The 71,998-nt window shown below is 31.6% G+C and overlaps 2 protein-coding genes, 1 long non-coding RNA gene and 1 pseudogene across 3 annotated transcripts; 2 read left to right on the forward strand and 2 right to left on the reverse strand.

Moving 5' to 3' along the window:
- Positions 1–9,542: 9,542 nt before the first annotated feature.
- Positions 9,543–10,545, reverse strand: LOC128295456 (L10-interacting MYB domain-containing protein-like). The gene is made up of 2 exons (XM_053031035.1): positions 10,213–10,545; positions 9,543–9,974 (listed from the first exon to the last, which is right to left on the reverse strand). Exons 1-2 carry the CDS (start codon positions 10,543–10,545, stop codon positions 9,543–9,545), a joined length of 765 nt encoding a protein of 254 aa, XP_052886995.1.
- A 17,492-nt stretch (positions 10,546–28,037) lies between these two features.
- Positions 28,038–53,985, forward strand: LOC108485203 (protease Do-like 9; annotated as a pseudogene).
- Positions 30,114–31,215, forward strand: LOC128295367 (uncharacterized). The gene is made up of 2 exons (XR_008285816.1): positions 30,114–30,773; positions 30,871–31,215. It is a non-coding gene; the product is annotated as an uncharacterized LOC128295367 (long non-coding RNA).
- Positions 32,285–36,447, reverse strand: LOC108486691 (protease Do-like 9). Its single transcript, XM_017790872.2, is given in 10 exon segments — positions 32,285–32,643; positions 32,741–32,845; positions 32,934–32,984; positions 33,096–33,197; positions 33,377–33,573; positions 33,576–33,605; positions 34,138–34,329; positions 34,466–34,646; positions 34,737–34,936; positions 35,949–36,447. Coding segments are annotated over 10 exon segments (1,404 nt in total). The 5' UTR covers positions 36,181–36,447; the 3' UTR covers positions 32,285–32,529.
- Positions 53,986–71,998: the final 18,013 nt, after the last annotated feature.

Genomic DNA, 71,998 nt, shown 5'->3' on the forward strand with positions numbered 1-71,998 from the left:
TATTGTATATATATATAAAGTAATCACTATAATTTAAAGTTGTATAATTTAGATATCTTAAGATTGATTAATCATTAATTAACATATAATTCATGATTTGTAAGTTGCAAGATGATCACTATTATTTATACGTATAATCTTATTGATTTAATGTAGTAATTACTTAATATTGATAGATATGGTCAATTAATATAGAGATAATTGATTAATAGCTATTTATACATTTTATAGATAATTTAAATTAATAATAATTTAGAATATTTATAGCTATAGATTAGATCGATGAATTATAACAATGTAATTTAATAGTAATGTATAATTGATTGTAAATTTGAAAATTGATTTTGTAGATGATTAGTTAGCATACAAATTGAATATTGAATTTGTAATATTTAGTAAACTTAATATGTAATAATTTTAATGATAATATTGTCAGTTATTAACTGTATTCATGCTTTCATATTGTTGTACTTAATGTTAGTTTATGAATGATCATTTTATAGATTGGAATATTTATAATTAGTGACTTTAATTGATAATGATAGTTTTTGAAGTATTAAAGTGAATATATATTAATGGATATAATGTTAGCATAATTGATAATTGTAGTAATGATTAACTATTAATTTAATAGAATACTAATTGATAATATGATGTTAATATATATTTTGATATGTAATATTTATGCTTATATTTCTAATTTAAATAATATAATATTTAATAGAAATATAGATTGCTAATTAAGTAAGTATCTTATATGTAATTTCCTATAATATGTATGAAATTATTATAGTTGAATTTATTTAATATATATAAATTGACATTTATATATTAATACTAATTTAACTCTATAATATTGAAATATATAGATTATATGATTAGTAATGTTAATCATTAAATAATTGAAATATAATATATAATTGACATATAATTTTCAATTATTGTAGTAATATGTTTATAATAATGTCACATTTTATAATGCATTTAATTAATCTTTAATTCATATTGTTAATGATACAATATTAATTTATTATATTATCTTGCAATTAATATTTATTAGTAATTTTTGATTTATTATTATTATAAATTTAATTGATATTAATTTTATATTAATATGTATACATAATCAATTATTAGTTTACATTATTTTCAATTGTTATTAATTTAAGTTTTATTGTATAAATTAAATGCAATTACAAGTAATAATAAATAAATTATTATACAAGTAAGTTCATAATCTATATTATTTCAATTGTAATATTAACATTCATAGTTATTATCATAATAGAATTTGTATAATATTCTAATATGTGCTATTACATAGATTATTAAAATATATTAATGTACATGTATATACTTAAAATGAATCAAACATTAAATATGATTAATTGATTTTAGTAATTGAATTATATGTATATAATGTGATTTATGAACTAATCATATTATAGTATATTATTATGGCATTTTATACTTACTGTACTTGTTCTGTAATATCTGATTTAATAATTCAATTCATATTATGTAACATTATTATAGTTAATTTGTTCTATTGATCTATTAACGATTAAATTACTAGTCTAATACTTTTTGATATTATCAGTTAAATTAAAGTGTTAATTAAACATCTAATATTAAATTATTTATGTACTTTTCAATTTCTAATCTATATTAACTTGATATGTAACATTTCTAGCTTAACTACGATAATTTATCATTCAATCAAATTATGATTTTATTAATTTCGTTAATTATTCTATTTAAAAATATTACGATCATAACATAAATTTATATTTAATGAGATTTGATGTTAATAATCATTTTTCTTATTTTTGATTATTGAGTCTATATATTATTCTAATATATTGTAATTATTTAATATGCATTTATGTATAATCGTAAATTTATTACTTCTATTTGTATTTGTCTTAATAATTGTAAATGATTAATGATTTTTATTATAATAATGTTTAAATAATTAGATTATGATTAATCTTAATATATCATTTAATTATGAATTATTTAGTTATATTTGTAATTGAATTTACATTTCTAGATATTCTATTGATTTAATCTTGATATACACATTAATAGATATATTTTCATTTGTCATGTTACATTTATTGTTTAATTTTGATTCAATAATTTCTTTTCAGTTAGTAAGTTAATTAAGATATTGTATTAGTATTGATGTGTTATATGTAATTTTGTTTTATTTCAATAGATTAATTAATAATGAGTAAGTTATGGAATTGAAGTTTGATTAGTCTATTTTCATATGGAATAAGCGAAACAGGTATATGAGCTATATTTTATGAGATGTTTAAATTTTTGTGAAATAGGGCCAGAGCGATTTCTGGATCCCCTGTTCTGAATTTGGAAATTCACCATAAATTTTACAAAGATAATTAGAAGTCATGCTTTATATTTACAGATTCCTTATTGAGTCTAGTTTTATTAGAGATAAACGGCATAGTCATTGAAGCTCTGTACAGGGAGATATCTGATTCGTAATACACAGAGGTCAGAGTAGTTGAACCCTGAAACAGGGGAGACTTTAACTAATAAACTGTACTAATTGGCCCAACCAAAAATTCTAGAAAAAAATTAGTAGATATATATATGAGTCTAGTTTCAGGAAAAATTTACGGAATTGGATTTCAAGTTTCGTAACTCGAGATATGATTTTTAAAGCGACTGTGATGCAGTTAGCTAACTTGTCTGGAAATTTTAAAATGAATTGTATGAGCTGTTTAATTAATGAATTAAGTCCGTTAACACCTCGTGTTCGACTCCGGAAACGGTCTCAGGTACGGGGTGTTACACCTTTTGCTTCTATAGGTCATGTTTGAGGCTTGTTGAAATAGGAGACTTTCTTCTTCTTCTTCTTTTTTTCATATTTATGTTCGTTTTTATTGTGGCTCGAATAACTTAATTATGGGTTTTTTAGGGTTATGGTTTTTATTGATGGAGAAATGGTGAGTGAATTAAGAACGAAGGGTTATTGAGTTGGTTAGAGGTGACATAGGGCTGACAATGGCATTGCTAGTGTTTGGGACTTAAGTTGTTGATACTTGTTTGGATTATCACGTTAGAGGTATTGGTGCAAAGATTGTGTGAACAAAGTGTTAACTTGTAAACTTATTAATAGTTCAAAGACCAACTTATAACCTTTTGAAATTAAAAGATCAAAGTGTGAACTTACTATTAGTTTACTTATCCCTACATTTCACATATGTTAGCAACTAAATGAGATAGTGATCAACTTGTAACCTTAAAACAGTTTAGCAACCAATTTATGAATTTTCAAATTATGACCAAAGTATAAATTTATTAATAGTCGAGTGATAGTTTACTCTAATAATAAATTTAAATTGACTTTTATATATAAATTATGGATTTAAAAGACATATACAAAATGAAAGGATATTTTAACTACACTGGTGAACCAAAATTTCCCTTTTAACATATCAATAAATTTGAAAGTACATTTATTGTTTGACATAATGTTAAATTTTGTCCACAATGTTTACATATTTTGATAATTTAGCTCTTATTCGTTTTTTAATTAAATTGGCCCCATCCTTTAAAAAATAGAATTCAATTTGACTATTAATCTTTTTAAAAGAGTTGAATTATTATTATTTTTATCATAAAACTAACTAAAACATTAAATTTTTAAATATGAAAGTCCGCATGACTATCCACATATATTTCATACTACTTTTTAATTTTTATGATCTTTTTATAAATTTTTCTTGGATTTTAATTTTTAAATTTTTAATATTTTATAAATTTTAAATTATTTATTGAGATGACATATAAGAAAATTAGTGTTATGTCAAAATGAAGTACAAGAGGGCTGCCATATAGATTGCCATGTCAATATCGTTAAAAAAATTAATGTTTTAGTTAGTATTTCCATTTAAAAAAAACAAATTAATTCTTTTTTAAAAGCTTAAGGGCCAAATTTAGATAAAAAAAAGAATAATGGCAAAATTTACAAAAGATATAAACTATGCTTTTGTACCCTGTTTGTTTGTATTTTTTGTCTTGCAAATCAATTTTCTAACCATTTGCAAATGCTATTTTTTATCTTTAAAGGTCCACTTCAACCGATTGAACTATAGTGGCTTCTACACTGCTATTCTGGAGAGGTGGTGAAATAATTTCTCAAAGATCAATCGTGTACTCGATTTTTGGCATACTATGCTACTCTTTTCTCTCCTTGTAGCTATTTATCTTTGGTTGGGTGGATAAACACGAGTACCAAAATTACCTAACATGAATAAGACCCCGACTCTTGGAGTACATATTATAGTTTTAGTGGATTTTATGCAAACGTCTTGTTAGAATTGTGTGAGTCAAATTATTGTGAAAATAAAATATAAGTGGCAAGATAGAGGATTTATAAGTGGCATCCATATAGAAGTTTATTTTTTTTATTTGAAGTTTATTTCTTCTATTTTATAGTCGTCTCTCGTCTTGAACTAAATAACCGTGTATGTTCCCTGGAAAATACTTGTAATATGTTAATCATTACTTCACATTTGTGTTCATAGAGCTTTATAAAATTAAAAGTTAAACTGCTCTATCCCAACAATAGTGAGGGTGGCATTGAAAGGAGAACTTTTCTGATGATGCCTTTTAGATGAATTCATGGATTAACTCGATTATGAATCTATTTACGACTAACTACTACTATCTTCACAACTATGAACTTGATTGAGTACTTGAATAACTATCCTAATGGAAGTTGTTAGTTATGTCAAAAGTGGTAATACATAGAACACTTTATTATCTTGAGAACAGATAGCTAACAATCCTATCAAGATTTTTATCGTGAAAATTGGAAACTGCTCAATTATTCTCTTTTCTAATCTATTCAATCCTTCTACACATTTTTCCGATATTGTTCTCAATGTTTTCTCGGTTCCTTTTAGACATGGAGAACGATAGGTTTTAGTTACCTAGTGTCACAAAGTTATCTTGGGATAGTTTAGGTATTAAAGTTCTACGTAATTCGTGATTCTAAATTTCAACATCAAACTTACATCATACGTAAAGCTTATTCCAGACACAACAAGGGTATACCTCCTTTATATTATATAATTGCAGGATTTGTGTTTACAATCAGATCTGCTCCATATTTACGCTCGAGGTATGTTGTTTACTTCAAAATATATTGTCTCGTCACAATAATAATAAAATAATGCTCATTAAAGACTTAGCTAGCTTAGATGCTATAAAATGAAAGATTGATATTTTTATGTTATTTTGTGTTCCTCTTTGGGCATTCTCAAAAAGTAGAAAATATGAATATATTGTTATTTTTTGTTGCACTATCTATAGCTCGTATGATTGTACATTTTCCGTAATTTCGATTTTTTGTCAAAGGTCAACAAAACATGAGCATGTTTGAAATGTTTCATTGGATTTTACTTTTCAAGTCTTTGAGATACCGCAATGTGAATTGGGTTCTAGTAGTTTACTTTCATGGCAAATTGAATATTTTCTTGAAATCGCAAATTTATCGTTTATGCTGCAATTTTCTTGTGATAAAGAATGTTCTTAATTGGATCAGTTGCTACATTATCTTTTTCATTTTTAGGATCTGTAATGTGAATTTGTGTAATTGTTGAGTGACACCTTTTCTTTTGCCACATTCTAACTGTATTAGTTTTCCAATTGCGTGCATCCCTAGACAATTATTTTCAAATTATGCAATAAATGGATCTCAAGATAAATGATATAGTTGTGATATCAAGTACAACTTTTATATTTCTTAACAAATTTTTTCTTTTTATAGTGAGATTTTATGATTATTTAGATCATAAAAGTGTAGAACTTCAATTTTCATCAAGTACATGGTAGTAGTAAATTTGATTTTTCAAAAGTTAGTGACAAAATTGCTTATCTGTGGAGTTTCCAAATAAACTATGTCTGTATTTGTAAATTTTGCTCAAGATGGGAAGGATTATGAATATGAAGCTCCAGTGAAGCTATTGGACAAACTCTTGCATTCAATGCCGCATCACCCGATGAACAACTTGTTGTGGTGTCTCGTGTTCTTTCATTCTTCTCCTTTGTGTGTGTTTGCATGCACATATGCATGCCTACTTAAAAGAGTGGGCATATTCTGCGATCTGTTCGACATTTTCTTGAAATTTTTGAAGGTTCTTGTATCGATATCAATATTGGATATGAGGACATTGTTAACACTCGTGTTAGAATCACCGGTCATTGGCAACTACGTTAGATTTCAGAGTTCAGTTCTTTTATTTATCATTGATGAACACCTCATCCTATATGTGTCCTTGCTCTTAATGGTAAGCCGTGAAGAATTTAAGGAGATTACTGAGATGGTAGAGAACTGTGATGATGAGTTTCAAATTTGACTTAGAATATGAACAGTTCTCTCTCTCTCTCTCTCTCCATGCATGTAGTTTCCTATACATGCTCTTGTTGCAAGACACGACTAGACATACATTGATGTTTGTGGTTTGATGCAGATAGTAGTGCTTAGAACAAAGACAAAGAAAAGCGACTACTCGGACATTCTTGCAACCCACTGATACCATCAAGAATGTCTGTTGATCTCAAGGCATGATAACCGTGGACTTACATTTTGTAGACAGTTAAATTATATTACATAATCATTACTTTTCAAAAAATTTAATATAAAATAGATAGTTAATATGTATTACACATATATAAAATATACAAGCTTAACCTAAGGACATAACAACAACAATAATAATAAGGTAAACTACATCCGTGGTTATCAACTTTAATAAAATTTTACTTGGATCACTTAATTTTAAAAAGGTACAAATTAATTATTGAATTATTCGAAGTTACTGTTTAAGTCAAGTAGCCATTTAGTTGCTAACAATTGTCTTATGGTTGTTAACTCACTATTTATCATAGGGTAAACTACGTCCAAGGTGACTCATTTATTAGTAATTTTACACTTTGGTCTTTCAATTTAAAAAAAGTTAGCCACTAAATTATTTGAAGGTTTTAGGGACCTCTTTCATGGTTGTATTCTAATAATTTTGCCATTGTTCGACCTACTCTTTTGATATAGAAAGGCATTGAACCAAATCTTTCTCCTTCCTTTTTCAACTTTATGGTTTAATTTTCCTTGAAATGACTTGAAATTCTACTGATTTAAGGCCAGTTTGGCAATGTTTTTGAGAAGTGATATGGAAAAGTACTTTTGAGAGTGTTTTTGAGAAGTGTTTTTGAAAAATTTAAGTGTTCGGTATTGCTGTCAAAAAGTGCTTTTGAGAAATAAAATGTTCATTTTAGACATGATATTATAAAGTAACAAATATGTATTTAAATAATGTTCAAATTAGTTAATATTATGATATTTTAGTAAAAATATAAAAATAATTTATTATAACTTATTGTTAATATTTTAATATATAATATTAATTTTAAATATTTTAAGTAATTAATATTAATTATTTATTAAATTTAATTAGAATATATAAACTATATTTAAATATTTAAATACAATAATTAAATATTGACACAATTGTATTATTTTAAAATTATTTTTATTTTTAATTAATGCTTTTAACACATTTGTAAAACTCATATTAGATATTAACATAACATAGAAAACATAAACTTAACAAATTAAAATATATACTTATATTTGGATTAAAGTTTCAAAAGGGATAATATTTATATACCAAATATAAATACTAAAATTTTACAATAGCATTTACAATTTAAAGTGAATTTATTAAACTAGAAGCTATAGCATCTCTTGTTAATTCCTTTCCAAAACCACCTGAATTGCTTGATTCACCGTCATCATCACCATCATCATCGTCGTCGTCGTCATCATCACTTTCTCGACTATGTGCATTTTCTGAATCAATAGCATTCTCATATGCCCAGTTAATATCTTCGTATTCCATAAAATCTGCATCGTTTCGACCGACATGTTTTCGGATAAAATTGTGTATCATCATTGTAGCAACAACGATCATCATTTGTTTTTCAAAACTATAACTTGGCATATCCCTTAAAATGGCCCATTTTTTTCAAAACACCAAAAGTCCGTTCAATTACACTACGTAATGATGAATGTGAATGATTGAATATCTCTTCTTTACCAGATATCGGTCTACCTCTACGAAAGTTAGGTAAATGATATCGCTGACCTCTATATGGTCTAAGATAACCTTTCATTTGAGGATATCCAAAATCAATAATATAATATTTTCCTACATGTCATAATATAACAAACAATTAAATCAAGAATTTTATTATAAAATTATCAATTAAAGAACTTATACTTTACTTTTATAAAAATCACATATAAATAAAATATCTTAACCATTTGGTGGATGCGAAAATTTGTATTTTGGATCTCGAATTGCATCAAGAAATATTCTAGTGCCATGTGCCGATCTTTCCCATCCAGCCATGACAAAGGTGAAACACATATTAAAATCACATACTGCCATAACATTTTTAGTGGAATTTGTTCCAATATAGGGAATTTGTTCATTTGGTGGAAGAATAGCGGCAATATGAGTACCATCAATTGCACCTATGCAATCCTGAACAAATAATCATATTAGTCTTGTGCATATTTTTAGTCGACCAAAAATATTAAAAATATAGTAAGATAAAATTAAATTTTAACCTTAAAATGCGGCATATATCTAGAATCATTACGTATTTGTTCGGGTATTGAGCTAAAAAAAGGATCTTTGAGTGCAATTAGATCAGTGGCCATCCTTGAAACTTTCTCAAGCACAATTGCAAAGTATTGACTTATTGTTGATCCAGACCTTTGAAATCTTTCTCGACATTGGGAAACTTTTGCACCGGTGCCCAAGATGTATAAAAAAATTCCCAACATTTCACTAAAAGATATGTTTCTTGAAGTTTTCAAGTTGTATCTTGTCTCCAAAACTCTTAACAAACTTGTGAATACCATTTTAGACATCCTAAAATTAATCATACAACGTGATTCGTGACCGTCAAGGATCTCTCAAATCCATGTCTCGCCTGACTGTTTTGAATTCATGCATGGTTGCTTCAATATATATTTCTCGTAATATAATTGCACGGAAGAATATGCAACAAAAAATAATCGGTTAAAACATTCCATGCGTTGTAAAATCTCTTTCTTTTCCCTTTCATCATCACTTTTATCACCATTGTAATTCTCAACTATACTCATCACCGTGAAAAATCAACATCCAAAATCATATATAAACAAGTATTGGTAAAACTAATTTAGTATAAATAAGTAGAATATAAATTCAATATCCAAAGACCAAACATAAACAACTATTAATAAAAGTAGATTACACATAAATAAGTAGAACATAAATTCAATATCCAAAAACCAAACATAAACAGCCATTGATAAAACTAGATTACACATAAATAAGTAGAACATAAATTCAATATCCAAAAATCAAACATAAATAACAATTGATAAAACTAGTTTAGCATTTTTGTTTAGTCACATAATAGATATCTCTGAACCCTAAAAGATCAGAAAATTTTCAACTATCCTCTATTTTCGTCTTAAGCCACAAAGCTCTAATCTTGGGATTAATTGATAAATTGTCCTTATTGAGCAATAATCTAAGTGCGAAAAAGTATAGCGGACTAGCTTCTGAAACTTCTTCCGACATTTTGTCGAGCACTTTGACTGCTTGTGGAATACTATATGGATCCACAACAGGAGTCAAACTAGATGTGGCTTGACTCATATTGTCAGCTGCATTGCATAATTTTTCTATTTGATTGGACAATCTTGTAGCCCCTCTAATTTGCTTTGAGGATTTCTTTCTTCCAGTTTTAAAATGTGAACTTGATATCTCAGGGTTTTTTCTTTTTTGACCGTTTCCATCAATTTGAACATCATTTAAAATGTGAACATCATTTCTCACAATTTCTTCTTCATTCTCTTCAGGTATTTCATTGTTAACATCCTAAAAAAAATCACTACGGAGTGTACTAGAAGAAGGTGCCCATGCTTTATCACCTGTTGCAACTATCCCCATAAACATTTAGTCTAACTTCCTTTCGAATTCAGGATCAATACCCAATGTTCTAAATTTTTGAGCTTCAAGCACAACCTACATATCAAATGATAGTTTAATAACAGTAATTATCAATAAACTCATAAATAAGAAAAAAAAACAAAAATATTCAGAATTATTAATGTACCTTTAGCCTACTCTCCCACCAATCATCCAATGCATCAACGGTTCTTTTTATAGGATTCCACCCTAGACCAGTATCTTCACCTTTAAGTTTCTTCCAAGCTTTCCATTCTTTTTTTAGGGCATCCCACCTATTTTTAAGTTGTCTTTGTGAAAAAGCCTTGCCCGTTTCTTTCTCAAAGTTGGTCATTATTTTCAACCATCCATCTTTTGTGAAATGAGTACCAGGCCTATTACCTTTCAATATCTCTTTAATACAAATATCACAAAATATTTCTAACAATCTCTTATCCCACATTGCTTTCACTTTTTCACCACTAACTTCAATCGCCGACATACTCATCTATTGTGTATACGAACAGATTCGTTTTAGCCAGTAAAGCAATCAAGAAATTCAAATGTCACAAAAGTATATTTTTTTACAAGTGTATCAAAATCAAGATAGGATTCTAAGATTTTTTTTTCAATCAAAATCAACTTTCCAATACTGGAATAATAACCAAGAAAGAGAACACAACTAATAATAGCATCAAACACAATTAAACCATGCAGCTTCAATGACAAAACAAGCATACTAATAAAACATAGAGAGGTCATTAACGCTAAAACATATACAAGCTAATACTAGGGTTATCACGCACATAGGATGATTGGATAACCAAGGAAAACTGTAAAATGTTGGAAAGTATATGTACACCTTGTGTTAAATAATCGCGCTTATGAATCATTTGATATAAATAATAGTTCTGCTTTCGAGCATTGGACCAACCTAGTAGAAAGTGCTAAGGAGCGATGATGCTTATTTAAGGTGGTGTTCTTTTTACTAAATCATTTGAAAATTCGTACTGTCCATATACAGGATGTAATGTGTTAACCAAATGTTATATACGAAACGATTTTTCCTTTTTTGAAATGAAATTTTGTTGTAAGGGGATTGGAACTCTTGGTTGATCACTCAGATATCTACCACACAAATCTAAGCCAACCTGACACAGATTAACCAAACAAAAATGGTTGATCACTCAAATATCTACCACACAAATGCAAGCCAGTATTAGACCATCACAGATTATTTTATGAGCAGTAAAAACACATCTAGCTAATGGCAGCAGATTACACTGTGTATATTATTTTCACAAGAACAAATAAATTAAACTACAAAGACAAAGATAAATGTTTCTCTTTAAGCATAATCCTTGCATAACAATAAAAACAATGGTGAAAGTTCACAAAGATGAAAAGGATAGAAACTCGAATATGAAGAAAAACAAAGAAGCTGAGAATGTTGAGAAGCTCGAATATGAAGAAAAACAGGATGTCGACGTTATCGAGCTGAAAAAATATGAAAATATTAAACTATATTTCATAATTATTTCATAAAATGAAAGAGAAGAAGATGAGAAGGAAAAGATAAAACTCACCGGTGGAGAGGAACAAACCGAGAAGAAGATAAGAAAAGGAAAAAATCTTCTAACATCTAGAAAAAGCAGTAAGATTAAAATAGTAAAATACCAGCTAAGAAGCACTTTTGGTTGAGAAAAGCCAAAAATTTCTCCTTTTTCATCTATACAAAAGTGCTTAATTTAAGATAAAAAAATTTCAACACTGCTGTTTGTTCTCTATTGCTTTTAAAGAAAAAGCACTTTTTTGAGCAAAAGCCCATCAGAAAAGGAATGAATAAATAGGCCTTATTTAAACTTGAAGCCCTAACGGAGATGCTCTCCAATCTCTATCCATGGTCGTTTGACCCTAAAATGTTTCTCTTCTTAGTAAAACTTTCTCCTTGACCTTTTGGGTTGAGCTTCCATCCCCTGTAACTGTCTAACTAGCTTCTGATTAGATCTAGTAAGTTTGAGTTTCCCTTTTTTGTTGATATTTTGATTCTCTTTTCGCTAATTTTATTCTGTCCTTTTGTAATATCCTGATTTTGGGCCTAGTCGGAATAGTGGTTTCGTGACCACAAAATTCGAGATATAAATAATTATTTTATGATTATTTTAAGGTCTATGATATGATTGCATGATTGTGTGAAAATTTCGTGAAGAAATTTTATGCATAAAGTGCTTAATTTGAAATTTGGGACTAAATTGAATAAATTGCAAAACTTGTGTTCTAGAAGTATTTTGCATAAAATTGAATTAGATTATTAATTAGAGGTCCTTAAAGAGTAATTTTACCAATTTCTAAGTCTATGGACAAAAATTGGACATGGATGGAATTTTGGAAAGTTTAGTAGTAAGGGCATTTTGGTCATTTAGGGTAAAATGAATTAAAATACAAAATTAAAAGCCAATTTTGCTCATCTTCAACCCCATGGCCGAATATAGCAAGGAGAAACCATGGCTAGGGTTTTCAAGCTTCCAAGCTCGATTGTGAGTCCGTTCTAGCCTCGCTTTTAATGATTTTTACGTTTTGGAGTCCCTAGCTCGATTTAGCTTATGCTAGCAATAATTTAACCTAGGGTTTATATTTGGAAAAATACCCATAGGTGAAATTTGTGTATTTTGGTGTTTTATGATAGAATATGAGGTTTTAAATTATGTTAGACAACTTGTGCTACTCGGTTTTAAGTGAAAACGAGCAAAAGGGCTTAATTCAGTAAAAATAACTAATAGTCATAAGTACATGTTAGAGTGAGAATTTGATGTTTCCATAGAAGGAAAATGATCAGCATGTCATAAAACATAAGAAAATAGGCTGAATTTTAATTTACGAGCTTTGGGGCAAAAGTGTAAATATGCAAAAGTTTAGGGGCAAAATTGTAATTTTTCCAAAATATGATTTTGGGTCAATTTGAATAATGTGAGTCCTAATTAGACTATATTTTAAATGATAGAGCAAGGAAAACTGAAATTCGGCTAAAATGGGGAAAATACCAAGTTGTGGACGAAATGGTAAAATAGCCATTTTCAGACACGAGGTAAGTTCATATGTAAATGTTGGTAACATAGTTATTATTTTAAATGTTTTAATGTTTTTTAAATGATATGATAATTATTATGAAATATTATACTTGTGATAATTGTTTGATAATATGTCAAATTATGTGATATACTTGGAAAATGTGAAATACTACCGAGTATCAGATCGGCATTCCGTAGAAGATGGTTGAGACACATGATTGGGAAAAGGTCCGTTGAACCTCAGGAATGGATTAGGATACAAGTGACATGTCACTGGGATATTTGGGCATCCGAACTCGTTGAGTTGAGTCCGAGTTCACTTATGGATGCGAGCGTCGAACTCGTTGAGTTGAGTCCGAGTTCGTGAGATGTAACTAGGCATCCGAACTCGTTGAGTTGAGTCCGAGTTCACTTATGGATGCGAACGCCCGAGCTCGTTGAGTTGAGTCCGAGTTCACTTATGGGCGGGTTACATGGTAGCTTGGCTACATATGTGGCACTTATGTGCAAGTTATCCATGTATCCGAATTATATTCCGATGTGTTCAACGGGTAAAGTTCTACTCAAATGGAGGAATACTCAAGATGAAAGGGACGTATTGGTAAGTGTTGTGAAATGGATACTTTGAACAGGTATGTACTTAACCCTCGGGTTGAAAACTCGATATAACAACAATATGGTAAGATGATAAATGAAAAGGTGATATGAATGTCTTGGTGATGATTATGCAAATGATGTTTTATGTTTGCTTATATGATTATGTTACTTGCTATTTGCATGTGAGCTTACTAAGCATTTATGCTTACTCCTCCTTTTCATTCCTTGTAGTGTTGACAAGCCAGCTCGGAAATCGGAAACGGTCGGAGGCACGCCACACTATCCGTATACCATCTTGGCATAATGGCTTGTATATTTTGAGTATGGCATGTATAGCATTATAATCATTTTGTATATATGGTCTTATGATATGGTTATTGAGTGGTATGGAAATAGAAATGCTTATAATGATTAGCCATTGGAATGGCTAATCATGATCATATTTGGTATTATGTATGTCAAATTGCTAGCTAATCCATGGAAACCATGAAATAGGTAAAATTTACCATAAAATAGATTCAGACAGCAGCAGTGACGTGAGTTTAAAAAATCACTAAAAATAGTAGAAATGGAATTAAATAATGAGTAAGTTATGGAATTGAAGTTTGATTAGTCTATTTTCATATGGAATAAGCGAAACAGGTATATGAGCTATATTTTATGAGATGTTTAAATTTTTGTGAAATAGGGCCAGAGCGATTTCTGGATCCCCTGTTCTGAATTTGGAAATTCACCATAAATTTTACAAAGATAATTAGAAGTCATGCTTTATATTTACAGATTCCTTATTGAGTCTAGTTTTATTAGAGATAAACGGCATAGTCATTGAAGCTCTGTACAGGGAGATATCTGATTCGTAATACACAGAGGTCAGAGTAGTTGAACCCTGAAACAGGGAGACTTTAACTAATAAACTGTACTAATTGGCCCAACCAAAATTCTAGAAAAAATTAGTAGATATATATATGAGTCTAGTTTCAGGAAAAATTTACGAATTGGATTTCAAGTTTCGTAACTCGAGATATGATTTTTAAAGCGACTGTGATGCAGTTAGCTAACTTGTCTGGAAATTTTAAAATGAATTGTATGAGCTGTTTAATTAATGAATTAAGTCCGTTAACACCTCGTGTTCGACTCGAAACGGTCTCAGTGTACGGGTGTTACACCTTTTGCTTCTATAGGTCATGTTTGAGGCTTGTTGAAATAGGAGACTTTCTTCTTCTTCTTCTTTTTCATATTTATGTTCGCTTTTATTGTGGCTCGAATAACTTAATTATGGGTTTTTAGGGTTATGGTTTTTATTGATGGAGAAATGGTGAGTGAATTAAGAACGAAGGGTTATTGAGTTGGTTAGAGGTGACATAGGGCTGACAATGGCATTGCTAGTGTTTGGGACTTAAGTTGTTGATACTGCTTGGATTATCACGTTAGAGGTATTGGTGCAAAGATTGTGTGAACAAAGTGTTAACTTGTAAACTTATTAATAGTTCAAAGACCAACTTATAACCTTTTGAAATTAAAAGATCAAAGTGTGAACTTACTATTAGTTTACTTATCCCTACATTTCACATATGTTAGCAACTAAATGAGATAGTGATCAACTTGTAACCTTAAAACAGTTTAAGCAACCAATTTTGAATTTTCGAAATTAAGTGACCAAAGTATAAATTTATTAATAGTCGAGTGATAGTTTACTCTAATAATAAATTTAAATTGACTTTTATATATAAATTATGGATTTAAAAGACATATACAAAAATGAAAGGATATTTTAACTACACCTGGTGAACCAAAATTTCCCCTTTTAACATATCAATAAATTTGGAAAGTACATTTATTGTTTGACATAATGTTAAATTTTGTCCACAATGTTTACATATTTTGATAATTTAGCTCTTATTCGCTTTTTTAATTAAATTGGCCCCATCCTTTAAAAAATAGAATTCAATTTGACTATTAATCTTTTAAAAGAGTTGAATTATTATTATTTTTATCATAAAACTAACTAAAACATTAAATTTTTAAATATGAAAGTCCGCATGACTATCCACATATATTTCATACTACTTTTTAATTTTTATGATCTTTTATAAATTTTTCTTGGATTTTAATTTTTAAATTTTAATATTTTATAAATTTTAAATTATTTATTGAGATGACATATAAGAAAATTAGTGTTATGTCAAAATGAAGTACAAGAGGGCTGCCATATAGATTGCCATGTCAATATCGTTAAAAAATTAATGTTTTAGTTAGTATTTCCATTTAAAAAAACAAATTAATTCTTTTTAAAAGCTTAAGGGCCAAATTTAGATAAAAAAAGAATAATGGCAAAATTTACAAAAGATATAAACTATGCTTTTGTACCTGTTTGTTTGTATTTTTGTCTTGCAAATCAATTTTCTAACCATTTGCAAATGCTATTTTTATCTTTAAAGGTCCACTTCAACCGATTGAACTATAGTGGCTTCTACATCGCTATTCGGAGAGGTGGTGAAATAATTTCTACAGCATCAATCAGGTACTCGATTTTTTGGCATACTATGCTACTCTTTTCTCTCCTTGTAGCTATTTATCTTTGGTTGGGTGGATAAACACGAGTACCAAAATTACCTAACATGAATAAGACCCTGACTCTTGGAGTACATATTATAGTTTTAGTGGATTTTTATGCAAACGTCTTGTTAGAATTGTGTGAGTCAAATTATTGTGAAAATAAAATATAAGTGGCAAGATAGAGGGATTTATAAGTGGCATCCATATAGAAGTTTATTTTTTTTATTTGAAGTTTATTTCTTCTATTTTATAGTCGTCTCTCGTCTTGAACTAAATAACCGTGTATGTTCCTGGAAAATACTTGTAATATGTTAATCATTACTTCACATTTGTGTTCATAGAGCTTTATAAAATTAAAAGTTAAACTGCTCTATCCCAACAATAGTGAGGGTGGCATTGAAAGGAGAACTTTTCTGATGATGCCTTTTAGATGAATTCATGGATTAACTCGATTATGAATCTATTTACGACTAACTACTACTATCTTCACAACTATGAACTTGATTGAGTACTTGAATAACTATCCTAATGGAAGTTGTTAGTTATGTCAAAAGTGGTAATACATAGAACACTGTTATCTTGAGAACAGATAGCTAACAATCCTATCAAGATTTTTATCAGGAAAATTGGAAACTGTTCAATTATTCTCTTTTCTAATCTATTCAATCCTTCTACACATTTTTTCTGATATTGTTCTCAATGTTTTCTCAGTTCCTTTTAGACATGGAGAACGCATAGGTTTTAGTTACCTAGTGTCACAAAGTTATGCTGGGGATAGTTTAGGTATTAAAGTTCTACGTAATTCTGTGATTCTAAATTTCAACATCAAACTTACATCATACAGAAAGCTTATTCCAGCACACAACAAGGGTATACCTCCTTTATATTATATAATTGCAGGATTTGTGTTTACAACTGTATCTGTTCCATATTTACGTTCTCAGGTATGTTGTTTACTTCAAAATATATTGCCCGTCACAATAATAATAAAATAATGCCTCTTAAAGACTTAGCTAGCTTAGATGCTATAAAATGAAATATTGATATTTTTGTGTTATTTTTGTGTTCCTTTTTGGGCATTCTCAAAAAGTAGAAAATATAAATATATTGTTATTTTTTTGTTGCACTATCTACAGCTTGTCTGGTTGTACATTTTCTGTAATTTCGATTATTGTGTCAAAGGTCAACAAAGCATGGGCATGTTTGAAATGTTTCGGTTGGATTTTGCTGTTCGAAGTGCTGAGCAGTCTGCAATGTGAATTGGGTTCTGCTAGTTTACTTCCATAGCAGATTGAATATTTTCTTAAAATCTGCAAATTTATCATTTATGCACTTTTTAATAGCCTAACTAAACATTTCTAGACCCTTCTTGATGTTGGGGGTTTACATCATTCTAGATATGTGATTTCTACAACAATTTTGCATTTTCCGATAACGCTTAAATTCTTTGGTGTCCAGGTGTGGTCACCAAAGGATTTCCTAAATTATTGTTCCTGCCAAGTCGTCTTGTAAATAAGTGCTCTGCTGTAATTTTCTTGTGATAGAGAATGTTCTTAATTGGATCGGTTGTTACATTATCTTTTTTCATTTTTAGGATCTGTAACATGAATTTGTGGTGGTGTTGTTGAGTAACACTTTTTTCTTTTGCCACGTTCTAATTGTATTAGTTTTCCAGTTGCGTGCATCCCGACACAATTATTTTCAAATTATGTAATAAATGGATTTGAAGATAAATGATATAGTTGTGATTTCAAGTACAACTTTTATGTTTCTTATCAAGTTTTTTCTTTTTATAGTGAGATTTTATGATTATTTAGATCATAAAAAGTGTAGAGCTTTGAATTTTTATCAACTACATGGTAGTAGTCAATTTGATTTTTCAAAAGTTAGTGACACTTAAGTTAGCTTTTAAAATCCATTTAAACCGCCATGTAGGAATATTATTAGGAGCTTAACGGAGGAGTGATCATATTGTAACAAAATATTAATGTAAATGATTAAAACGTAATATTTTAAAGATAAATAACTAAAATATAATTTGAGGCTAACAAAATGATTATTTTATAGTTTGGCCTTAAAAAATTAAAAATTCGACGGAATCAAATGGCTAAAGCGTAGTCAGAACCAATCAAATGCTATGCAATGCAAAGCCCAAAGAGTTACTTGGGCCTTTTATTAAAATAACCTCTTAATTTTAATTAAGTACCAAAATGACTGAATTCTACAAGAAAAGTTGGTGAAGCAATATTATATGACGCCACCAACTTGCCACATCACAGAGAGAGCATAAAAATTAATTTTTGGTGGAGCCATGTAGAATGGCGCCACCGTGTAAATATTAGGAAAATATCAAATTTTTGAAAACATGAGAGGACTTCAAAAATTAACCATTTTTCGGTGGAGCCAACTTAAATGGCGCCACCGTGTTCTCGCCACGTCAGTCCTTGTTTTTTTTTATACTTTTGACTTTTCTTTTGTTTTATTTTATTTTATTTTATTTATTTTATTTTATTTTATTTATTATTATTAACTTTAAAATCTTGAAATATATATTTGAAATATTTTATTAATATATATTTTTAAATTTTAAATATATATTTTGAAATTACTTTTTAAATTTTAAATATTATTTTTAAATATTTAAATATTTAAAATACAAAATTAAAAGCCAATTTTGCTCATCTTCAACCCCATGGCCGAATATAGCAAGGAGAAACCATGGCTAGGGTTTTCAAGCTTCCAAGCTCGATTGTGAGTCCGTTCTAGCCTCGCTTTTTAATGATTTTTACGTTTTTGGAGTCCCTTAGCTCGATTTAGCTTATGCTAGCAATAATTTAACCTAGGGTTTATATTTGGAAAAATACCCATAGGTGAAATTTGTGTATTTTGGTGTTTTATGATAGAATATGAGGTTTTAAATTATGTTAGACAACTTGTGCTACTCGGTTTAAGTGAAAACGAGCAAAAGGGCTTAATCGGTAAAAATAACTAATAGTCATAAGTACATGTTAGAGTGAGAATTTGATGTTTCCATAGAAGGAAAATGATCAGCATGTCATAAAACATAAGAAAATAGGCTGAATTTTAATTTACGAGCTTTGGGGCAAAAGTGTAAATATGCAAAAGTTTAGGGGCAAAATTGTAATTTTTCCAAAATATGATTTTGGGTCAATTTGAATAATGTGAGTCCTAATTAGACTATATTTTAAATGATAGAGCAAGGAAAACTGAAATTGGGCTAAAATGGGGAAAATACCAAGTTGTGGACGAAATGGTAAAATAGCCATTTTCGCATACGAGGTAAGTTCATATGTAAATGTTGGTAACATAGTTATTATTTTAAATGTTTTAATGTTTTTTAAATGATATGATAATTATTATGAAATATTATACTTGTGATAATTGTTTGATAATATGTCAAATTATGTGATATACTTGGAAAATGTGAAATACTACCGAGTATCAGATCGGCATTCCGTAGAAGATGGTTGAGACACATGATTGGGAAAAAGGTCCCGTTGAACCTCAGGAATGGATTAGGATACAAGTGACATGTCACTGGGATATTTGGGCATCCGAACTCGTTGAGTTGAGTCCGAGTTCACTTATGGATGCGAGCGTCCGAACTCGTTGAGTTGAGTCCGAGTTCGTGAGATGTAACTAGGCATCCGAACTCGTTGAGTTGAGTCCGAGTTCACTTATGGATGCGAACGCCCGAGCTCGTTGAGTTGAGTCCGAGTTCACTTATGGGCGGGTTACATGGTAGCTTGGCTACATATGTGGCACTTATGTGCAAGTTATCCATGTATCCGAATTATATTCCGATGTGTTCAACGGGTAAAGTTCTACTCAAATGGAGGAATACTCAAGATGAAAGGGACGTATTGGTAAGTGTTGTGAAATGGATACTTTGAACAGGTATGTACTTAACCCTCGGGTTGAAAACTCGATATAACAACAATATGGTAAGATGATAAATGAAAAGGTGATATGAATGTCTTGGTGATGATTATGCAAATGATGTTTTATGTTTGCTTATATGATTATGTTACTTGCTATTTGCATGTGAGCTTACTAAGCATTTATGCTTACTCCTCCTTTTCATTCCTTGTAGTGTTGACAAGCCAGCTCGAAATCGGAAACGGTCGGAGGCACGCCACACTATCCGTATACCATCTTGGCATAATGGCTTGTATATTTTGAGTATGGCATGTATAGCATTATAATCATTTTGTATATATGGTCTTATGATATGGTTATTGAGTGGTATGGAAATAGAAATGCTTGGTAATGATTAGCCATTGGAATGGCTAATCATGATCATATTTGGTATTATGTATGTCAAATTGCTAGCTAATCCATGGAAACCATGAAATAGGTAAAATTTACCATAAAATAGATTCAGACAGCAGCAGTGACGTGAGTTTAAAAAATCACTAAAAATAGTAGAAATGGAATTAAATAATGAGTAAGTTATGGAATTGAAGTTTGATTAGTCTATTTTCATATGGAATAAGCGAAACAGGTATATGAGCTATATTTTATGAGATGTTTAAATTTTTGTGAAATAGGGCCAGAGCGATTTCTGGATCCCCTGTTCTGAATTTGGAAATTCACCATAAATTTTACAAAGATAATTAGAAGTCATGCTTTATATTTACAGATTCCTTATTGAGTCTAGTTTTATTAGAGATAAACGGCATAGTCATTGAAGCTCTGTACAGGAGATATCTGATTCGTAATACACAGAGGTCAGAGTAGTTGAACCCTGAAACAGGGAGACTTTAACTAATAAACTGTACTAATTGGCCCAACCAAAATTCTAGAAAAAATTAGTAGATATATATATGAGTCTAGTTTCAGGAAAAATTTACGGAATTGGATTTCAAGTTTCGTAACTCGAGATATGATTTTTAAAGCGACTGTGATGCAGTTAGCTAACTTGTCTGGAAATTTTAAAATGAATTGTATGAGCTGTTTAATTAATGAATTAAGTCCGTTAACACCTCGTGTTCGACTCCGGAAACGGTCTCAGGTACGGGGTGTTACACCTTTTGCTTCTATAGGTCATGTTTGAGGCTTGTTGAAATAGGAGACTTTCTTCTTCTTCTTCTTTTTTTCATATTTATGTTCGTTTTTATTGTGGCTCGAATAACTTAATTATGGGTTTTTTAGGGTTATGGTTTTTATTGATGGAGAAATGGTGAGTGAATTAAGAACGAAGGGTTATTGAGTTGGTTAGAGGTGACATAGGGCTGACAATGGCATTGCTAGTGTTTGGGACTTAAGTTGTTGATACTGTTTGGATTATCACGTTAGAGGTATTGGTGCAAAGATTGTGTGAACAAAGTGTTAACTTGTAAACTTATTAATAGTTCAAAGACCAACTTATAACCTTTTGAAATTAAAAGATCAAAGTGTGAACTTACTATTAGTTTACTTATCCCTACATTTCACATATGTTAGCAACTAAATGAGATAGTGATCAACTTGTAACCTTAAAACAGTTTAGCAACCAATTTATGAATTTTCGAAATTAAGTGACCAAAGTATAAATTTATTAATAGTCGAGTGATAGTTTACTCTAATAATAAATTTAAATTGACTTTTATATATAAATTATGGATTTAAAAGACATATACAAAATGAAAGGATATTTTAACTACACACGTGAACCAAAATTTCCCTTTTAACATATCAATAAATTTGGAAAGTACATTTATTGTTTGACATAATGTTAAATTTTGTCCACAATGTTTACATATTTTGATAATTTAGCTCTTATTCGTTTTTAATTAAATTGGCCCCATCCTTTAAAAAATAGAATTCAATTTGACTATTAATCTTTTAAAAGAGTTGAATTATTATTATTTTTATCATAAAACTAACTAAAACATTAAATTTTTAAATATGAAAGTCCGCATGACTATCCACATATATTTCATACTACTTTTTAATTTTTATGATCTTTTATAAATTTTTCTTGGATTTTAATTTTTAAATTTTTAATATTTTATAAATTTTAAATTATTTATTGAGATGACATATAAGAAAATTAGTGTTATGTCAAAATGAAGTACAAGAGGGCTGCCATATAGATTGCCATGTCAATATCGTTAAAAAATTAATGTTTTAGTTAGTATTTCCATTTAAAAAAACAAATTAATTCTTTTTAAAAGCTTAAGGCCAAATTTAGATAAAAAAAGAATAATGGCAAAATTTACAAAAGATATAAACTATGCTTTTGTACCTGTTTGTTTGTATTTTTTGTCTTGCAAATCAATTTTCTAACCATTTGCAAATGCTATTTTTTATCTTTAAAGGTCCACTTCAACCGATTGAACTATAGTGGCTTCTACACTGCTATTCTGGAGAGGTGGTGAAATAATTTCTACAGCATCAATCAGGTACTCGATTTTTTGGCATACTATGCTACTCTTTTCTCTCCTTGTAGCTATTTATCTTTGGTTGGGTGGATAAACACGAGTACCAAAATTACCTAACATGAATAAGACCCTGACTCTTGGAGTACATATTATAGTTTTAGTGGATTTTTATGCAAACGTCTTGTTAGAATTGTGTGAGTCAAATTATTGTGAAAATAAAATATAAGTGGCAAGATAGAGGGATTTATAAGTGGCATCCATATAGAAGTTTATTTTTTTTATTTGAAGTTTATTTCTTCTATTTTATAGTCGTCTCTCGTCTTGAACTAAATAACCGTGTATGTTCCCTGGAAAATACTTGTAATATGTTAATCATTACTTCACATTTGTGTTCATAGAGCTTTATAAAATTAAAAGTTAAACTGCTCTATCCCAACAATAGTGAGGGTGGCATTGAAAGGAGAACTTTTCTGATGATGCCTTTTAGATGAATTCATGGATTAACTCGATTATGAATCTATTTACGACTAACTACTACTATCTTCACAACTATGAACTTGATTGAGTACTTGAATAACTATCCTAATGGAAGTTGTTAGTTATGTCAAAAGTGGTAATACATAGAACACTGTTATCTTGAGAACAGATAGCTAACAATCCTATCAAGATTTTTATCAGGAAAATTGGAAACTGTTCAATTATTCTCTTTTCTAATCTATTCAATCCTTCTACACATTTTTTCTGATATTGTTCTCAATGTTTTCTCGGTTCCTTTTAGACATGGAGAACGCATAGGTTTTAGTTACCTAGTGTCACAAAGTTATGCCGGGATAGTTTAGGTATTAAAGTTCTACGTAATTCGTGATTCTAAATTTCAACATCAAACTTACATCATACGAAAAGCTTATTCCAAAGACACAACAAGGGTATACCTCCTTTATATTATATAATTGCAGGATTTGTGTTTACAATCATATCTGCTCCATATTTACGTTCTCGGTATGTTGTTTACTTCAAAATATATTGCCCGTCACAATAATAATAAAATAATGCCTCTTAAAGACTTAGCTAGCTTAGATGCTATAAAATGAAATATTGATATTTTTGTGTTATTTTGTGTTCCTTTTGGGCATTCTCAAAAGTAGAAAATATAAATATATTGTTATTTTTTGTTGCACTATCTACAGACTTGTCCGGTTGTACATTTTCTGTAATTTCGATTATTGTGTCAAAGGTCAACAAAGCATGGGCATGTTTGAAATGTTTCGGTTGGATTTTCTTGTTGAAGTCTTGAAGCGATGCTGCAATGTGAATTGGGTTCTGCTAGTTTACTTCCATAGCAGATTGAATATTTTCTTAAAATCTGCAAATTTATCATTTATGCACTTTTTAATAGCCTAACTAAACATTTCTAGACCCTTCTTGATGTTGGGGGTTTACATCATTCTAGATATGTGATTTCTACAACAATTTTGCATTTTCCGATAACGCTTAAATTCTTTGGTGTCCAGGTGTGGTCACCAAAGGATTTCCTAAATTATTGTTCCTGCTGAAGCTGTGCTGTAAATAAGTGCTCTGTGCTGTAATTTTCTTGTGATAGAGAATGTTCTTAATTGGATCAGTTGTTACATTATCTTTTTTTCATTTTTTAGGATCTGTAACATGAATTTGTGGTGGTGTTGTTGAGTAACACTTTTTTCTTTTGCCACGTTCTAATTGTATTAGTTTTCCGATTCGTGCATCCCACACAATTATTTTCAAATTATGTAATAAATGGATTTGAAGATAAATGATATAGTTGTGATTTCAAGTACAACTTTTATGTTTCTTATCAAGTTTTTTCTTTTTATAGTGAGATTTTATGATTATTTAGATCATAAAAAGTGTAGAGCTTTGAATTTTATCAACTACATGGTAGTAGTCAATTTGATTTTTCAAAAGTTAGTGACACTTAAGTTAGCTTTTAAAATCCATTTAAACCGCCATGTAGGAATATTATTAGGAGCTTAACGGAGGAGTGATCATATTGTAACAAAATATTAATGTAAATGATTAAAACGTAATATTTTAAAGATAAATAACTAAAATATAATTTGAGGCGAACAAAATGATTATTTTTATAGTTTGGCCTTAAAAAAAATTAAAAAATTCCGACGGAATCAAATGGCTAAAGCGTAGCCGCAACCAATCAAATGCTATGCAATGCAAAGCCCAAAGAGTTACTTGGGCCTTTTTATTAAAATAACCTCTTAATTTTAATTAAGTACCAAAATGACCTGAAATCTACAGTAAAAGTTGGTGAAGCAATATTATATGACGCCACCAACTTGCCACATCAGCAGAGAGCATAAAAAATTAATTTTTTGGTGGAGCCATGTAGAATGGCGCCACCTGTGTAAATATTAGGAAAATACTGAAATTTTTGAAAACATGAGAGGACTTCAAAAAAATTAACCATTTTTCTGGTGGAGCCAACTTAAATGGCGCCACCAGGTTCTGCTACGTCAGTCCTTGTTTTTTTTTTTATACTTTTTGACTTTTCTTTTGTTTTATTTTATTTTATTTTATTTATTTTATTTTATTTTATTTATTATTATTAACTTTAAAAATCTTGAAATATATATTTGAAATATTTTATTAATATATATTTTTAAATTTTAAATATATATTTTGAAATTACTTTTTAAATTTTAAATATTATTTTTAAATATTTAAATATTTTAAAATTTCAAATTTTTATTAGTTTTATAATAATTTAAATATTATCTAATTTGTTTTATAATATTTTAAATTATGATTTTTAAATTATTTTAAAGATATTCAAACCATTTTTAAATTCTATTTAAAAGTTAAAATAATATTTTATTTTAAAAGTGAAATTTGAATTAATAAAAAATAAAAATATTTTTCATTTTCTAGAAATAGTGTAAATTTTAAAAAATAGGGACTTAAAAATAATTTTTATTTTTCGTGGAGCCAACTTAAATGGCGCTACTGACTTCATCGCACCATCTTTCACTCTTTTTTTACTTATTTATTATTTTTTAGTTTTTTATTATCTTTTGTCTTTTCTTTAAATTATTTTCTTTTTTAAGTTTTATATTTTTTCTTATTTTATTTTGTTTATTTATTTAATTATTTTTCTTATTAATTTTAAAAATTTAAAATGTATATTTGAAATGTTTGATAATATATATATTTTGTAAATTTTAAATATTATTTTAAATTATTTTTAAATTTTAAATATTTTTTAAACATTAAATAATTGATTTTTTATAAAAGTAACATAAAAATTTAATTTATTATCAAAATAATTGATTTTTTAATTAAATACTGAAAGTGACCTAAAATTTACAGTAAAAGTTGGTGGAGCCAAATTAAAAAATTGGTCATTTTGATAATTAATTAAATTTTTGGGTTATTTCTATTAAAAACCAAATATCTTTAAAAATAATTTAAAATTAATATTTAAAATATTATAAAACAAATTAAATAATATTTAAAATATTAAAAACTAATAATAAATTTAAAAGCTCATATCTTTAAAATATTTAAATATTTTATATTATTAAAAATATATATTTTAATATTTTAAAAATAATATTCAAAATTTAAAAATAATTTAAAATAATATTTAAAATTTAAAAATATATATTATAAAACATTTCAACTATATATTTTAAATTTTTAAAATTAATAAAAATAAATAAATAAACAAAATAAAACAAGAAAAATATAAAACTTAAAAAAATTTAAAGAAAAGACAAAAGATAGTAAAAACTAAAAAATAATAAATAAGTAAAAAAAAGTGAAAGATGGTGTGGTGAAGTTTGGTTATGCCATTTAAGTTGGCTCCACCAAAAAATGAAAATTTATTTTAAGTCTCTCATTTTTTAAAACTTGTAGTATTTTAGAAAATAAAAATATTTTTAATTTTTTATTAATTCAAATTTCACTTTTAAAATAAAATATTATTTTTAACTTTTAAATATAATTTAAAAATGATTTGAATATCTTTAAAATAATTTAAAAATCATATTGTAAAACAAATTAAATAATATTTAAATTATTATAAAACTAATAACAAATTTGAAAGTTTAAAATATTTAAATATTTAAAAATAATATTTAAAATTTAAAAAGTAATTTCAAAATATATATTTAAAATTTTAAAATATATATTAATAAAATATTTCAAATATATATTTCAAAAATTTTAAAGTTAATAATAATAAATAAATAAAATAAATAAATAAATAAATAAGACAAAAGAAAAGTTAAAAAGTCAAAAAGTAAAAAAAAAAAAAGATTGACATGGCAGAATATGGTGGCGCCATTTAAGTTGGCTCTACCAAAAAAATAGTTAATTTTTTTAAAGTCCTCTCATGTTTCTAAAAATTTTAGTATTTCTCTGGTATTTATACAGGTGACGTCATTCTAAATAGTTCCACTAAAAAATTAATTTTTTATACTCTCTGCTGACGTGGAAAGTTGGTGGTGCCATATAATTTGGCTCCACCAACTTTTATTATAGATTTCAGGTCATTTTAGTGTTTAATTAAAAAAGTGGGTCATTTTGGTATTTAATTAAAATTAAGGGGTTATTTTAATAAAAAAGGCCGAGTTACTTGCATACAAATGAAAAGCTGTCCAACAGGCTTTTTTATAAAAATAACTCAAAAAATTTAATTAATTACATAAATGACCTATTTTTTAATTAAATACGTAAATAATTTAAAATCTATAATAAAAGTTGGTGGAGTCAAAGAATTTAGCGCCACCAACTTGTCATGTTAGCAATCTACACTAAAAATTAATTTTTTTGTGGAATTATATAAAATGGAGCCACGTATATAAATACTAAAAAAATATTGTGATTTTTAAAAGTATAATTGGAACTTTAGCAATTTTACCTAAAAAGCCAAATTAACTGGGGCAAGATTTCGAAACTTTGTTTTTTTTTTTACTTGTTTTAAGTTTTATCCTATTATTTTGTTTTATTACGTCAAATTTGTCTTTATTTATTTTATTTATCTTATTACTTTTTTATTTACTTTTTTAAGTTCTTTATTTGCCCTTATTTATTTTATTTATTATTGTTTTTAAAACATGAAATGTATATTTGAAAACCGTTTCTTTCGTCTTCTTCTTCTTGTATATTTCCCTTAGAAGAAGGTTATCCAGTTAGTTGATTTGTCTTCCTTCCTTACTAATTTCGTACTTTGTCCAACATCAACTGAATGAATAGAAGGAAAGAAAACTCAACCGTTTCTTTCTTCTTGTTCTTGGATATTTCCCTACATTGATCCCTTAGAAGAAGGTTATCCCGTTAATTGATTCGTCTTCCTTCCTTACTAATTTCGTAATTAGTAAAAATGCGGGATACCAAAAGAAAAAGAGGCGGAAAACCCAAAAACCCTACCCCCTCCCAACCCTTACAATCCGCCGTCGAAATCACTACCACCGCTTCCCGCCCTCGTGGTCGCCCTAAGAAACTCCCCGATAATCCCGACCCTCTTCCCCCTCCCCCCTCCCCCAATTCTATCTCCTTGCCGCCATGTTTCCGACGGCACCGCCATTGGACTTGGAGGAGGAAGTGGAGGCGGGGAGTTAGCCGGGGATCCTATTGCTGCTCGAGTGGTGCCGGGAATGGATGCAGTGGTGAAGGTGTTTTGCATTCACACCGAGCCCAACTTCTCGTTGCCTTGGCAGAGAAAAAGACAATATAGTTCCAGCACTACTGGTTCCTGATAAGCGGGAGAAGGGTTTTAACAAATGCACATTCAGTCGAATATTAAGCTCGAGTTAAAGTTCAGAAACGTTGGTCTAATACTAAGTACTTGGCTACCGTCCTTTGCATTGGAACTGAATGTGATATTGGTATGTTCGGTTCTTACAATTAAATTTCTAATACTGCATATGGAATACTATTAATGCTTCAGTTCAACGTGTTAGACTGTCGGCATAATAGGAAATTTTAATAATCGCACAAATCATATGTTGAAAATGAATACCCTGTGTATAATGTAATGATTAGAATTATCGCTAACTAGTATCATTGCCCTCAAGTTATCTTGCCATGCTCAAACTAACGAGTAATTGCCATGCATTCTGTGGAAAGAAAATTGCTAATTTCTTCAAGTGGGGAGGGGTGCCAGTGGTTTCTTTTGCCCATAGCGGTGAAGCTTGTAACATTGACTGTTTGCTAAGTAGGTTACTTGGGGTGTAAGGACTTTCTCTCTCACTCTCTCTCTCTCTCTATATATATATATTTGTTTCTCAATTTTTGAGAGGTCGAGTTTATTGTTTCAGATAAGAGTGCGAGTATTCTATCAGTGTTGGCATCATATGCAGGGAAGTAGAAAATTGACTTATGGTTAATGGGTGCTGAATGTAAATTGATTTGGAGGTTATGCTCGGTTAATGAGAAAAGGATTGATGAAGAATTCTTATATAGTACAAGAAAAGGAGAGGAAAGTTCAAACCAGTCATGGTGTAGTGTGAACTAACATTGAAGAAAGAAGTGCTTAGACATTAGTGAGTAGAGTATGATGTGAAAATAATTGACATTCTGGAGGTCATCTTCATGATTTCAGATAATTGCTTTTATTCTTTATTTGGTTGAATGCATGATTTGGTTTATGTGGTGAAGCAGCAATGCTTACAGTTAACGATGATGAGTTCTGGGAAGTTGTGTCACCAGTGGAATTTGGAGAATTACCTGCTCTTCAAGATGCTGTAACTGTTGTTGGTTACCCCATTGGGGGAGATACGATTTCTGTAACAAGTGGAGTTGTATCAGGTATAGAAATCTCGTCTTATGTACACAGGTCAGCAGAGCTCCTTGGCTTGCAGGTTACATGATTTCTTTACTAGCATTTGTTTCTCCGCATTGCAACCGTGAAAGATTTCATATAGTATGTATTCTGCATGATTATTTGCAGATAGATGCTGCTATAAACTCTGGGAACTCTGGTGGGCCTGCCTTCAATGATAAAGGCAATTGTGTGGGAATCGCATTTCAGTCTCTCAAACATGAAGATGCAGAAAATATAGGGTATGTAATACCAACACCAGTCATCCAGCATTTTATCCAAGACTATGAGAAGAATGAAGCCTATACTGGTAATTTAATTTGGGTCTTTTAAATAATACTTTTTATACGTACTGTTCATTTCTTCTTCTTCTTTTTTTAATTGTGTGATACATGTACTATTTGCTTCATTGTGATTAAAGTTTCATGGCCGCACTTTTATGCTAGGATTCCCTATTTTGGGGATTGAGTGGCAAAAAAATGGAAAACCCTGATTTGCGTAAAGCAATGGACATGAAACCTGAACAGAAAGGTGTTCGAATCTGTAGAGTTGATCCCACAGCTCCAGAATCTATGGTTTTGAAGTCATCAGATATTGTGCTCAGCTTTGATGGGGTTGATATTGCTAATGATGGAACGGGTAAGTTGTTCTTTTTGAATACAATATATAAATATTTGCGCACACAAAGTTGTACTCTATTTAGCCTTCAGAGAAATCGATTTGCATATTCCATGGTATTTCCAATTGATATTATTATGCACAAACTTCATACGTTGTCTATTATAAGAGCAAATCTTTGTTGTCATAAGACCCAACTTTCACTCTATCATAAGAGCAGTTCGTCATACTCGTAAAAATCAACTGGTTACTACTAGTTTGAACTAAATAACCGTGTATGTTTCCTGGAAAATCAATAGTGAGGGTGGCATTAAAAGGAGAACTTTTCTGAGGATGTCTTTTAGATGAATTCATGCATTAACTTAATTATTAATCTATTTACAACTAACTATTCAAGTATTCTCTTTTCTAATCTGTTCAATCTGTCTGCACATTTTTTCTGATATTGTTCTCAATGTTTTCTCAGTTCCTTTTAGGCATGGAGAATGTATAGGTTTTAGTTACCTAGTGTCACAAAAATATGCTGTTAAAGTTCTACGTAATTCTAAGATTCTAAATTTCAACATCAAACTTACATCACTCAGAAGGCTTTGCTCTTAATGGTAAGCCGGTGACGAATTTAAGGAGATTGGCTGAGATGGTAGAGAACTGCAATGATGAGTTTCTGAAATTGGACTTGGAATATGAACAGGTTTTCTCTCTCTCTCTCTTCATGCATGTAGTTTCAGACACATGCTCTTGTTGCAGTACACGACTAGACATACATTGATGTTTGTGGTTTGATGCAGACAGTAGTGCTTCGAACAAAGACAGCAGAAGCAGCTACTCCGGACATTCTTGCAACCCACTGTATACCATCAGCAATGTCAACTGATCTCAAAGCATTGAGACCATGGACTTAATTAATTGATTTTTTGTACCTTTTATATATAGCTTTTCCTGTTTCTTTTTTTTTTTTTTGTGCGTGATTACATTTTGTAGAATGGAGCTTCTTTAGCCTAGCGTTATATAGAAACAATGACATCTCTTTTTTAGAGGGATTAATACAGTTGACTCACACATTACGAACAAGGCTGCCCATGTAATTCGTATCAATGACTTAGGTTCAATATTTTGGTTGTGATATTATCAAATTTTAACATTATAAATCAGTTTAATATTTTTTTTATAAAAATATAATTAAAATAAGTTTGATATATTGGTTTGTTGACCTACTTTATCCCAACAATAGTGAGGATGGCATTAAAAGGAGAACTTTTTTGAGGTGTCTTTTAGATGAATTCATGGATTAACGTAATTCTAAGAATCTAAATTTTAACATCACTCAGAAGGCTTATTCCAGCACACAACGAGGGCAGACATGCTTTATATTATATATTTGCAGGATTTGTGGGATTTGTGTTTACAACTGTATCTGTTACATATTTATGTTCTGAGGTATGTTGATTACTTCAAAATATATTGCCTGTCACAATAATAATAAAATAATGCCTGTTAAAGACTTAGCTAGCTTTGATGCTATAAAATGAAAGATTGATAGTGCAACAAAAAAATAACAATATATTCATATCTTCTACTTTTTGAAATGCCCAAAGAGGAACACAAAAATAACATAAAAATATCAATCTTTCATTTTATAGCATCGAAGCTAGCTAAGTCTTTAGCAGACATTTTATTATTATTATTGTGACAGACAATATATTTTGAAGTAATCAACATACCTCAGAACATAAATATGGAATAGATACAATTGTAAACACAAATCCTGCAAATATATAATACGAAGCATGTCTACCTTGGTTGTGTGCTGGAATAAGCCTTCTTTGTGATGTAAGCTTGATGTTGAAATTTAGAATCTTAAAATTACGTAGAACTTTCATAGCTGAACTATCCCCAGCATATTTTTGTGACACTAGGTAACTAAAGCCTACGCATTCTCCATGCCTAAAAGGAATTGCGAAAACATTGAGAACAACATCAGAAAAATGTGTAGACAGATTGAACAGATTAGAAAAGAGAATACTTGAATAGTTAGTTGTAAATAGATTAATAATTAAGTTAGTCCATGAATTCATCTAAAAGGCATCCTCAAAAAAATTCTCCTTTTAATGCCACCCTCACTATTGTTGGGATAAAGTAGGTCAACAAACCAATATATCAACTTATTTTAATTATATTTTTATAAAAAAAATATTAAACTGATTTATAATGTTAAAATTTGATAATATCACAACCAAAATATTGAACCTAAGTCATTGATACGAATTACATGGGCAACCTTGTTCGTAATGTGTGAGTCAACTGTATTAATCCCTCTAAAAAAGAGATGTCATTGTTTCTATATAACGCTAGGCTAAAGAAGCTCCATTCTACAAAATATAATCATGCACAAAAAAAAAAAAAGAAACAGGAAAAGCTATATATAAAAGGTACAAAAAATCAATTAATTAAGTCCATGGTCTCAATGCTTTGAGATCAGCTGACATTGCTGATGGTATACAGTGGGTTGCAAGAATGTCCGGAGTAGTTGCTTTTGCTGTCTTTGTTCGAAGCACTACTGTCTGCATCAAACCGCAAACATCAATGTATGTCTAGTCGTGTACTGCAACAAGAGCATGTGTCGGAAACTACATGCATGAAGAGAGAGAGAGAGACAACCTGTTCATATTCCAAGTCCAATTTCAGAAACTCATCATCGCAGTTCTCTACCATCTCAGCCAATCTCCTTATATTCGTCACCGGCTTACCATTAAGAGCAAAGACCTGTATAGGATGAGGTGTTCATCAATGATAAATAAAAGAACTGAACTACTGAAATCTGACGTAGTGGCCAATAACTGGTGATTCTAACCTGAGCGTTAACAATGTCCTCATATCTAATATTGATATCAGATACAAGAACCTTAAAAAAATTTCAAGAAAATGTCAGAACAGATCAGCAGAATATGCCCACTCTAGTAAGTAGGCATGCATATGTGCATGCAAAAAACACACAGGAGAAGAATGAAAGAACCTGAGACACCACAACAAGCTGTTCATCGGGTGACTGTGGCGTTGCATGAAAGAGTTTGTCCAATAGATTCATTGGAGCTTCATATTCATAATTGTCCCCATACTGAGAAAAATTTTCAAATACAGCATAGTTAATTTGGAAACTCCAAAGATAAGCAATTTTGTCACTAACTTTTGAAAAATCAAATTGACTACTACTATGTAGTTGATGAAAATTTAAAGTTCTACACTTTTTATATCTAAATAATCATAAAATCTCACTATTAAAAGAAAACAGCATACCTCAGAACGTAAATAAGGAACAGATACAATTGTAAATACAAATCCTGCAATAATATAATATGAAGGTGGTTTGCCCCCATTGTGTGCCGGAATAAGCCTTCTGTGTGATGTAAATTTGATGTTGAAGTTTAGAATCTCAGAATTACGTAGAACTTCAATAGCTGAACTATCCCCAATATATTTTTGTGACACTAACTAAAACCTATGCGTTCTCCATGCCTATAAGGAACTGAAAAAACATGAGAACAATATCAGATAAAATGTGTAGAAAAATTGAATAGATTAAACAAGAGACTACTTGAACAGTTATCAGTTTTCCTGGTAAAAATATTGATAGGATTGTTAGCTATATGTTCTCAAGTTAATAGCATTCTATGTATTACCACTTTTGACATAACTAACAACTTCCACTAGGATATATATTCAAGTTCATAATTGTAAAGATTGCAGCAGTAAATAGTAAATAAATTCAAAATCAAGTTAATCCAATAATTCATCTTAAAGGCATCCTCAGAAAAATTCTCCTTTCAGTGCCACCCTCATTATTTTACAGGGAACATACACATTTAGTTCAAACTAGTAGTAACCAGTTGATTTTAATGGGTACGAGGAACTGCACTTATGATAGAGTGAAAGTTTGTGCATAATAATTTCAATTGGAAAAAACATGGAATATGCAAATCGATTTCTCTGAAGGATAAATAGTGTACAAGTTTGTGTGCGCAAATATTTATTTATTGTATACAAAAAGAACAACTTACTCGTTCCATCATTGGCAATATCAACCCCATCAAAGCTGAGCACAATATCTGATGACTTCAAAACCCCTGATTCTGGAGCTGTGGCATCAACTCTTCTGATTCGAACACCTTTCTGTTCAGGTTTCATGCCCATTGCTTTACGCAAATCAGGGTTTTCCATTTTTTGCCACTCAATCCCCAAAATAGGGAATCCTAGCATAAAAGTGCGACCATGAAACTTTAATCACAATGAACCAAATAGTACATGCATCACACAATTAAAAAACAAAAAAGAAGAAATGAACACTACAAATAAAAAGTATTATTTAAAAGACCCAAACTAAATTACCAGTATAGGCTCCATTCTTCTCATAGTCTTGGATAAAATGCTGGATGACTGGTGTTGGTATCACATACCCTATATTTTCTGCTTCGTCTTGTCTGAGAGACTGAAATGTGATTCCCACACAATGGCCTTTATCATTGAAGGCAGGCCCACCAGTGTTTCCAAAGTTTATAGCAGCATCTATCTGCAAATAATCATGCAGAATAGATAACATATTAAATCTTTTATGGTTTGCAACACAGAGAAACAACTGCTAGAAAAGAAATCATGTAACCTTCAAGCCAAGGAGCTTTGTTGACCCGTGAATATAAGACAGGATTTCTATACGTGATACAACTCTGCTTGTTACAGAAATTGTATCTCCCCCAATGGGGTAACCAGCAACAGTTACAGCATCTTGAAGAGCAGGTAATTCTCCAAATTCCACTGGTGACACTCCTTCCCAGAACTCATCATTGTTAACTGTAAGCATTGCTGCTTCACCACATAAACCAAATCATGCATTCAACCAAATAAAGAATAAAAGCAATTATCTGAAATCATGAAGATGACCTCCAGAATGTCAATTATTTTTACATCATACTCTACTGACTAATGTCTAACCACTTCTTTCTTCAACGTTAGTTCACACTACACCATGACTGGTTTGAACTTTCCTCTCCTTTTCTTGTACTATATAAGAATTCTTCATCAATCCTTTTCTCATTAACCAAGCATAACCTCCAAATCAATTTACATTCAGCACTCATTAACCATAAGTCAGTTTTCTACTTTGTACCCTGCATGTGACGCCAACACTGACAGAATACTCGCACTCTTATCTAAAACAATAAACTCTACCTCTCAAAATTTGAGAAACAAATATAGAGTGAGAGATAACAGTCCTTACACCCCAAGTAACCTACTTAGCAAACAGTCAATGTTACAAGCTTCACCGCTATGGGCAAAAGAAACCATTGCCACCGCTCTCCACTTGAAGAAATTAGCAATTTTCTTTCAACAGAATGCATGGCAATTAATCTTTAATTTTAGCATGGCAAGATAACTTGAGGACAGTGATACTAGATAATTCTAATCATTAGATTATACACAGGGTATTCAATTTCAATATATGATTTGTGCGATTATTATAATTTCCTATTATGCCAACAGTCTAGCAGGCTGAGTTTGCAGACCAAGTTTGCATGATAATGGGTGCTTGTAGGAGGTACCTATATTCTCTCGTGAAGTCACAAGCGAGATAACCATGGGATCCCATAAATAAATACTTGTTAAGTCTAGAATAGTATCCGTATCTATATGCATCAAACCTAATTAATATGTCAGGAGATACCAACATGGTCTTGCAAAGTCACACATGAGATCACACATGGTAACTATGCATGAAACCTAGTATGTATAGACATACACCACCGTCTAAATAAAACGCAGAAAAACACTCAACAATATGCATTATTAGGAATTTAATTGTAAGAACTGAACATACCAATATCACATTCGGTTCCAATAGAAAGGACAGTAGCCAAGTACTTAGTATCAGACCCACGTTTCTTAACTTTAACTTGAGTGTAATGTTCGACTGAATGCGCATTTGTTAAAACCCTTCTTCCGCTGATCACGAACCCACTACTGCTGGAACTATACTGTCTTTTTCTCTGCCAAGGCATCGAGAAGTTGGGCTCGGTGTGAATGCAAAACACCTTCACCACTGCATCCATTGCCGGTACCACTTGAGCACCAATAGGATCTACGGCCAAGTCCAATGGCGGTGCCGTTGGAAACACGGCGGCAAGGCGAGAGGATGGGGGGAAGAGGGTCGGGGTTATGGGGTTGTTTGGGGAGTTTCTTAGCTCTATATTAGGGCGGAAAGTTAACTAGTTATAGAATCTTTTTAGGGTAAATCCAAAACTATACATGATTATAGTTTAATATAAATTAGGCGCGGAGTTATGGTCTTCTAATTCAATTCGGGTTTAGAACTAATATATTTAGTTAGTATATGTAAAGATTTCTTCATTGCGAGAATTGTTTTGATTAATATTAGGGGTTTGTTTTGTTATGCAAGATTTATTTCTTGTAATTTTTAAAATAGTTTTTTTCTTTTTTTTAGAGGAGTTGAATTCATTCTTCACCTTTTAATTTGTCAAGAATTATTTCTTTTAATTTGAAAGCCTATGTATTTTGTTGTAAACCCCAAAATTTTCCCTTTTACTAAAAAACAAACATTAATTCTAAAAAATGTAAAGAAAATTAAAAAGATAAAATGGTTTTTCCATGTAAGAACCTAAGTTTTTCCTTTTATTGAAAAAAAACTAAAATAAATTTTAAAAAATAAAATAAATTAAAATTATAAAATGAATGATCAAAATAAAATTTACTAAATTTAAGTGACTAAAATGAGTATACAATAACATTGCCTAACCCCCAAATTAACAGGGTGACAAAAAACATTTGCTAACAACAGTGCCCTTATTGCAAACTTTTATTTTTAATGTCCAAAATGAAATTTTATAAAAGTTCAATGACCAATTGTATAATTTACATTAAAATTTTACACTGTTAATATCTAGTATATTTTACACTCTCATTAAAAAAAGTGCTGTATGTGTAAGTAAATCTACGTTAGTTTCTTTGATGAATGGATCAACAATAATATATCAAATCATTTTATAATTTTTATAAATTTTAATAATATCATAAATCCATATTATTTATTAAGCTTTTACTAAGTTTGTGTCATCTATCAATCATATCTCAACTCAATTACGAAAATTATAAAAATATTCTTCCGTAATTAGAACAAGTTATATTATTTGAGAATACTTAATCTTTTTATTTTAACACGAACAATAAAAATATATATGTGGTGATATTTGAACCTCGCCAATTAAATTAAAAAATTAAATTTATCACTCAACAAAAACTTCATTTTAATTTTTTCATATGTTTTTATTTTAATGTGCACAAATTTATTATCCCCATCAATTGTATATCTATACTATTAAAAAAGCTTTAATTGAGTTGGTGTCACGGATTAACTAAATACCAACTCGGTTAAGAAATGTTTAAAATACCCTTTTATTACATGCTTACAATTACTATTTTGATGACATTTTGTCTTGTCATACTTTTATATAGTATTTAAATAAAATAACTAAAATTAACATGCCTATGGACTAAACTTATGTTTATTGGATTTATAAACAAACTATTTACCATTAGCTAATAATAATTTTTAAGTAAACTTAAAAAATAAACTTTTAAAAAAATCAATTTACTATTTTACTTAAATTTAGCCCTTAAACTTTTAAAAGAATCAATTTGCTTTTTTTAAATGAAAATGCTGACTAAAACATTAAATTTTTTTAATGGTGTTAGCATGGCAATCCATATGGCAGTCCTCTTGTACTTCATTCTGACATGACACTTATTTTTTATATATCATGTCAATAAATAATTTAAAATTTATAAAATATTAAAAATAAAAAATTAAAATCCTAGAAAAATTTATAAAATGATTATAAAAATTAAAAAGTAGTATGAAATATATGTGGATAGTCATGCGAACTTTCAAATTTAAAAATTTAACGTTTTAGTTAGTTTTATGTTAAAAAATAATTCAACTCTTTTGAAAAGATTGATAATTAAATTGAACTCTATTTTTTTAAAGGTTGAGGGCCAGTTTAATTATAAAAAGAATACGAGCCAAATTATCAAAATATGTAAACATTGTGGACTAAATTTGACATTATGCCAAATAATAAATGCCCTTTCCAAATTTATCGATATGTTAAAAGGGGAAATTTTGGTTCACCAGGTGCAGTTAAAATATTCTTTCATTTTTGTATACATCTTTTAAGTCCATAATTTATATATAAAAGTCAATTTAAATTTATTATTAGAGTAAACTATCACTCGACTATTAATAAATTTATACTTTGGTCACTCAATTTCGAAAATCATAAATTGGTTACTAAATTGTTTTAAGGTTACAAGTTGGTCACTATCTCGTTTAGCTGCTAACATATGTGAAGTGTAGGGATAAGTAAACTAATAGTAAGTTCACACTTTGATCTTTTAATTTCAAAAGGTTACAAGTTGGTCTTTGAACTATTAATAAGTTTACAAGTTAACACTTTGTTCACACAATCTTTGCACCAATACCCTTAACGTGATAATCCAAACAGTATCGAAAACTTAAGCCCCAAACACTAGCAATGCCATTGTCAGCTCTATGTCACCTGTAACCAACTCAACAACCCTTCATTCTTAATTCACTCACCATTTCTCCTTCAACAAAAACCATAACCCTAAAAAATCCATAATCGAGTTATTCGAACCACAATCAAAATGAAAATAAATATGAAAAAAAATGGAGAAGGAAGTCTCCTATTTCAACAAACTTCAAACATGGCCTACATAAGCAAAAGGACATAATAAAATCAGAGAAAAGAGAATCAAAATATCAACAAAAAAAAAAAAAGGAAACTCAAACTTACTAGATCCAATCAAGAGCTAGTTGGAGAGTTACAGGGGATGGAAGCTCAACCCAAAAGGTCAAGGAGAAAGTCTTGCTAAGAAGAGGAACATATTGGGGTCAAGCGACCACGAACAAAGATTGGAGAGCATTTCCTTTAGGGCTTCAGGTCTAAATCAGTAGAGTTTCAGGTTATTTCAAGGAAAATAAAACCATAAAAATGAAAAAGGAGGGAGAAAGATTTGGTTCAATGTCTTTCTTTGTCAAAAGAGGAGGTCGAACAGTGGCAAAATTATTGGAATACAACTATGAAGGAAGTCCCGAAAACCCTAAAATCTTCAAGTAATTTAATGGCTAACTTATAACTTTTTTTTAAATTGAGAGACCAAAGTGTAAAATTACTAATAGATGAGTGACCTTGGACGTAGTTTACCCTATGATGAATAGTGAGTTAACGACCATACGACAATTGTTAGCAACTAAATGGCTTCATGACTTAAACGGTAACTTTCGAATAATTCAATGATTAATTTGTAACTTTTTAAAATTAAATGATCCAAGTATAGTTTTACTAATGTTGATAACCCTGGATGTAGTTTACCTCATTATTATTATTGTTGTTATGTCCTTAGTTAACCTGTCTATTTTTATATTAAATTTTTTAAAAAGTAATGATTATGTAATATAATTTAGTTGTGAAATCCTCCAAATTGAATTTATAATAGATCCAACAAATGAATGACCAAGATAACAAACTTATTTTAATTATATTTTATAAAAAATATTAAACCAATTTATAATGTTAAAATTTGATAATATCACACTTAAAATAAAAACGAAACACATGATATATCCATTTTTAGTGACATTTCCTTCCATAACCGAAGTGTTTTCATGACACTTCGAAAGATGTCATTTTACATGGACTTCACTTTGTTCGACCTTTGTAAAGTCCTATTTTATCTATTTTCCCTGCTCCAAACATCGTCTCCATCGCATTGTGCTTAATTCTCACTTTCCAATGTTTTAAGAAAATTTATTTAGTAAAATTCCGAGTCTATGCTACTGGGTTAGACTTCCATTGGGAGACGAGTCTTGCAAGCCTTTCACTGAATGATTTTTAATCAAACCCCATCTCTTGGTATTGAGGAATTAAATGGTTATGGTTGTTAGCAACAATTAGCAGTTAGCAACAGTTAGTAGTTAACAACAGTTAGCAGTTAGTTAGTCTATTATTGATCAGCTGCTAACTATGTCTTGAATATATATCGTTGTTGATTGCCTTGTGAAATATAGATGAAAGTATTATTCATTCTTAATTCTCCTTGTGTTTCTTATTATGGTATCACAGCCATAAGTTTTTTTTTAATAGGTACTGAAGCTATTTCCGGCAACAATGACGACAATCGACAGTAGTTTACTACGACTGCTCTAGGAGATGGCTCGACTCTCGATCCTGGTCTTGGCCTTTTGCGCAAAGTTCATCAGTTTCCTAAACATGAAATAGTCAAACTCAATGGTCATAACTTTTTGTTATGGAAACAATAGGTGATGCTCATCCTTGAAGGGTATGGTTTGCATAAATTTGTTCTTGGTACTACTGTTATTCCTCCGCAGTCTGTTGTTGATAATGATGGGACTCTTGTTCCCAATCCCGAGTTCTTGTTTCACGTCCAACAAGATAAGCTGTTAGCCTCATGGCTGTTACCCACTGTTAGTGATGATGTTCTGGTTCATCTCATTGGTGCCAAAACTAGTTTTGAGGTCTGGAATATTGATTTGTGTAGGTTGGCTTTGAAGTCCATTTTAGCAGTCTCTACTTTGAGACATTCTCTTTATTCTCAGAAGAAAGGGTCCTTAAAGGTCAAAGATTACTTGGCTAAGGTTCAAAACCTGTGTGACACTCTCATGGCTGCAGGAAATTTCATTACTGAGCAAGAACAGGTTAGCATTGTTCTTGCTGGTCTACCAGTAGAGTATGAGTCCATAGGAGTTGTGGCTTCTGCGATGAATGTTTCTCTCGATCTTCTTACTGACATGTTGTTGGATTGTGAGACTTGACAACAAGATTTGGTGTCCAGTATAGCTTTTCAGGTGAATATTACTCAACAGAATGTTTCTACTAGTAGCAACACTGGTCAGTCTACTAAAGGCTTCGGGACATCTTACAGGGGTCGTGGTCGGTCCTCTCGTGGTAGAGACAGAGGTCGAAAATTTTTCCACAACAAGCCTCAGTGTCAGCTATGTGGCCGAATTGGTCATACAGTTCAGAAGTGTTATTATCGATTTGATGAGTCGTTTGAGGGTGTTTCTGATCAGCCGATGCAGGTTCACTATCATCAGTTTCAAGGTCCCTCTCCTTTGTCCTGCAATGGTTCGCATTGTTGTTCTCACAATAGCAAGAATCAAGGAACAAATTTGCAAGCAAATGTAGTCTCCAAGAAAAGGCTATGTTTCACGAATGGAAAGGTCTGGTACCCTGACTCATGTGCATCTAATAATGTGACGAATGATCTGGACAACTTACAGGAATCAACACTAAACACAGGTACCAACAAGCTCTTTATGGGAAATGGTGTGCCAGTGTCTGTAGCTCACACTAGTTCCAGTTGTTTTGCATATGGTAATAGGGTTTTTCACCTGAAAAATATTTTGCATGTTCCTCATATTTGCAAAAACCTACTGTCTGTTGCATAGTTTGCTAGTGATAACTAAGTTTATTTTGAATTTTATCCTCGACATTATTTTGTGAAGGATATCAAGACAGGGATAATATTATTGGAGGGCCACATGCTTAATGGTTTGTGTAACGCCCCCACGCCCGAGATCATCACCGGAGTCAAGCTTGAGGGGTTACCGAACATAATTTATTAATTTAAGAACTTCAAATCATTTGTTTCTACATTCACAACTTTCTAGCTACTCGCGTCATAGTTACAAGAAAAATCATATCTCGATTTATGAAACTCAAAATCAAGATTCGTAAATTTTCCATAAATCTAGACTCATATATATATTTACTAATTTTTTTCTAGAATTTTTGGTTGGGCCAATTAGTACATTTTATTAGTTAAAGTCCCACTATTTCAGGGTTCGACTGCTCTGACATATGTGTATTAAAAATCAGATATCTCTCTATACAGAATTTCAATGACTATAAGGTTTGTTTTTCTTAAAACTAGACTCAATAAGGAATCTGTACATATAAATAAAAACTTCTAATTATTTTATTAAAATTTATTATGAATTTTAAAGTCAGAACAGGGGATCCAGAAATCACTCTGGCCCTGTTTCACAAAAGTTTAAATATCTCATAAAATATAATTTATATGCCTGTTTTGTTCAATCCACATGAAAATAGACTCATTAAACTTCAATTTCATAACTTACTCATTATTTAGTTCCATTTATACTATTTTTAGTGATTTTTCAAATTCATGTCATTGCTGTAGCAATATTCTATTTTAAGGCAAGTTTCATCTTTCCATGAATTTTTATGAACTAGATAACCTATTAAACTTCCATAGTATCAAACATGATCTAAATTAGCCATCACCATGACTTATCAATATCAAACATTTTCTCAACTAAACATGGCCATATCATAAAATTATTTACACAAAATAGGTATATTGCTATACATGCCATACTTAAGTAGTTGTACAAGCCATTTACCAAGATAAAAGTTCTTTGGATAGTGTGATCGAACTTTCGACCTGTCCCGATTCCCCGAGCAGCTTGTTCAAAACTACAGTGAATGAAAAGGAAGGAGTAAGCATTTATGCTTAGTAAGTTCATATGTAAATAACAAGTAACATAACAATACAAATATACCAAACAACTTTAGCATGGTATCACCAAAACATATATCACATTTCTAAACATCATTCATCATCTTACCACCTTATCGTTGTTGTATCTATTTTCAACCCGAGGGTTAAGAACATACCTGTCCAAAGTGTCCATTTCACAATACTTACCAAAACGTCACTTGCATCTTAAGTGTTCTTCCATTTCACTAGAAATTTCACCCGTTGAACACATCGGAATACAACTCGGATACACGGATAATTTGCACATAAGTGCCACATATGTAGCCAAGCTACTATGTAACCCGCCCATAAGCGAACTCGGACTCAACTCAATGAGCTTGGGCGTTCGCATCCATAAGTGAACTCGGACTCAACTCAACGAGTTCGGATGCCTAGTTACATCTCACGAACTCGGACTCAACTCAACGAGTTCAAATGCTCAACCATCCTAGTGACATGTCACTTGTATCCTAATCTATTCCTAAGGTTCAAACGGGCTTTTTTACTCGATCTCACATTGCCGTCTTCCATGGAATATCAGAACCGATACTCGGTAGCAATTCATATTTATCAAGTAGTAAACATAATTTGCATATTACTCAACATTAACCACAAAGCATAATATTTCACGATAAAAAAATCAGCATATCATATAATTAACATCAATAACTTAAAAATAACAATTATGCTACATTATTTACACATGAACTTACCTTGGTACCAAAATATAAAGATTTTGCAATTTAGTCCACAATCTTTTCTTTTCCTCGATCACGACTTGAATCTCGTTTTTCTTGATCTATAATACCAAATTAATCTTATTTAATACATACATTTATCAAAACAGCATTTAATAGGAACTTTAAAAAAATTACACTTTTGCCCCTAAACTTTTGCATAATTACACTTTTGCCCCTAGGCTCGGGAATTAAACTTTATTCCTTTTTCTTATGTTTTATAACATGCTGATCACTTTTTCCTTCTATGGCAACATCAAATTCTCTCTCTAACATATACTTGTGACTATTAGGTATTTTTGCCGATTAAGCCCTTTTACTCGTTTTCACTCAAAACCGAGTAGCACAAGTTGTCTAACATAATTTAAAACCTCATATTCTATCATAAAACATCAAAATACACAAATTTCACCTACGGGTATTTTTCCAAATATAAACCCTAGGTTGAATTATTGCTAGCATAAGCTTAATCGAGCTTCCGGGATTCCAAAAACGTAAAGAATATTAAAAACAGGGCTTGGAATCACTTACTATGGAGCTTGGAAGCTTGAAACAAACCCTAGCTATGGAGAACCCTTGAAATTTTGGCCTAATGAAGAAGATGGACAAAAATTGGCTTTTAATTTTTGTTTTTAATTCATTTTAATAACTAAATGACCAAAATACCCTTACTACTAAACTTTCCAAAAATTCCTTCCATGTCCTAATTTTGTCCATGAACTTAAAATTGGTCAAATTGCTATTTAAGACCTCCTCATTAATGTTCCAAAACAATTTCATACAAAAAACTTCTAGAATGCAAGTTTTGCAACTTATTCGATTTAGTCCCTACTTTCAATTTAAGCACTTTAGGCATAGAATTTCATCACGAAATTTTCACACAATCATGCAATCATTTCATAATCATCAAAATAATTATAAAATAATTATTTCTATCTCAGATTTGTGGTCACGAAACCACTATTTCGATTAAGCCCTAATTCAGGATATTACAGTTTGTACCAGTTTGATCTTTGCAACTCCAGCCGATTCAAGAATGGTAATTTTACAGCCAGGATTTGTGCTGCTCGATTGAAGTCGTCAGCTGATAGTAGTTGGGTTTTTGATTTGTGGCATAAGAGACTTGGCCACCCTTGTAATAAGACTGTCATGGCAGTTCTTCATAAGAATAATATTGCTTTTAACACTTGTAAGATGTCATCAATATATTCAGCATGTCAACTTGGCAAATCCCATAAGCTACCTTTTTCTCCTTCCACTACCACATATTCAGCTCCCTTTGAACTTATTGTATCTGATCTTTGGGGACCAGCTTTTGTCTCATCTGAAGGCTACTCTTATTATATGTCTTTTGTAGATGCTTACTCTCGTCATACTTGGTTGTATCTCACTAAACACAAGTCTGAGGCTCTTGACAAGTTTTTTTAACTCCAAAAACTGGTTGCTATTCAGTTTGGTTGTTCCATAAAGGTTTTCCAGTCTAATTGGGCGCTGAATTTTGGTCTTTTCCCGGGGTACTTACTCAGCTAGGGATTCATCATCGCCTCTCATGTCCTCACACTTCCGAGCAAAATGGGTTGGTGGAATGAAAGCATAGACATATTGTTGATGTTGGTTTAACTTTACTCGCTCAAGCTAATGTCCCTCTACGTTTTTGGGTTCATGCTTTTATCAGCGCTGTCTACCTTATTAATAGGCTTCCCATTCCTATTCTCAATGGCAAGTCTCTTTATGAAGTCTTACATAAAGCCCCTCCACCATATATGCACGTACGAGTTTTTAGTTGTCGGTGTTACCCTTATCTAAGGCAATTTAACACTTATAAGCTGGAGTATCGCTCTCGCCCTTGTGTATTCCTTGGCTACAGTCCTATTCACAAAGGGTATAAATGCCTGGATGATACTGGCAAGTTGTTTGTTTCTCGCCATGTAGTTTTTGATGAGGCAAATTTTTCATTTGTTACTTCTGCTCCTCCAGCTGGTTCTATTTCTTTTGTTGCTCCACCTCAGTTCCAGTGTCACAAATATAAAGTTCCAGTAATATGTTCGTCTTCTATTTCTGCTTTTTCAGGGTCCACTGATTTCCAGCCTCCGCCAGCTACTACTGTGTTATCTCATGATCCGGCTAGTAGTAATTGATTTTCTCACTCTCCTCAAGCATCAGGTTTTTCTTCCTCCACGACCTCTCATGTGGTGTCCAACAATGTTTCAGATTGATGAATCTCTATCTGCACCTCCTGTAAACACTCATCCCATGCAGACCCGGTCCAAGAGTGGGATTTTCAAACCACATGTTTTTTCAGCAGAGTTTGGTGTTCCTAAACCAGCTACAATTGAAGAGGCCTTGTCATCCAAAGAGTGGGCTTTGGCTGCTAAACAAGAGTTTGATGCATTGATAAGAAATCAGACGTGGGACTTGGTTCCCTTACCTGCCAACAGAAGGGCTGTGGGGTGCAAATGGATGTTTAAGCTTAAAAGGTATGTAGATGGCACCATAGCCAGATACAAAGGTTGTTTAGTGGTCAAAGGGTATCTTCAGGAAGCTGGCATTGATTTCCATGAGACTTTCAGCCCTGTTGTCAAGCCAACAACCATTGCTGTAAAGTTCGGTTGGCACCTTAGGCAGCTCGACATCGATAATGCCTTTATTAATGGTGATTTGTCTGAAGAAATCTACATGGTTCAGGCCCCTAGTTTTGAAAAAAAACATGGTGATCAGACTTTGGTTTGCAAACTGAAGAAGGCACTATATGGTCTTACGCAGGCTCCTAGAGCTTGGTTCTCTAAATTGAGAGGCTTCTTACCCATGTCCAATTTTGTTTTGACCAAGTCCGATGAGTCCTTATTTGTTCGAAAAACTGAGGATGTTTGTCTTTATGTCCTTGTATATGTGGATGATATCATTATTACTGGTAATCATAAAGGCAACATTGATGATTTTGTCACAATCCTACACACAAAATTTTCCTTAAAGATTTGGGATCTCTTTCTTACTTCTTTGGCATTGAGGTTCTTCCTACTCCTGCAGGGCCGTTCTTAAGTCAGCAGAAGTATGTTCTCGATTTTCTACGGAGAGATAAGATGGATCATACAAAATGCTTACCTACACCTATGGTCACATCCTATACTTTGTCTCGACATGTTGGGAATATAGTGGAGAATGCGTCTGACTATAGAAGTATTGTGGGAGCTTTGCAATACGTGGTCAGCACCAGGCCTGATATTGCGTTTGCTGTCAATAAAGTTTGCCAGTTCATGCATCAACTATTAGATCAACACTTTAAGGCTATGAAACGTATTCTCCGGTACCTTTAAAACACCATAGATTATGGCCTGCATTTCACTAAGGCATCCAATCTGGATTTGGTAAGATACTCAGATGCAAATTGGAGATCTGATGTGGATGATAAACGATCTACTACGGGGTTCTGTATGTTTCTAGGAGGGAATCCGGTCACTTGGGGATCCAAGAAACAAAAGGTCGTCTCCAAGTCGACTGCTGAAGCTGAGTATCGCAGTTTTGCTCACACTGTTACTGAAGTGATTTGGCTCGAGTCTCTCCTGTCTGAATTGCATCTCCCCTACTCGCAAAGCTGCTGTTTGGTGTAATAATTCTGGAGCTATTGTTGTTTCAGCTAATCCAGTACTACATTCAAAATTCAAACATGTTGAATTAGATCTCTTTTTTGTAAGGGAATGCTGCTAGACGATTGACAGTAGGACATGTTCCTGCTCAAGAGCAAATAGCCAATGTGTTCACTAAGTCTTTATTAGCTCCTTTGTTTACAAAGTTCAGGTTATGTCTCAAGGTCATTGCTAAAAAAGCTGGAGGCATATTGAGGAATTAAACGGTTGTGGTTGTTAGCAACAGTTAGCAGTTAGCAATAGTTAGCAGTTAACAACAGTTAGCAGTTAGTTAGTCTGTTATTGATCAGCTGCTCACTAAGTCTTGTATATACATCGTTGTTGATTGCCTTGTGAAATATAGATGAAAGTATTATTCATTCTTAATTCTCCTTCGTGTTTCTTATTACTTGGCCTAGCGGCACAAGCTGTTCACCTAAAAACATAAGTCACTGGTACAAATTACATGGGCAAACTTGTTTGTAATGTGTGTGTCAATTGTAAAAGTATTTTTTAAAAAAGTTTCTTTTTTAATCCTTCTAAAAATAAGATATCATTGTTTTTATAGATAGTCCATAACAAAACGCTGTGAAAGCTAGGCTAAAGAAGCTCCATTCTACAAAATGTAATTACGTACCCCCACAAAAAATGGAAAATATATAAATAAAAGGTAAAAAAAATCAATTAATTAAGTCCCTGGTTTTCATGCCTTGAGATCAACAGACATTGCTAATGGTATATAGTGGGTTGCAAGAATGTCCGGAGTAGCTACTTTTGCTGTCTTTATTCTAAGCACTACTATCTGTATCAAACCATAAACATCAATGTATGTCTAGTCGTGTGCTGCAACAAGAGCATGTATGTAACTACATGTATGAAGAGAGAGAGAGAGAGAACCTGTTCATATTCTAAGTCAAATTTCAGAAACTCATCATCAGAGTTCTCTGCCATCTCAACCAATCTCCTTAAATTCTTCACTGGCTTACCATTAAGAGCAAGGACTTATATAGGATGAGGTGTTCATCAATGATAAATAAAAGAACTGAACTACTGAAATCTAACGTAGTTGCCAATGGCTGGTGATTCTAACCTGAGTGTTAACAATATCCTCATATCCAATATTGATATCAGATACAAGAACCTTCAAAAAATTTCAAGAAAATGTCAAAACAGATTACAGAAGATGCCCACTCTAGTAAGTAGGCATGCATATATGCATGCAAACACACACAGAGGAGAAGAATGAAAGAACCTGAGACACCACAACAAATTGTTCATCGGGTGACTGCGGCATTGAATGCAAGAGTTTGTCCAATAGCTTTACTAGAGCTTCATATTCATAATCATTCCCATACTGAGCAAAATTTACAAATACAACATAGTTTATTTGGAAACTCCACAGATAAGAAATTTTGTCACTAACTTTTGAAAAATCAGATTGACTACTATTAGCTGAAGTTTGGAATGTGAAGTTAGATTCGGAGGGATAGGAATGGAGGGAGATGAAAAGCATAGGGTAACAAGAAATAAATAATACAGAAATATAATACGTTATATGAAGTACTCCTTACAGCTTACGGACTCAATAGCAGAGAAAAGACGACGACACATTCCCTAGCGCCTATATATATTGCGAGTGCCAATGAATGGCATCTCTGCCAGCTTAGTTCCATGGAACTTAAACAAGCCAATAGGATATCTAATTGGTAAGCATTTATATGAAGGATATAACCAAGATGTGTAAAAAATAGACCGTCGATAATGGCTAAGAATCGAAAATAGAAGAAGAAGAACACACATAATTTTACGTGGAAACCATTTCAAGAAAAAAATACCCTTTTATTACATTCTTACAATTATTATTTTGATGGCCTTTTTGTCTTGTCATACTTTTATATAGTTTTTAAATAAAATAACTAAAATTAACATGCCTATGGACTAAACTTATGTTTACTAGATTTATAAACAATTTGTTTACTATTGCGCTTACAATAATTTTTAAGTAAACTTAAAAAAATAAACTTTTAATGTAAAATATTTTCTCTTATGTATCTATACTATTTATTAGGTTTTTTACTGAGTTGAAGTCGCCCGTTAACGAGTCCCAACTCAGTTAGGGAAATTATGAAAATATTCTTTTTTAATTAAAATAAGATATTATTTGAGGGTTTTTTAGTATTTTTAATTTTAACAGAAACCAATAAAAAGATACATATTGTGGGATTTGAACCCACATCAATTAAATTAGTAAAACCTTAAATTTATCAATCAACCTAAGCTTCATTTTGATGTTTTTCATACTTTTTTTATTTAATGTGTACAATTTTTTATCTTTGCCAGTTGTATATATATACTAATATTGGTGTTAATTGAGTTGATGTCGCAAGTCAACTTGATATTAACTCACAATTGGTGACGACGTTATGATAAATAATTGTAGTGCATTTATTGTTACTATGATGTATTTATGTGTTTAAATTTCGTTTTATTCCCAATTTAATCTAATTTTTATTTTAATATCTTACATATTTTATGCGTTATTATGATTGATTAGTTTCAAACATACGTTTCATTGTTTATTATATGTTATTTTTAAACACAAACACACACACACATATATATATATATATATATATATATATATATATTAAATTTGTAGTTTCCACATGCATACACATGTATTAGGATTTCTAGTAAATATAATTTATTTTCTATTTTGTATATATTTTCTTGTTAAGTACTTTAATTGATAATTATAATGTATTAAACTTTTATTAAATTATATATATGATATTTTACATTAAATATATATTAAAATGCAAACTTGAAATTAATAAATATGAGTTTATAAATCAACATGTGTAAAAATAATAAGGCATAATGTCAAATTTAGCCTTCAACGTTTATATCTTTTATCAATTTTGCCCTTATTCTATTATTACCTAAATTTGGCCCTTAAACTTTTAAAAAAGAATCAATTTGCTTTTTTTTTTAAATGGAAATGCTGACTAAAACATTAATTTTTTTTTAACGATGTTGGCATGGCAATCCATATGGCAGCCCTCTTGTACTTCATTCGAACATGACACTAATTTTCTTATATGTCATGTCAATAAATAATTTAAAATTTATAAAATATTAAAAATTAAAAATTAAAATCCAAGAAAAATTTATGAAAAGATTATAAAAGAAAAAATAGTATGAAATATATGCAGATAGTCATGGAATTTCATATTTAAAAATTTAACGTTTTAGTTAGTTTTTATGTTAAAAAAAAAACAATAATTCGACTCTTTTGAAAAAATTGATGGTCAAATTGAACTCTATTTTTTTAAAGGTTGGGGGCCAATTTAATTATAAAAAGAATAAGAGCCAAATTATCAAAATATGTAAACATTATGGACTAAATTTGACATTATGTCAAATAATAAATGCCCTTTCCAAATTTATCGATATGTTACAAGGGAAAATTTTGGTACACCAGCTGTAGTTAAAACATTCTTTCATTTTTGTATAGGTCTTTTAAGTCCATAATTTATATAAAAAAGTCAATTTAAATTTATTATTAGAGTAAACTATCACTCGACTATTAATAAATTTATACTTTGGCCACTCAATTTCGAAAATTCATAAATTGGTTACTAAACTGTTTTAAGGTTACAAGTTGGTCACTATCTCATTTAGCTGCTAACATATGTGAAATGTAGGGATAAGTAAACTAATAGTAAGTTCACACTTTGATCTTTTAATTTCAAAAGGTTACAAGTTGGTCTTTGAACTATTAATAAGTTTACAAGTTAACACTTTGTTCACACAATCTTTGCACCAGTACCCCTAACGTGATAATCCAAGCAGTATCAACAACTTAAGCCCCAAACACTACAATGCCATTGTCAGCCTTATGTCACCTCTAACCAACTCAACAATCCTTCATTCTTAATTCACTCTCCATTTCTCCTTCAATAAAAACCATAACCCTAAAAAACCCATAATTGAGTTATTTGAACCACAATCAAAACGAACATAAATATGAAAAAAAAAAAGGAGAAGAAAGTCTCCTATTTCAACAAGCCTCAAACATGACCTATAGAAGCAAAAGGACAGAATAAAATCAGAGAAAAGAGAATCAAAATATCAACAAAAAAAGGGAAACTCAAACTTAATTACTAGATCCAATCAGGAGCTAGTTAGAGAGTTACAAGGGATGGAAGCGCAACCCAAAAGGTTAAGGAGAAAGTCTTGCTAAGAAGAGAAACATGTCAGGGTCAAGCGACCATGGACAGAGATTAGAAAGCATCTCCGTTAGGGCTTTAGGTTTAAATCAGTAGAGTTTCAGGTAATTTCAAGGAAAATTAAACCATAAAGTTGAAAAAGGAGGGAGAAAGATTTGATTCAATGTCTTTCTTTGTCAAAAGAGGAGGTCGAACAGTGGCAAAATTATTGGAATACAACTATGAAGCAGGTCCCTAAAACCTTCGGATAATTTAGTGGCTAACTTATAAATTTTTTTAAATTGAGAGACCAAAGTGTAAAATTACTAATAGATGAGTGACCTTGGACGTAGTTTACCCTATGATGAATAGTGAGTTAACGACCATACGACAATTGTTAGCAACTAAATGGCTACATGACTTAAACGGTAACTTTCAAATAATTCAATGATTAATTTGTAACTTTTTAAAATTAAGTGATCCAAGTATAATTTTACTAATGTTAATAACCCTAGATGTAGTTTGCCTCATTGTAATTGTATGTCCTTAGGTTAAGTTGTGAAACCTCTCCAAATTGAATTTATCATAGATCTATCTATGAATTAATTTAGTTGTTACATTAATTTAGTTATGAAAATCAAACTTCCTTAAATCCCTAATAAGTGACTGACCAGTATAACAAACTTATTTTAATTATATTTTATAAAAAAATATTAAACTAATTTGTAATGTTAAAATTTGATAATATCAAACCTAAAACAAAAATGAAACACATGATATATTCATTTTTAGTGGCATTTCGATTGGTGTCTTCCTTCCATAACCGAAGTGTTTTAATGACATTTTGAAAGATGCCGTTTTACATGGACTTCACCTTGGTCGACCTTTGTAAAGTGCTCTTTTATCTAATTTCCCCAGTCTAACATCGTCTCCATTGCATTGTGCTCAATTCTTACTTTCTAATGTTTTAAGAAAATTTATTTAGTAAAATCCCGAGTCTTTGCCACTGGGTCAAACTTCCATTGGGAGATGAGTCTTGCAAGCCTTTTGCTGAATGATTTTTAATCAAACCCCATCTCGTGGCCTAGCGGCACAAGTTGTTCCCCTAAAAACCTAAGTCACTGGAACGAATGACATGTGCGGCCTTGTTTGTAACGTGTGAGTCAACTATAAAAGTATTTTTTAAAAAAACTTCTTTTTTAATCCCTCTAAAAATGAAATATCATTGTTTCTATTATGCACAAACTTCATAAGTTGTCTATTATAAGAGCAAATCCTTGTTGTCATGCACTGAAAGGAGAACTTTTCTAAGTATGCCTTTTAGATGAATTCTTGGATTAAGTACTTGATTTTGAATTTACTTACTATTTACTGCTGCAATCTTCACAACTATGAACTTGAATATATATCCTAGTGGAAGTTGTTAGTTATGTCAAAAGTGGTAATACATAGAATGCTATTAACAGAATAGATAGCTAACAATACTATCAATATTTTTACCAAGAAAACTGATAACTGTTCAAGTATTCTCTTGTCTAATCTGTTCAATCCTTTTACACATTTTATTTGATATTGTTCTCAATGTTTTTTCAGTTCCTTTTAGGCATGGAGAACACATAGGTTTTAGTTACCTAGTGTCACAATAATATGCTGGGGATAGTTCAGCTATTGAAGTTCTACATAATTCTGAGATTCTAAATTTCAACATCAAACTTACATCACATAGAAGGCTTATTCCGGCACACAACAGGGGCAAACCACCTTCATATTATATAATTGCAGGATTTATGTTTACAACTGTATCTGTTCCTTATTTACGTTCTGTTATTTTCTTTTTATAGTGAGATTTTATGATTATTTAGATCATAAAAAGTGTAGAACTTTAAATTTTCATCAACTACATGGTAGTAGTCAACTTGATTTTTCAAAAGTTAGTGAAAAAATTGCTTATCTGTGGAGTTTCCAAATTAACTATGCTGTATTTGAAAATTTTGCTCAGTATGGGGACAATTATGAATATGAAGCTCCAATGAATCTACTGGACAAACTCTTTCATGCAACGCTGCAGTCACTCGATGAATAGCTTGTTGTGGTGTCTCAGGTTCTTTCATTCTTCTTCTATGTGTGTTTTTGCATACACATATGCATGCCTACTTACTAGAGTGGGCATATTCTGCCGATCTGTTCTGACATTTTCTTGAAATTTTTTGAAGGTTCTTGTATCTGATATCAATATTGGATATGAGGACATTGTTAACGCTCAGGTTAGAATCACTAGTCATTGGCAACTACGTTAGATTTCAGTAGCTCAATTCTTTTATTTATTATTGATGAACACCTAATCCTATACAGGTCCTTGCTCTTAATGGTAAGCTGGTGACGAATTTAAGGGGATTGGCTGAGATGGTAGAGAACTGTGATGATGAGTTTCTGAAATTTGACTTGGAATATGAACAGGTTTTCTCTCTCTCTCTATCTCTCTCTCTTTATGCATGTAGTTTCCGACACATGCTCTTGTTGCAGTACACGACTAGACATACATTGATGTTTGTGGTTTGATGCAGATAGCGATTGCTTCAACAAAGACAAAGAAAAGCAACTACTCGGACATTCTTGCAACCCATCAGATACCATCAAGAATGTCTGCGATCTCAAAGCATTGAGACCATGGACTTAATTAATTGATTTTTTGTACCTTTTATATATTTTTTTCCTGTTTCTTTTTTTTGTAAGTAATTACATTTTGTAGAATGGAGCTTCTTTAGCCTAGCGTTATATAGAAACAATGATATCTCATTTTTGGAGGGATTAATACAGTTGACTCACACATTACGAACAAGGCTGCCGATGTAATTCGTACCAATGATTTAGGTTTAATATTTTGGTTGTGATATTATCAAATTTTAACATTATAAATCAATTTAATATTTTTATAAAAATATAATTAAAATAAATTTGTTATATTGGTTATTCACTTGTTGAGAATTTAAGTAAGGAATTTTCAATTTCACAACTAAATTAATTCACAGATAAATCTATGATAATTTTAATTTGGGTTCTATTTGACGTATTGATTATAAGTGAATTCGTTCATAAAGATCTATGATAAATTTAACTTAGGTCATGTTGGAAGTATTGTTACTCCAGAAAAATCATATATAAAACTGCTTCTACGAGTCAATTCATCTTCAATAGTCAAGACAAACTATCTCTCCAATTGAACATATAGACGATATAATAATATTAACAATTTTCATTTGCTTCATTAGATTCCAAGGACTACGGATAATTTAGATTAACTGCTAATATTAATTGTCTTTTCATAATACAATTCGACCATATAATATAATTTAATATTAGTTAAATCTAATCAATGAATCAATATTTACTTGTACATTTTACTTTACAAACAAAAACCGTATAAATAAGATTAAATAATAATGTTGAAACATCGGGACTTTCTCTCCTACATTTCTTGTCCATTGCCTCTGAGAATGGTTAAAATAAGACATATATATGGGCAAGCAAAGGAGAAACATTACAAAGAAAATATTATGGTGACTCACAAAGAGAATGAGTAAAGGAATTATCCATCTTGCCGTCGACGACTAAGGAATTTATCACCTCCTCAAACAAAGTGTTCCATGTCCTCAACATATACTTCTTTCAAGATCTTGTACTCACTCTTTATCAGACAAAGTGGGCAGGAGAAAAGGCTTAACAATGCTCTAGCTAGGTCCCGACCTTTTGAATTGAAGGGGAGGCGACATAGCAAAGAAGTCGTGCTTCTACCTTCACTTGCATGACCTTGAGTGATTAAAGATCTTGTGGCCTAAGTGAACGTAGAAAGACGAAAAAAAAAAAAAACTCTCGTTGCATGATTTAATATGAAAAAAAGAATAGAAAACCTCTAGAAGGAACGATGTATACAACTTGACACGAGTAATAAAATCGATCATTAGTTCCCGAGAGCTGGGATCGAGTGAGTTAAGAGATGTTAACGCTACAATGATTATGGAGCACAAGAACAAAGGAGTTTAGCAGTAACCTAAGACTAGTCTTCATGGAGCCAACATAAACACTTTGTAACACAGTTTGTCACCTAAACAACATTACTAGAACATAGTTAGCAAGGAACTCGAAAGCAGACTAGATTTGAGGATGTGAATAATGAGGCAAGGAAGAAAAGTAGATGTGCACCAGTGACCAGCCCTCAAAGCATGCAACCCTTTGATGGGCATGTGGACGGAAGCTTCGTCTCAAGAAGTATGTCCACATTTAATTCGTTTAGACCAATATCAAGGAATCTCCTCCAATGGCACCCACATGAACAAAGAATCTCTTGCAAATAATGAAAACAGAGTTTTGAGAAAGCTACCTAAGGGAGCCAAAGACTTAGGTGCTTGACGCTCGAATAACATGCTCAAGGCAAGGATATAAGAGGAAGACATGTCTGAGCTAGCAAGGTTTTTCGTCTGTGGCCACCATAGGCAATGACTGATCATCAGGCATAATCTCTCCATAGCACAGTGGGCTGTCGGAGCACCATCAGCGTGACGGGTTAAAAAATATGATGAACTCGCACAATGGATCCATAATATAAATATATAGCTGATAGAGATAGTGAATTTGTGCCCGTTAAAATAAAAAACGTATCAAAAGCATAAAAATGAAGTTTTGGTCGAGCGGTTAATTAAAATTTTTTAATAACATCTAATATTTTTCCAATTAAAGTCATCATGCATCACAATTAGGGTGTAACATGTGGTAAATGATAAAAATAAAAATAAATAAATATTACAAAAAAATATTTAAAATTTATTGTTTATAGAAAAGTATTTAAAAATAGAAAAAATAAAAATCGTGAAATTTTTTTATAGAAATTATCATATTCTATTATAGCATCTCTCCAATATGTCAAAGCGGATCATAATAAACTAAATATTTCCTTAATTTTACTTAACTTTCTTCTCTGATTTACATTTAATCTTTTCTTCCTGACTTTTATATATCAAACCAAATTTTAGCCAAACTTCAGAAATATTATAAAAAGTGAGGGTCGTTGTAGCTGCTGCATTTTTCACGCCATAGCAATTCCCTTCCGAGCTTAAATGCGTTGTCTTTGTCATGTTTATACTCTTCTTACTCATTGTCATTGACTTCATATACTCCAGTGGAGAAGATGCTTAATGTTATACATGCAAACTGAGAAAATTACACGCCTTTTATTCTTCTTAATTGTTTGGAAGAATCTACTTGCAGTGCAATTGTAACAACTTAAAAGTTAGTGGTGTAAAAAAATGGTTTTGAGACTATTTTTATAAATTAAGTTCGTAAATATTTATTTACAGAATTATTTTATAAGTGAATTGAAATTTGGATTCATAATTTTGCCGAATTAGTTATTAATTAAGGTTCAAAGATTAAATCGTAAAAAGTTTAAATATTATAGAATTCTAATTTATAAAAGTCTTGAGGACCAAAATGGTTATTAAACCGTTGTTCTTGTTTATTAGGTGAGTTTTGACGATGATGGACGGTTGGCAGGTGTAGTTTTTTTAATAAAATTAATGTATAAGAAAAAAAAAATGATATTTATCATCTTTTTTCAATTTTCTTTGTTTGACCGAATGTTTAAGACAAGGAGGAGGTTTCAAACGTTTCAATTTTAACCCTTCTATTGGTAAGGTATTTTCCATTTTTGTAAATTTTATGTTTTTAAGATTGTAAAAGTTCGATTTAATTAGTTTGTGTATTATTTTGTAAAATTGTTAAAGTTTTCAAAAGTTGTTATTGTTGATTTTTTTATTTTTTTGTGTTAAATTGTTAGATTTTGAGCTTAGATATAAAAAAAATGACTAGTTTGTAAAGTTTAAATGTTAGTTTTGTAACATAAGGACTAAAATGAATTATTTGTAACATTATTATGAGACATTGACAAAAATAGATAGTAGAGTGTTTATAAAGGACGAGATTGAAATCAGATTAGAAAACGAAGCTCAAATTTGAAAGATATGACTATTTTGGTTTTAGGGACTAAATTGAATAAAATGTAAAAATTTAAGAGATATTTGAAAAATAAAATTGAACTGATACATGCTTATGTTAGGACGATATGAGATGTTTGGAATTGACAACTTGAACTCAATTATTATATAGATCAAGAATTGAACCAAATCGAGGCTAGTCGCAGAAAAACAAAAATTGTCGAATAGTCCTTAAAAGCTCGTTTGATTACTATTTCACCAGATAAGTTCATATAGTAAGTTAATTCATGTAATGCTTTTATTTCTATAAATTGAATAATTATATGTGTTACATATTTATTTGTTATGCAATGTATGATATCGAGGGAAATTGAAAATAATTATTTGTGTTTACAATGTTATATTTGAGATTGATTATCGGACTAGAGGACTAATTTGAACATCAATGGAAACTTGTGTAACTTAGTGATTATATGTATTGGCATTGAATTTGGTTGGAATGTATTATGTTATATAATAAAACAAGAAGAACTTACTCAAATCATGGAAGAGCAAATTGTTTAACTAAACACTTAATGGACAACACTGATATTACAACTTGGAAAATTTACCAAAAAAGGTAAGAAGCGAGTTAGAGGTTGAATCAAATATAAAATTAAAGCTTATTGAGTTTAGTTTTGCACAAAAGCAACTGTAAAAGTAATGAAATTGTAGATTATGAAATATTATACTTTTTATGAGACAATGTCAGAATGATTTGGGGTTCAATTGTTCTAAATTTGAAAAATCATTATAAATTGTACAAAATTTTTAGGTGATGAAATTTATATGCCTAAAACCTTAATGAGTTTATTTTCAAAGAAAACAAACAACATAATCTGAGACTTTTACTGAAAGATATTTAATTTTTTGTGAAGAAGAGTGGAAACTACCTAGCAACAGAACAAGGGAGGTTTTAAAAAAAAATGGCATTAATCTACCAAGAAACAAATTCTGGAACTTTATGGTAAAAAGTTTATTGAGTCTAAAGGTGCTCATGGTCAGGCCGGGCTGGACTCAACTAAAAATTTAGGCCTATTTACTAGACCGGGGCACCTAAAAATGGGCCTAAAATTTTGCCCAAGCATGACCCGGATAAAAATGCTAAAACCTGAGCCCGACCCAACCTACCAGTATTAATTTTTATATTATTTTTATATAATTTTAAATATATATAATATATCAAAATACTAAAACAACAAAATAAATATTTCCCAACAAATTGAAAATAAACTTTAAAAAATATGTAGTCTTAAAAACACTAAGATAAATATAACTTAACAAGTAAATGCCTCTGAAATAATAAGAAAATTAACAAATGCCTTTAAAATAATAACAAAATTAATAAAGAAAATAAGTTTTATACAATATTCAAATAGTTACAATAAAATAGTAGCAACATAGTAGTAAAATGGTAGCAAAATAAAGAGAAAACAACAAGAAAATAACATTCAAAAACAAAAAATAAAAAAATATTTTTTTCTTTTAGTGAATTCGGGCTGGGCCCAAAAATCCCTTACCTGAGGCCCGACCTGTTTTTTAAATGGGCCTTATTTTTTTGTCTAAGCCCATTTTTTGGGCCTATATTTTTGCCCAAACCTTCCCATATTTCGGGCGGGCCTTCTGGCCGGGCCAGGTGGCCCGACCCATGATCAAGTCTAATTGAGTCTAATTTCAAAAATAAAAAGCGGATCTTAATTTCAAGTTTTGTAGGTCCGAAGATAAATATTTTAGTGACTACTAATCAAGAAGACAATTTTGTTAAAAGTGTATGTATAAATAGTGAAAGGATAATTCATGTTACATAAAAGTATGTCATACTAAGGCTAAAGATTCTTGTATAAATACTTGTAAATAAAGAAAGTAAAATGAAGAGGAGGAGGAGGAAAAATAATAGAAGAGTTATAAAATGAATTAACAGTTGATTACGACTGATCAAATCATATTGGTGTAAATTTAATTGATTGTTGAGATAGATGCTTAAATTGAATAAAAGTGAAAATATTAAAACTAAATGAAATAGTGAAATTGGTTTGGAATTGAAATGGTATGCTATGTTATGTATGAAATGAAATCATAAGTGATAAATTGATGATATTGAGATCGATAGAATGGGAATTGAACTTATAAGGGAATTGGATAAATGATTACCCTATTAATTGCTCGGGTGGAGTTATTTTGACTATATGTCGATTAGAGCTGGGCACATTTTACTTCGGATCTTCTAATGAGGCACTGGGTGCCAAATGGTTACTTTGACTATGTGTCGATGAGTGCTGGCCACAATATTTACTTCAGTCATACTGATGAGCGTTGGGCGCAATCTATTTTCTTTGAAAATTATCCGATGAGGCATCGAGTGCCAAATTAGGTGTTGGTTGGGTTTATGTATCCGTTCGTGTCCAAGTCAAGTTAATAAGGATTTAATATGTAAAAATTTATAATCATAATGAAAAGAATTATTAATGTGAAAGAAATTTGTAAACTGGATTAATAACTCTGAAAGGCTAGTATGAAATTGTGACGAATTCAACAATTCAATTTGGGAAATGGCATGTTAATATGATATATTTCTAACTAGTTATTTGTTCATATTTAAGATGATTCATAAGAGACATTTATAGTGAGGTATTATGTGTTGGTGATTCATTGAATTGTGATTCTGAAATTGAATGTGAATATATGTATTGGATTGAATTGTGATGAAATCATTGTCATACAATAAGAACAATGTACAGGGTACGAGTATGCAAATACTATCAATATGATATAAGGAATGGTTCTATCAGGCGTGATATTATAATTGGAAGTAGAAACTTAGCAATGTAACAAAATAGATTGATAATAAATGTGATAATGAAATGAGTTATGCGAAATTGGAATGAGTTAGTGACTCGATAAAAGTTATTGAAATGAAATAGTATAATGCTATGGAATCAATTATGCATATATATATATATATATGTGGATCATGATAAAGGAAATACATGAGCTTTTGTGTGAATAAATTGGAAACGAGCATTGAGGAGGCTAAAATGAATACGAATGAGTCGACCGACTCCAGAAAAAGACTTAAATGGTTTATTGTTGTGGAATGAACATGGAATTGATAGTTATAAAGTTAATGATATAAATGATTGATTCTTGATAGTTTTAAAAAGGATTTATAATAGGTGTAGGCATGTAAATGAAACTGATGACTTATGTAGCGACGTAAAAATTTCGCTTTGGTCGCTAGTTGAGGCGATTTATTGGAATTTTATTAAAAAAAGGGAGTCTCCACCGATCTTTTTTCTAAGTGTGGTCGGACACCTAATAAATCTTCTTTTTAGAAAAGAAAACTTATTCTTGAACAAAAATGAAGGCCGAATTTGGGTCTACACGAAAATCTAGAGAAAAATAGGGTTCAGGAGTCGGTTACGCGTAAGGAAGGTATTAGCACCCTCGCGACGCCCAAAATTGGTATCTTGTGAAACATGTGTTGTCTTAATTTTCTAAAATACGAGTTCAATTTAAATTTTAATCGTGATCCGATCAAAACACGAGAATTTTTAAAATTTCAGTTTCTTTTGAGAAGGGTGTTCTGTTTTTAACACGAGCCAATGATATTCACCCAACATAACGATAAAATCAACGACTTAATGTTAAATCGGCACGTTGCCTTATTTATTTAAATTAATTAAAAATATGAGTAAAACATTACTATAATAAGAATTAAGTAAATAATGCAAACAATGATACAATTAATAAAAACATTAAAATTTAAGAATATTAAAATAACAATAACAATATTTACAATAAAAGAAAATAATAATAAAAATAATGTGCTATTAATATATTAAGAAAAATAATGTATTTATAACAATAATAGAAAATAACAATATGTACATAAATATATATACATATATATATGTTAATAATGATGAAAAGAAAATAATAATTATACTAATAATAATGGTAATGGTAATGATCAAGTAGTAATGAAATAAGTATAAGTATGTACAAAATAAAATAATATAATATAAAGTAAAAAATAATGATAATAATATATTAATAAAAGAAATATATATATATATACATACATATACCAAAAATATATTCATAATAATGATTGAGTATTAAAATATATATAATAGACAAAAATATATGTATAATATAGTATTGAAAGTATTTACATGGGATAATATAAAAATGTATGAATAATGTGATATTAAAATATATACATAATATATACATATTAGAAATAATAATAATACTATTACAAAACAATTGTTAATAATACTACATAAACATATACATATATATATTAAAGATATATACATATATAATAAAACATATACTAATAATAATAATAATAATAATAATAATAATAATAATAATAATAATAATAATAATAATAATAATATTGAAATACAAAAGCAAATATAATAAAAATATTAAAATAAATTAATAAAAAACACACTATATATATACACATATATACATATACGTATATAATAAATATACACTAATATATAATAATAATAATGATAATAATGTTGAAATGCAAAAGCAAATATAATATAATAATATTAAAATAAAGTAATTAAAATAATACTATATATAAAAATATATATACATACATGTATAATAAAACATACACTAATATTAATAATAATAACAATACTTGCAATAAAAATAATTAGTAATAATAATACATTAAGAATAATAATAATAATAATAATAATAATAATAATAATAATAATAATAATAATAAAATAAAAATAAAAATAAAAATAATAGTATTAGACAAATTGATGCGAAAAGGACTAAATTGAAACTAAAATAGAATTTTGGGGCGAATTTGAATGCGCGCAAAACATAAGGGGACCGAAACAACAATTATTCCTTCCCATCAAAACGCAGCACATCAGCAGGGACTAAATTGAAAATCGCCACAAATTTCAAGGCCAAATTAAAAATAAAAAATGACTTAATTGCAAAGTAATAAAAAAGCGGAAGGACCACGCACATAAATAACCCATTAAACAAAAACACACGGATCCTCTAGCGAGTCGGGTCGGACGGCTCGGGTATAGGCCAAAACGACGTCGTTTTGAGGTTAAAAGGCAACCCCCAAAAAGACGTCGTTTTGGAAGGCTATATAAGGTCAAATTTTTTAAAAAAAAATCATTTGTATCATTTGAAAGAAAGAAAAAAAAAAGGAGAGAAGAGGGAGAGAGGAGGGGATTTCTGGCCACAGGGCCGATCACCGTCTAGTCGCTAGACCGTCGTCGGCCTCCGCCGTCGGTGGCCGAAAATTCGAAAAAAAAGGTTTTTTTTGTTTTTTTTTAAATCTTATTTTAATACATATATATATATAGTTTAAAAAAAAGTAAAAACTTTATATATACTTGTATATGCGTATAAACAGTTTCAAATAGAAAAAGAGAAGAAAGAACACCTTAGTAGATTTGTTTTTCTCCTATGCTTTGCTATTTGTGTTTGTAAATTTGCTTTTCTTTTTTCTTCAAGCTTTTGCTGTGCTAAAAAAAATCTATTGTTGTATTGTTTTTCAAAGAAAGTCCAAAAAAAGAAAAAGAAGCCCTTTACAATATTTTTTGATGGCTTTTATAGCCTTTTACAAGTGCTTTTTTTTTGTTTTTCTACTTTCTGTCCTTTCATTTTAATGGTTGCAGGTGCAGAGGTGGTGAAGGTGACCCAAGTTGGTGGCCGGTACTGCAGTGGGCAGGTGGTGGCAGAGGCAAGTGGGGGGTTCGGTGGTTGGCAGCTTTAGGGGGGCTAAGGTTTCTGTTTGATTTTTTTTGTTTTAGGTATTGGGCTAGTTTAGGTTAAAATGGGCTTGGGATTTGAATTGGGTTAAATTTGGGTTTTAATGTTGGGTCAAAATTGGGCCTCAACAGCTGCCCCTCTTTGCTCATTGTCGTGTAACAAGAATGGAGTAAAGACCTTAAAAGGGCCAATTTTGGCCGGTCTCGCCGAGTCTTGACTTCTTTGATGCTCCTCTTCTTCAGGTAGCCTCATTCTAGTGCACTGTGTCTTATAGCTTTGATCTATCTCACCGCATCTTCAAAGATATGGCTCGTAGCTTCACTTTGCTCGTTTCTTTAGGGGTCTGAGGTTTCTAGCTTCGATCTGCTTCGTTGCTCTACTGCAACTTCCGGGAGACAAAATCTGGTGTCTTCAATCAGCTCCAATCTTTATTCTTTACTTGGCCCGTGACCCGAGGCTCAACTCACCTCAGCGTATGACCTGAAGCTCAACTCATCTCTCGCAATATGAGTTGATTTTTTGGAACATAAATTGAAAAACATAAATTGAAAATACCTCAGCGTGTGACCTGAGGCTCAACTCACCTCTCGCAATATGAGTTGATTTTTTTTTTGGAAAATTGAAATTGAAAATACCTCGGCATGTGACCCGAGGCTCAACTCACCTCTCGCAATATGAGTTGATTTTTTTGAAACACATAAATTGAAAAGCAAAAATTGAAATCAGAATTTAAAGAGACCTCGGCATATGGCCCGAGACTCAACTCACCTCTCGTAATATGAGTTGATTTTTTTGACGAACAAAAATTGAAAATACCTCAACGTGTCTTGAGGCTCAACTCACCTCTCGCAATATGAGTTGATTTTTCAAAAATAAATTGAAAAACGGAAATTAAAATTACCTCAGCGTGTCCTGAGGCTCAACTCACCTCTCGCAATATGAGTTGATTTTTTTGAAAGTCATAAATTGAAAATACCTCAACGTCTCTTGAGGCTCAACTCACCTCTCGCAATATGAGTCGATTTTTTTGAAACATAAATTGAAAAACATCAGAATACCAAAACATGTCATCTGGTGGAACTCAGGTGTCTTTTCCTTTGATTCAGTACAGTTATCATCACATCCTCTCGCTCTACTAGAGTACTTGTATATATCATGCATGATGTTATCATGATATGCACATGTTTGTCTTAAATGCCTTTATGCCTACATGATTATGTTATGCGCCTTAGGCATGTTTGTCGTATGTCATTTTTTCATCATGTTTTTTTTTTGTGATGATACGCATTCATTACTTCGGCCTTTGACTTTCTCTTTAGGCTTTGTACCCGTCTTCAAGCTTCACGAACAATCTACGTTTCTCAGATATCATTCTTTTGCCCCCGGTTGAACTTTGTCCTTGCTTTGAGGCTCTTGTACTTTATCGAATTCTTATCCCGGTAATGCTTAACATTTCTTTTGTTTAGAGTATGTCATTTCACTATTTATCATGTAAATAAACTACATAATGAGATGCATGAAAATGGTCAGGTAGGGACAAAAAAGGTACCTCACATTTATTTATTTCAAATGTAGCAAATGAAAAATGTTAACCAATGATAGTAAAAAAAGTGTCATAAAGAGAAAAGGGATCGTATTTAACGGATACAAATATTCTAGATATTCAATGCATGAACTCTTCCACGTTCTTCAACCTTTTCGAGCATGGCTTCTTGCGTAGAAGATTTCGAGCTGCTGAAAATGCTTCAAATACTGTAGCCTTGCTGTTTGACCCACCGTTCAACCGCCTTACTCTTTGAGCCCAGGTTTGCTTCATTAGAATGCCCTTTCGGGTTTTCATCCTAATCTTTTGTGTTAATCAATACGCCCCTTCCGGGTTTTCATCTTGATCCCTTTTTTTTTTAGGCATAATATTTCTTCACAACATCTGAATTCACTGGATTAGGTAACTCCTTCCCATCCATCTCAGTGAGAATCAAAGCTGCACCCGAGAATGCCTTCTTCACGACGTATGGTCCTTTCCAATTTGGTGCCCATTTTTCTCGGAAGTCTTTTTGTATTGGGAGAATCTTTCTCAGCACGAGTTCTTCTTCGTGGAATTCTCTTGGCCGTACTTTCTTGTCATGGGTCGCGATCATTCTCTTCTGGTACATTTGTCTATGACAGATTGCCTTCAAACGTTTTTCTTCGATAAGGTTTAACTGGTTATATCGAACTTGAACCCATTCTGCTTCTTCTAGTTTCGACTCCATTAAGACTTGTAGAAAGGGGATCTCAACTTCGATAGGTAGCACAGCTTCTATTCCATAGACCAGAGAGAAAAGAGTTGCTCTCGTAGATGTTCGCACAGATGTGCGATATGCATACAAAGCAAATGGTAGCTTCTCGTGCCAGTCTTTATATGTCTCGGTCATTTTCCCAATAATCTTCTTAATATTCTTATTGGCCGCTTCAACAGCTCCGTTCATTTTCGGGTGATAGGGTGATGAGTTATGATACTTTATTTGAAATTGCTCACACACTTCCTTCATCATCTTGTTGTTTAGATTCAAGGTGTTATCTGAAATGATTCTTTCAGGCAAACCATATCGACAAATGATTTCCTTTTTCAAAAACCTGCAAATTACAGTCTTTGTCACATTGGCAAACGAAGCGGCTTCTATCCATTTTGTGAAGTAATCAATAACCACAAAAATGAACCAGTGTCCATTAGAAGCTTTTGGGTAAATTGGCCCTATAACATCCATGCCCCACATAGAAAAAGGCCACAGAGAAGTCATGACATGAAGGGGCAAAGGGGCTGCATGAATTTTATCACCGTAAATTTGACATTTGTGGCACTTTCGTGCATAACTAATACAGTCGCTTTCCATCGTCAGCCAGTAGTAACCGAGTCTCATAATTTTCCTGGCCACAGTGAAACCATTGGCATTTGTCCCACAGATTCCCTCATGGACATCTTCAAGTATTTTTTTGGCTTCAACAGCCTCTACGCATCTCAAGAGCACTTGATCTTTTCCTTTTTTGTACAGAATGTCCCCATCAAGAACAAATCCTACTGCCATTATCGTTCTCATTTGCTTGTTCAGGATACTTTTGATTCTTGACATATTCTAAGATATCATGGAACCATTGTCGTCCATCTGGCTCATTTTCAATGCTGTAACAATGTGCAGGGACTTCATATATGCTTATTTGAAGAGGCATTATTTCTGTTTCTTTGTTCAATTTGAATATTGAAACCAAAGTGGCTAGGTCATCAGCCAATTGGTTTTCTTCTCGTGGGAAGTAATTAAAAGTTATTTCTTTGAATTCTTTAATCAATCCTGCCACTAGATCACTGTATTTGGCTAATTTCGAATCTCTCACTTCCCAATCTCCACGGATTTGGTATATCACCAACACTGAGTCCCCGTACACCTCTAAGATTTTGACGTTTCGTTCAATAGCTGCATGAAGTCCCATGATACAGGCTTCATATTCTACTATGTTATTGGTACAGAAGAAGTTCAATCTGGCAGTGAACGGATAATGGTTCCCTTCCGGTGATATCAAGACTGCTCCAATCCCATGCTCCAATGCGTTCGATGCACCATCAAAGCTCATCTTCTATGACTTCTCTTTTGATAACTTGCACTCTTTTTTTATAATGCACATCAAGTCTTCATTCAGGAAATCAAATCTCAATGGCTTGTATTCATTCGTTGTTTGAGTTGCTAAGAAGTCAGCTATTGTGCTTCCTTTTATCGACTTTTGACTCACATAGACGATGTCATATTCTGATAGTAAGATCTGCCATCATGCCATTCTTCCTGAGAGTGCAGGTGATTCCATCATGTACTTTATTGGGTCTAGCTTTGAAATCAACCATGTCGTATGGTACAACATATATTGCCTGAGCCTCCGAACTACCAAAACCAAAGCACAGCAGAATTTTTCAATTGACGAATACTTTGCCTCATACTCTGTGAACTTTTTGCTGAGGTAGTAAATCGCCTTTTCTCTTTTCCCTGATTCATCATGTTGCTCCAATATGCAACCCATTAAATTTTCAAACATAGTTAGGTACAATATTAACGGTCTCCCTGGAGTTGGCGGTACTAACACCGGGGGACTAGACAAATACTGTTTTATCTTGTCAAAAGCCACTTGGCACTCCTCGTTCCATTCTCCCAGATTATGTTTCCGAAGGAGTCGAAAAATTGGGTCACACTGGTTGGTGAGTTGAGCAATGAATCGAGCGATGTAATTCAACCTTTCTAAAAATCCTCTGACTTCTTTTTGCATGCACGGAGGCGCTAATTCTTGTATGGCTTTTATCTTATCTGGATCGACTTCAATGCCTCTCTTGTTAATACTGTTTTATCTTGTCAAAAGCCACTTGGCACTCCTCGTTCCATTCTCCCAGATTATGTTTCCGAAGGAGTCGAAAAATTGGGTCACACTGGTTGGTGAGTTGAGCAATGAATCGAGCGATGTAATTCAACCTTTCTAAAAATCCTCTGACTTCTTTTTGCATGCACGGAGGCAGTAATTCTTGTATGGCTTTTATCTTATCTGGATCGACTTCAATGCCTCTCTCGTTAATGATGAAGCCTAGAAATTTTCTCGAAGTAGCCCCAAATATGCACTTGGCTGGATTAAGCTTTAGCTAGAACTTTCTCAGTCTTTCGAACAACTTCCTGAAGTTCCCAACATGCTCTCTTTCCCCTTTGGATTTAGCGATCATATCATCAACGTAAACTTCTATTTCTTTGTGCATCATGTCATGAAACAACATCACCATGACCCTCTAATATGTTGCCCCAGCGTTCTTTAATCCGAATGGTATCACCTTATAATAGAATATTCCCCACATCGTTACGAAATTAGTTTTCTCCATATCCTCAGGAGCCATCTTTATCTGATTATAACCTGAGAATTTATCCATGAACGAAAACAACAAATGTTTGGCTGTGTTATCCACCAAGGTATCGATGTGTGGCAAAAGAAAATTATCTTTAGGACTTGCTCGATTCAGATCGTGGTAATCTACACGCGTTCATAACTTGCCATCTTTTTTCAGTGCTGGAACTATAATAGCTACCCATTGTGGATACTTGGAGACTTGTAGGAAGCCAGCATCGAATTGTTTCATGACTTCTTATTTTATCTTTAACAGCATTTCAGGTCTCATTCGTCTTAGCTTCTGTTGAATGGGTTTGCATTCTGGTTTCAGTGGGAGTCTATGGACTACTACATCCTCATCCAATCCTGGCATGTCCTGATATGACCATGCAAATACATCTTTGTACTCATGAAGCAAAGCGATCAAATCATGTTTGGTGTTATCTGAAATGGAGGTCCCAATTTTCACTTCTTGCCTCTTTTCTTCATTTCCCAAGTTTACTATCTCAACAGATTCTTGATAAGGTAGAATCTGTTTATCTTCTTGTTCTAACATTAGTAAGTCAGGAGACGAGGTATAGTCTTCAACATTTTCCTCAGCTTCGAACTCTCCTAAACAAATAGCCTTCTCGAAATCGATTTCAAGATTTGTAACGGGTTTGTTCATATCGTTGATATCTGGGCACCTGAAAATTGAATGGAAAAGAAAACTATAGAGGAGCATCAAAGTATTGGGACCAACAAGCATGGTATGACGTGAGATATATGCAATGACAGGCTGTGAGAAGAAGGAAAAAATATGAAGTTAATTAGAATGTAAAGACCATGACAAAATGCATCTTCATTAATGTTCATTTAAATGATAAAGAGCAAACATAAGCTCTTACAAAAGAATTCCACTATTACTTAGGGACATACAAAAAGAAGAGTGTTAACATTGAGCATTACTCTGGAGAAGACTTAGAAACTACAAGGAGATCCACAGCAGTCCAATTGTTCAAAACGAATCCAAGAGGACAAGGGCGTATCATTGCATCATCGCCTTTGTCAATTACATTTATATTGACATTCTGAAAACCCCTTTCAATTAATACCAACATGCTTCGTGGATTATCTTGCCTGGGGTATATCATTCCTGCAGATGTAAATGTTTTTGACAAATGAGGGTACGTTATGGGCTCCCATTCTAATTCTCGTCCTAAGACTCTTGCAATCCACCTTTCTCGATCTTTCTGCAACTGTTTTCTTCTCTGTCGTATATCCGGCTGGAACCCTAAACCATATCGAGCTTTGTGGGGTACAGGTTTGAGAGCTCTAACTATCCCTTGCTGATATCTTCCCAAACCTTTCCTCGCTCGGGCTCCCTTTCCCACAGTCAGCTTGATTACCATCTTGGTATTCCTTGACAGATTAGGCATGGGAATTCTATTTCCTTTGGCAACGAACGTAACATTGATAAATTAGAGGGATCAGAAGGAACATTCTACTGCATCTTTACTTACTTCGAAGTATGGTGCATCAGCAAAGATAGATGTGACAATGTCTTCTTCACCCGCGACATTGACCAAACGGTCATCCATGATAAACTTTACTTTTTGATGGAGAGATGAAGGAATCGCCCCAACAGAATGGATCTAGGGCCTTCCTAAATGGCAATTATGTGAGGGTGTAATGTCCATGACCTGAAACTCGACATCATATATGCAGGGGCCCACTTCTAGAGGGATATCGATTTTTCCCATGACTTCTCGTCTTGTCCCATCGAATGCCCCCACTGTGGAGTAACAAGGCCTTAAATAAGACAGATCAATTGGAATTCTAGAAAGTGTGGCCAAAGGTATAACATTGAGTGCAAACCCATTATCAATGAGCACATTTGGTATTATGTAACCCTTACAACGGGTTGTGATGTGCAATACTTTTACGGAGCCCCTACCATTTGGCGGTATTTCATCATCACTAAAAGAAATAAAATTATCCACATTCAGGTTATTCACCCACTTATCCAGCTTTTCGACAGATATATTGCTTGCCATGTAAGCTTGATTTAACACTTTCAACAAAGCATTCCGATGTGATTCTGAATTCAACAGTAGGGATAATACAGAGATTTGTGCCGGTTGTTTGCTTAACTGTTCCATGACGTTATATTCACTATGCTTGATGAACTTCAAAAATTCATGTGCTTCCTCTTCATTCACAGGCCTTTTAACTTCTTGTTCGGAAGAAGTCTCAAGTTCAACCTCAGCCTCCTGCATCGGTACCTTTCCTTTCTACTTCAAGTCATTAGTCTTTTTCATTGGTTCGACCGTTTTAAAATAACACCTCCCGCTGCGGGTGAAGTATCCTACTTCGCCAACATTTTCGGTCGTGATTTTGGATTTTTCACCTTCAGGTATGATAATGTTGACATCATATTTCTATGGTACTGCCTTATTATCTTTGTAACGGAAAGGAGATGGTACTTCAATTATCATCTTTGGTTTCATTTGCTCCTTTTTTGTATCGTAATAAATCACCAATGGTCGATCGGCACTATAAGGGAAACTTGATGATTGATTGTCAGAAGCGCATACTTCTCCCTCATCGGCCTTTTTGTTAAAGATTCCAATCTCCTTGTTGTCCATTATGTCTTGAAGTAACTTTCTAAATTCCTCACAAGACTGAATGTCATGCCCTTCAATATCATGGAAGTCACAAAAACATTGACCTTTTATACTTCCTTCTTTAAAGATTCTGTAGGGGCTACAGAATATCCCCTTTTCAACCATCACCTTCCATATCTTCTATAAAGGTGTCTTTATTTCAAAAACGCAGCTTTTGGTTTGCCACTTGTTTTCCTCGGTTACCGCGCTCACATTCCCTTCAGAATGGTTAGGGAGCGAAATTCCAGTTGTATTGCTAGTATCATCAAATCATAATATGCTTGCATTAATGAGGTCTTCAACCCTCCTTTTAAATGCCAGACAATTTTCTGTAGAATGCCCCTGGTTTCCAGCGTGGTACATGCAGCTGGCATTAGGGTCATACTATTTTGGGTATGGAGGCTTCAAGAGTGCCATGTAATATGGGGATATTAATTGTTTTTCCAATAGTTTTTGGTATATCTCTCCGTATGACACGGGAATTGGGGTGAACTGGGGTTTTTCAGGATTGGATCTTGTCGGTCTTTGTTCATCTTTAGGTTGGTTTTGAGCTGGCATGGTATTCTGTGGGAATGTAGTGACTGGTCTTTGGTTATTTGTGGCGTAGAAGGGTAATGATGTGGTGCTTGATAGTAAGGGTTTTGGGGAGGATAATAGAAGTTTGGAGGTGGGCGATATCGAGGTCGTGACTGGGTTGGATACGGATTAGAAGTGTAGTGATTTTCAGTTCCCACTATATAGGCTTCTGCCTCTTTTTTCTTTACAGATGCTGCCCTTTTTGAGTTCTCGGAACCTTCCATCCTTCTACTTTTGATGGCATTTTCTATAAGTTCTCCGGATATTACAATATCTGCGAAGTCTTTCGTGGCACTTCCTACCAACTTATCATAAAACGGTGCTTTCAAAGTATTGATGAAGATGACCGTTATTTTAGTTTTAGTCAATGGGAGTTCTACTTGGGCCGAGATATCCCTCCATATTTGCGGGTATTGCCTAAAAGTCTTCGTTGGCTTCTTTTCCATCATTTGCAGAGTTAGTCGATCAGGTACCATGTCGGATACATGCTTGTATTATTCGCAAAATGCTGATGCCAAGTCTTTCCATGATCGGATCCTTTTTCTACTAAGTTGATTATACCATCGAAGGGCCGATCCGACCAAGCTGTCTTAGAAATAGTGTATTAGCAATTTATCTTCATTCACATAACCAGTCATCTTCCGGCAGAACATGATAAGATGCACTTTTGGACATCTCATGCCATCGTATTTTTCGAAATCTGGTACTTTGAATTTCGGAGGCAGAACCAGATCGGGCACCAAACTGAGCTCTTTGGCACTCAATGTAGA

This window comes from Gossypium arboreum, chromosome 7 (genome assembly GCF_025698485.1).
Source record: "Gossypium arboreum isolate Shixiya-1 chromosome 7, ASM2569848v2, whole genome shotgun sequence".
In the NCBI taxonomy this organism is placed as follows: domain Eukaryota; kingdom Viridiplantae; phylum Streptophyta; class Magnoliopsida; order Malvales; family Malvaceae; genus Gossypium; species Gossypium arboreum.

Excerpts from the sequence above, each read along its gene's own strand:
- LOC128295456 (XM_053031035.1), bottom strand. The coding sequence starts at position 10,545 with ATGTCGGCGATTGAAGTTAGTGGTGAAAAAGTGAAAGCAATGTGGGAT. Across the intron at positions 9,975-10,212 it reads GGTGGGAGAGTAGGCTAAAG|GATGTTAACAATGAAATACC; the intron begins GTACATTAATAA and ends GATTTTTTTTAG.